Source organism: Convolutriloba macropyga, chromosome 1 (assembly GCF_964194025.1).
Source record: "Convolutriloba macropyga chromosome 1, txConMacr16.3, whole genome shotgun sequence".
Lineage (NCBI taxonomy): Eukaryota > Metazoa > Xenacoelomorpha > Acoela > Convolutidae > Convolutriloba > Convolutriloba macropyga.
In genome coordinates, this window is record NC_134468.1 from 28,574,606 (window position 1) to 28,646,694 (window position 72,089).

The 72,089-nt window shown below is 36.4% G+C and overlaps 2 protein-coding genes across 4 annotated transcripts in view; both read left to right on the forward strand.

The window, feature by feature from the left end:
• LOC142347994 (zinc metalloproteinase-disintegrin-like) overlaps positions 1-22,105 on the forward strand; it is a 33,825-nt gene extending 11,720 nt beyond the window's left edge. Inside the window, exons 4-7 of one of the 3 annotated variants that reach the window (XM_075399161.1) lie at positions 2,831-3,056; positions 6,349-6,576; positions 8,046-8,201; positions 21,632-22,105. In XM_075399161.1, coding sequence (XP_075255276.1) covers positions 2,831-3,056; positions 6,349-6,576; positions 8,046-8,201; positions 21,632-21,887 — 866 coding nt within the window. In that variant the 3' untranslated portion in view covers positions 21,888-22,105. The remainder of the gene's footprint in view (positions 1-2,830; positions 3,057-6,348; positions 6,577-8,045; positions 8,202-21,631) is intronic. The other 2 variants (XM_075399168.1, XM_075399176.1) reach the window with 2 other exon arrangements.
• A 17,087-nt stretch (positions 22,106-39,192) lies between these two features.
• LOC142337043 (uncharacterized) lies at positions 39,193-59,779 on the forward strand. The gene is made up of 2 exons (XM_075386135.1): positions 39,193-39,290; positions 58,929-59,779. Exon 2 carries the CDS (start codon positions 59,096-59,098, stop codon positions 59,777-59,779), a length of 684 nt encoding a protein of 227 aa, XP_075242250.1. The 5' UTR covers positions 39,193-39,290; positions 58,929-59,095.
• Positions 59,780-72,089: the final 12,310 nt, after the last annotated feature.

Genomic DNA, 72,089 nt, shown 5'->3' on the forward strand with positions numbered 1-72,089 from the left:
TTTTAGGCACATACTTTTTTATGGTGCTGTTTTCAAATGCAGAAAAACTGTTGTAAATTTGATTTTCAAACGTAGCAAATCGTTGGTTTTCCAGGTCTAAAACGGTGGAAATCGTCGTTACGTTTGGTTCGAACCGTACGAAATCCTTTTGGCATGTTGTTGTTTTAAACGCAGGAAACCGTCTGTATGTTCTAATTAAAACCAGAATAATTTGTATTAAAACAATCTTATGCACACTCTTTCCTATAATACTATCTTCAAACGTAGAAAAATTCTTGTTATGTTTGGTTTGCAAACGCAGAAAAATGCTGATAGGCACTGTTCGCCAAATTTGAATGTCGTTATTTTGTTTGGTTATCAAATGTAGGTAATCAAAAACTTTTGATTCAAGCGTTTAAAACTTGTGGCATGTTCAGTTTCAAACAAAGGAATGCGTCGTTGAGTTTGGTTTCAAACTGAAAAATACATGAAAGCAACTTTATGTACTTGTTATCGTATGATATATCAAAACACCGAGACTGTGAACTAATCAATTAAATTTCACAGCAATTTTTAATCTGATTTCTACAATTTTAGTTCTGATACTATTATGGAGAATTTATATTTGTTCAATTAGTTTTGTCAACAAGCTAAAGAAGAAAATCAAATCAATTTGCTCAGTTTTTGTGAAATGATCATCGAAAAGTTTGCTTGAAATTCCTGTGAAAAGAAGGATACGATAACCAAAAGCCTAAAAGAATTGGATTAAAAAGTGACATTTTTTTACGTTTAAAAAGGAAGTTGTTTATATGTTGCAAACCAAACATGAACAATTTCTTACATTAAACGTTAAGGCTACAAAATACCAAACCAATGAAATAATCAAGCGAACTTTTTCGTTAAAAAACGACCATTCATAACATCTGACATAATTTTGTTGCTCGCTTTTCTGGACCGATGTCTTACCACTTATAGTTTTTCTTTATAATTTTATTGGCTCAATTTTTTATATTAGAGCAAAAGTAGGCCAAAATTTCTTATTGAGAGGATTTATTTCGATATAATCATCAAACCGTTGATTCATTTTACTTATAAAATGTATCGTATAGATATCGAAAAAGACATGCTTGGCCAAAAAGAAGTTAGACATTTTTTATTTTCGACGCAACTGAACAAATTTAATTTAGTCATCACGACACTTCCTGTTTAATGGGGTAACGGAGGTGTAAATATCAATTAGATTCATACAGTGAGTTAATATGTTCATGTACATTAATTGTAGAAACTGATGTACAATAGGAGTATTAAGAGTATTTTTTGACTGTGGTAGTCTTGATTCAATGTTGCTTACCGCTGTTCCGCAGCTGTTTCAGTTGCTTTGTGGAGAAGAAAGAAAGCAAAGTATATAAAATTTGCTTGAAGTAAGAACCAGTTTTATGTTTACTAAAACTGTCTATAAAAAGAAATTTGCTTGATCCATATTAAGATATTTGCTCAACTTTAACTCGGGAATTGCTTGATTTATGTCATTATTTTACTCAATGTCGTTTTTTTTTCAAAAACCGAGAAATAAACCTGAATTGGTATATTTGTGGCCCTAATCAACAACTATGTTATTTATTTATCATTTAGTTGCTTGTTTTCTATTTTCAATGTTTGCAACTCTCTTCGAATTGAAAAAAACAAACGAGGTTGAAGCGCATCCAAATACAATTTATATAGCCTAGACTTCGACTTACGAAATGACGTTAAAACTCTTGTTGATGCGTGAGCGCAAAAATGACCATAGATACACGATCCAGAAAAACAGTTGAAATCGAGACAAAGTATTTTATGCATCTATCATGATCCTTTCATACCACCCCAGGCTGAGGTCCCAGACGGAAGCAAGTATGTCCAGACCGAAGATGAACGCACGAAGGGGGCGTCGTGCGTTCAAAATTACATTGTCTGGAAACATCAAAAAACGCACGAAAGTCTGAACATGGACGCACGAAAGTCTGTCGAACGCACGAAAGTCTGGACATGAACGCACGAAAGTCTGAACATGAACGCACGAAAGACTTCGAAGGCTCAGAAATATGGACGTGAGCGCACTAAAACCTGGTGAAAGCAAATAAACCTGGTGGTCGCACGAAAGTCTGGACATGAACGCACGAAAAATGTCCGAAAGCACGAAAGTTGGGTGAACGCAGGAAAGTCTGGACATGAACGCAGGAAAGTCTGGTGAACGCTTGAAATTCTGGACATGAACGCACGAAAGTCTGGTGAACGCACGAAAGTCTGGACATGAAAGCACGAAAGTCTGGCGAACGCACGAAAGTCTGGACATAGGAAACTTCCGTCTGGGACGGTCTGGACATACTTGCTTCCGTCTGGGACTTCAGCCTGGGACTTTATTGACGACCATGGTCCCTTCGTAAGTTGAGGTATTGATTTTTTGAGAGGAGTTCCAAATATTTTTGCTGGCATCCACGACTAACATCAAAATTGCATTGCGACAGACAGTTGAACTAATCAAATCCTTAAAATAAATTAATAGTCGCAAGTAGGCTATATTACAAGTTCTACTGAACGAACCGAGGTAATATGGATCAAATTAGAGTTAGTTTGTCAGCAATGAGTTTAATGTGTTATTTGGAATTCTTATTATCCACAATAGAAAAGTTCACTTTATAATTTAAATTCCCAGAACATTGAAAATTCTGAAGTGAACCCGTTGACTAAGTTTTATGCAATAGCCGATTCTCAAAGTGCAGGCAAATGTTTTGCACAACCTAAAGTTTTAGCGAAATTTTATTGTACCGTTTTTAGGGGAGCTTGGACTTTAAAATACTGATTAAAATTTCAGCTAAATATGATTGCCTTAAGACGAAGCCAGACGTGCCTCTGTATGAACCTTACTGTGGAGACGGAGTAATCAATCAAGACTGGGAAGAATGTGACTGCCATGGCAACTGCGATAACAAATGTTGCACTGATGAATGTAATTTGAGACTAGATGGTGATGTGTGCTTCAAGAATGGAACCCATCAAAGTACTTGTACTGAGAATAAATGCTTGGCCAACTGCAATATGTGAGTAAATTATCGAAAAATGCATAATACATCAAGCTTGAATTGAACAATGCAAAAATTTCAAGGGTTATCAATGCACACAGTAAATGCGTTATTTACACAAAATATCTTGCATGTAATGCGACAAAAGTTGTTCTTTTTTCAGACAATAAAGGAAAATCTCTTATAAAGGATTCAGAGCAATTTGCGAGAAATTTCAAGATTTGGTACTGATACAGAGGGATTTCAGAACAAACTGTGAAGTCACTTCTGAATGTAGAACGTAGTAAATTGTCATGAGTAGATACTGCGAGTAAGTTAGATAATTTAGGTCAACTTAGACAAATTAAAAAGGTGTTTGAAGTAATCGTTCTTTCTAAAAGGGTTATTGTTTGAAAGGCGCCAGAGAGGGAGTTGAGCGATATATCTTAAACAAACAAATTGATGAACAAAAGCATATCGAGCTGTCGATATGTTTCGATTACTTAGCAAAGTAGTATTTGTGCATCAGGCCAAAGACGAAATGAGTGATTTAAGTTTAGAAGTAAACTAGAGAGCGAACATATCAAATGAACTAAATACTTTGAACAGAATTGAAATTTCAATTTGAAGTAACTAAAAAAACTAAAAGTTAGATTTCGAATTTACAAAATAATGGGCATCCCCAAACCTGTTACCCCTCAACTCTTTAAGTTATTTTCATCATTGGAACCTGAAAATTTGTTGAAATTTTTCCCTAATGATTGTCCACGTATAATAGGTATGTACAGGCGGCTACACAATTTCGATTTGAGTTATTAGCACCGGAAATGGTTTTAGTAGAAGGTTTTTATGATATCTTTAAGTAAAATTTTGATTGTTTAAGATTGAAATAACGGTATAAACCAATCGTACCAGCATGTACTTGTGCAGTAATGTTTTGGGTGATCATGGGAATGGTTTAGAAAGTTGTGGAAGAAATTGATTGAATTTTTAAATAAGAATAGGCAATTTATCAGTTTTTCGAAAAACCCTGGGTACATAATTTGTCCGAACCCCCCGGGATGAGAAGGAGTTATTGGTTGATAACCAGTCCATGATGGGAGAAACCCCTTATGGTCTTCTATTGCGAGTATAATTATCAGGCCAAACAGACCACTCACCTTCCAGTTATTAACACCGGAAGTAGTGTGACTTGAAGGTTTTTAGGTATGTTACAATAAAATATGAGTGTTTGAAATAGAAAAAATGGGATTAATCAGTCGTAATGTCATGCACGCATGAATTAAGGTTTTGCATGATCTTGGTAAGGGTTTAGAATGTAAAATGGAGATTCTTGAGAATATTGGTAATTGTCACAGGAAGGTAGTTAGCATCTATATTGAAATAGTATTTTTTCGGAAATTTGAAGTCGGATTGACCTGAAATTTGGGGGATAGACAATTTTAATGTCAGGTTTGACTCCACACCGACTTGCACGGAACTAGCGCACGCCAGTGCTGCGGAACGTAAGATTTGAATTCCTTCTGGTTGTAGCCCTACGATTTTTGGAGTGTTAGTGTAAATTTTCAAGGGCTTTCGATTGGTGATATTTTAAACCCCAGATTCCGACCGGAGGCTAACACTTCAGGATAACCCGAATGCTGAAAACCGGAAATTGAACTTTTTGAGCAGCCGAATGACTTTGAAATGGTAAAAATATGATAACATGAGACAGTTAGTGACAAAAAATACCCAACCCGGTCAATTTTGACGAACTCGGATTTTTTGTGTTTCAGCACCCACGACTCGTTAAAAAATTGTAAACTGCAAACGACTCGCAACGGCTCATCCGTTGGTCAAGAAACTTGGCAGGCATATTGGTGGCACCCTATAGTTACTAGAAAAATTTAACCGAAGACGTTTTGACCACTACTTAGCGAGTTATTAAGTATAGAATTTTGGGGCCATCCGGGAGGTTGATAAAAATTGTGCGCGGTCATTACTTGTGTTCTAGAGGGAGTTAGGCTATTAAATTTTGTCGGTAGGTTCAACTGTGAAGGTAATTTCCACGACAATAATTAGTTTTTATCAACTTGTGCACAAAACTTGGATGATTGACCCCTGATTGACCCCTAGAGGTCAAATTATGGGCTCTTAGGAATATCAGATTTTTTGGCAGTTTTTAACTGGGGATTTGCATGAAATGTTGAGAAAGCTCAGAATGGTGATTGCTCTTAGTTTTAGGGTTGAGATTAGTTACTTATTCATCAAATGACTTTTGACAGGTTTTGACAGGGATTGATTGCAGCTAGTTAATTTGATAGCGGAAATGGAGGAGTATGAACTTTTCGGAGCCACGTTCAATGTTTACTAAGCAAACACTGATTGACATGTCGAATGTATATTTCAGATAAATCGGAGTGGATTTGTCTACATAAGAGTCCAAAGGTCGTTTACTTAAGATTAGGAGAAAGTTGAACAATGGTTGGTAGCAGTTGAATGGCAGAGCATAATTTGATATTGGTTTGTTTGCATAGCAAACAAAGCCCTCCTACAGAATGTAACAGATTTAAATTGTAAGTCGCAATGTTTAATAAAGAGGTTAAGGTTTGTTTGCTTAGGATAAGAGCGTATTGGTTACACAGGAGTGATTTTTGCACAAGCGAGAGAAAGTGGTTGGTTTATTGGGACTAAACTTTAAAAGATCTTTGAAAGCAATGAAGACTTTAAGATTGTGGACTAAAATTTGGAAGTTTGTAATCGCATTACCAGTTGGGATACTGTAGCGTTTTTGATTTAGTTCATTTGGGAAGTGAACCACGGATATTGGTATTATTATTGTAATTACTATTATAAATTGTCTTGAATTTGTCTTTTCCATTGAACTGCAAGTAATTCTCTTACCTTTGTTATCCTTATAACTAAAATTGATATTACGAGCCCCATTGTGAATTAACTTATTTCAAGGCAATCTAATTTGCAACAGCATACAAGAGTGGAAGAGGGGAAATAGCAGAGTAACAAATTAACACTTGCTTTACCAATTCAAAACCTTTGGTTATTTTATTGGATCGATCTTCTGGGCGACAGAGTCCCCTCACTGTTCAGCCTAGCAGAAATTCAGAAGACGACACTGAATTTCTCTGAATCAGAGAAAATTCAGAGAAAATGTTCTGTGTTCTTCTGAATCAGAAGGTATTTCAGAATCAATCACTGAAGTAGTTCTGAATCAGAGAAATTCAGTGAAAAAGGTGACCTGAAATAGGCTCTGACTCAGTACTGAGTTCGACTTAGAGTTAGGTACGGGAATAAAATGTTGAAAGTGCTTTTTGGATCAACGATGTATTTGCAGAGATGAAGTTTGCTGCGATAGCTCAACTAGGTTTGCCAAGCCAGAGGGAGCTCCTTGTGATCATCTGGGAACTTTTGAAGACTCATGCGGAAGCGGCAAGTGCGATGGTGTGACTACAGGCCGATGTCCAAATTTGGAGAAAAAGAACGGAGATAACTGCTTACTTCATGGCTTCAATGGACAGTGCTACGAAGGAAACTGTTTATCATTCGAAATTCAATGTGCTAGGTACAATCAGTTTTATGTGCATGATACAATATTTACATAGCAGAAGTTAGAAACAAACAAAAGCAGCGTGGTTATTTTACCTCCGATACCAGATTTGGCATTACGGCAATATGTGGCCATCAAATAAAATTTTTAAGCTCATTTTTTGTAATATCTAATACAGGTGATTTGAAATATATAAGCCGCGTGGTGTTATAGTTACGTCATATAGAGAACAAAGGCTCATTTTTTAATGTAGAGAACTTCTAAAACAACCTGTTTTCTTTAAGAAAAACGTTGATTTAAAAACAGGCTAACCCATTGAAACCAAAAATTGATAGCCTTAATAAAGAATAACACACGGTTAATCTTCCTGAAATGGTGGCAGGCTAGATGGCAGGATGAACTAACAATATGTACAGACTTACAAAATCATTTCATCATGGGTATCAAAAAGAGTTTGGCAAGATGATAAAGAAAGATTAACCATGATATGGCAAGACATACCAGGTGTTGCAATTAAGCACCTTTAAACAGGTTTAGCACGAATTCATTCGATTAAAGTTTAATCATTTTTGATTTTTTCGCGGTATGAGCATTTACGTCGAAAGAAATACGGTATGTTTCTCATAACTCGTCAAGGACTCTGACTACTAATGTTGCTTTGGCGGTGGCCGCCGTATTGGCCGACAGGGCGTTTAGCCGACAACCAAAAAATGAGAAATTTAGCCGACAATTTAAGTAAAATGAGCAAGTAATTTTATTCTAAAGCTGTGATTGGCCAATTTAAAACACTATTTCGTAAGCGGACAAATATACCGCAGTTTTTTCATCAACTAGTGTAACGAAGGTCTATCCGTGGTCGGACCGTATTTTACCGGATCTGGCCATGCCTCGCGGGCCATGGCCATGCCTCAGCGGCCCGTGGGACTTGATATGAATCTATCACAACCGAACTACTGATTTATGGACCAATTATGTACTTTTATTACCAATTATGATAAAATTGTCGGCTAAATTTCTCATTTTTTCCTTGTCGGCTAAACGCCCTGTCGGCCAATTTTCCTAGCACCTGCTTTGGCGCTGGGTTTTGTCGGGTACTTTGGAATAACCAGGCAGATAGGTTTCAGATTTTGCGATAGTTTCAGATCACACAATATTGTGATGCAAATGGTAACAAAAGTGCTGCCCCGAATAATTAATAGAAAAGCCATAGTAATTCGTAAGTCCGGATAATGATGACATAAAAATACAAACAACGTTCGAATTCAAAGTCTGGAAAGGGTGGTACATTTTCCTGTATCATTCAATCAGAATCTAAGATTTTAGGGCAGAATTTTCATCTCAAAAAAACTTTGAGCAGATTGGTATATAGTCGTCAGACAGTTCATTAATTGATGAGCGCAACTTGGACAACTTCATCAGAATTTTGTCAAATCATGACAGATTCATACCATTTTCCCTTTTTTTCCAAGTTGAGCCAATTTTAGCATCTTTGGAGCGTCCGTTGTGAGAAGAGACATGCCGGATGAGTGTTTGAAGAAGAATACGGAAGGAACTGAATATGGGAATTGTGGTTATAAAGAGTCTTCGGAAGGAAATGAGCTCACTTTCACTGCCTGCTCTTCTTCTTACAGAAAGTATAGGTATAGGGATTTGTCCTTTGTATTTCAGTGAAAATGTAAAATGAAAAGATTAATAAAACTATGATGATTAACTGAGCAAATAATAGATGTTGAGCAGAAAATTTGGGCTGTTTCAAATTTCATACTGACTCCAAAGAATGTCAATCATGGTCAGGTACTCATTTCTCAAAATCTTTTAACTTTTTTAAGAATTTTTCCATTTATTGTAGGCTCATTCGTATTAGGCGTGATAAATTCTTGAAAATTTTAAGATAGTGTGAACCAGTAACGGCCCTAAAAGCGGCTATTAGATTTTATTCCAATACTTGCGTCGACCGGTACGAAAGCAAAAACTAGTTGCAAAGAATGTGCTCGCACTTTCCACTGTCTCTTGACGCCCGATCCGATGTGGAAAGCGCTTAAATTACGTGTAAGTGGTTCCCACACGGCAATTAAATAGCCTAAAATGGAAAATTCTTCCAAAGAAATGTGATCATAGTTACGTTCGACGTTAAGGTTCACAAAAATATTAATCCTTTGACGGTTCAATATTTTAAGATTACTAAAATGAGAGATGACTGCAACTAATCTGCCGCAAAACTTTTTGTGGTATCTGATTCCGCAAAAAAGTTTTTTGCGGCGGAATGTAGTTTCCACTTTTCAACTTCGAGTTTTAAAGTGAGAAACAAACACTGAAATTTTCATTTACGGCATCGCCCTTGAATGTACGCTTCACGATCTTTGTCATTACGACGCAGACGTTTACCCATATGGTCACGGGCAGATATGCCGGATGCGTGTATCTCGTGTTCGTTTTTACTATGTTAATACAATGAAAATGGAACGGCAAAATGGAGGGGAAATCAGCAACCCGTGTTCGCAAAGTGTCCTAATCCTAGCCGCGAAATACAAGTACAAATTTTATAACCTACTTCTCACACGGCTTGTATCACGCATCTGCTCCATTTATGTATCGATTTTTAGCACACAATGTAGCTCGATTTCGCATATAACCCTCAATTAAGCCTAACTTAACCTACTTATTTAATTAAGCCTAACTTATTACTATAGTAGTACTTTATTGCGATTTTATTACTACTTATAGTACTTTATTACTAATTATTGCTACTTGTTAGTACTAATAATTACTGCTTATTAAAATCGGCCAGTCCCACCTTGATATACAAAACTTTTGATGTGCAAGTGATTTTTCGGAAAAAAACAGTTTTAGTGGTTGCATGTATTTAAAGCACTTTAAAGCTTTGAAAGCTTCAGTTGAATCTTTATTAGAGTGCTTATTGCATGCTCCAAATGTGCGCAAACAATAGATACCTAAATTGAGCGGAAACGTGCTACAAGACTTGTAACCTACTTTTTGGTGCGAATGTTCTTTTAATTCGCAAAATTGGCGGAACCCATTTAGCGAAAAGTGAGATACAAAGGATGTCTCTTAATTTCGTTCATTGTATGTATCTATTTTTCGAGCCATATTTACTACGACGGAAATTTTGGGGTATACCTCTGCGTCGTACTGGTAGGTACGTTTCACACTTACAATGTGTTAAGATAGAAAACTGGATTACGGTTACAAAAGTGACTAAATATAAGTACCACTTTTCGTACCCGTTGATGCTATTAATGGCGACCCGGACCTTGGTCGCAGTGAGTTTCATTGCTGTACCATTGACTTTCAATTTTAAACAGTACTGAACCAGACAAATAGAAGTATAAAACTTTTTGTCAGTCTGAGAACATCCCCCTACTACATTAAGAAGACATCCCCCTCTGTCTCTACTACATTAAGAGACTACATTAAGAAACATCCCCCTCTGTCCCTCTTCTTCGCAGCCTGATTTACATTCTTGGTGAATATTGCACAGATTGTTTCATATTTATCTCATCGTCAGACTTTGCATACAAAGAACGGACAGACTGAACATAGCAAAATGTGAAAATTTCAATTAACTGATCTCATAAATAGCATTTTTAAAATGGCGATACCCTCAAAGGCTATTCTAGCTCGTAACTAAACCATATATTGGTGCATTCACATCTCTTAGTGTATTCACCGCTAAACCATATGTTGGTGCATCGGTGGAGGTAGGCGGAGGTCGGTAGCGGAGGTCGGTAGCGGAGGTCGGTGGAGATCGGTAGCGGAGGTCGGTAGCGGAGGTCGGTAGAAGAAGTCGGAGGTGGAGGTCGGTAGCGGAAGTTGGTAGCGGAGGTCGGTAGAAGAAGTCGGAGGCGGAGGTCGGTAGCGGAGGTCGGTAGCGGAGGTTGGTAGCGGAGTTCGGTAGCGGAGGTCAGTAGCGGAGGTCGGTAGCGGAGGTCGGTAGCGGAGGTCGGTGGAGATCGGTAGCGGAGGTCGGTAGCGGAGGTCGGTAGAAGAAGTCGGAGGTGGAGGTCGGTAGCGGAAGTTGGTAGCGGAGGTCGGAGGTGGAGGTCGGGGGCGGAGGTCGGAGGCGGAGGTCGATGTGCGAGTCAGAATTAGTTGTGGTGTAGTAGTTGAAGTAGTAGTGCATGCATCGGGCTTCGCCCTTGGGGTGTCAATCCCAGTGGTTATCATTGTGTTTCCGTTGATCTTTTCCAGTCTCTGAATAGTAGACTCAATGGTCTTCATATGTTGCGCATTTCAGATTTGATTGTTGGTTTGTTTTATTTCACTTGTTTTTGTTCATTTGTTTACCTTGAATTGACAGAGGCCGCTGACATATCATTTGAGTTTTGTTTCCACGGGACAATCATAACCTGTGAAGTCACTTTATTGCTGAGCACCATTGATCACAAAACGAAGACGTGTCATGGAACTGTGGTTATTAAAACGATTATGCCATTGAAAAACAAGGTGAACAGGAAAAGAAGGGTGGCTAGTACTAGAAGTTCGGCTTTCAAGAAGATGGTATTCTTGTGCAGTCACTATGATTATGATTATAACTCCAAATATATGACTAACCGCCATTTGGCGAAGATTCATGATAAGAGCGTGGTTCGACTAAAAGTGCAAGTTTTGTAATTTTACTGCCATTCACTCCTTTGGTATTAAACATGAGGAGAGCACACAAAAACAGTGTAATTGAAAAGCCAATGTCAGACTCATCCAGTTGCCACATGGCGAGATCTACTAAGAATAGAATAATTGAAATGCCAATGTCGGATTCGTGCACTTGCCACACGCCGAGATCTCGCAAGAAGAGAGTACTTGAAATACCAATTGAAATGCCAAGGTCGGATGTGTCCAATTTCTGGGCGTTGTAATTTGTTATAGTTTGTCTGATACCTTGTTTTAGTTTTTATTGTTACTTCCTACTTTATGTTACTTGTCCGTGTTACTCGTCTGTGTTACTCGTCTGTGTTACTCAGATACTTCGTCAGTGTTACTTTGAACCCCAAACTATTAAACTATTGGAAATACCTAACTAGTTTTATCCTTCTTACTTCTTACTTTGTTACTCGTCTGTCAATGTTCGCAGCTTTTGGAAATGTCCAACTTAGTTTTATCCTCATAAATGTGTTTTGTTATCAAGCGAGCTTTTTTCCAAACGTTTCCTTCCACTTGTAATTTTATCTTTCTTACTTCTTACTTTGTTACTCGTATGTCAGTGTTCGAAACTATTCAAAGAGCCCAAATATGTTTTATCATCATAAATGTGTTAATAGTTTGAAAGCAGGAGAACTGAAGGGTTCAAAAATCTTGGTTGGGGGTCGATTTTTTGCTGCGTCAGATAAAAAAAATTCAATTGAAAATGAAGGAGTAGGATTTTTGCTTTTCTTTCTCAAAACTTTCCAGTTTCTCTTTCACCCGACCAATTTACATCGAAAAATCGCTCATATAATTTGAAAACCGGTGAGTTTGAGAGTTCGAAAACCCAGGTTGGGGGGGGGGGTCGATTTTTCGCTGCGTCAGATAGTAAAATTCAAAGGAAAATGAAAAAGTTTCTTGTACCCAACCAATTTCCATTCAAAAATTGCTTAGTTTGAAAGCAGGTGAACGGAAGAGTTCGAAAACCTAGAATGGGGGTCGATTTTTTGCTGCGTCACATAGAAAAATTCGATCAAATTGAAAAAAAAGATTTTGCATTTTTCCCCCTCTTTTCAACACTTTCCAGTCTCTTTTGCACCCAACCTTTTTTTGAAAAACCCCTAAACCTGATTTGAAAGCGATTGTTCAAAACCCTAGACTGCGTTTCAATTTTTTTTGCTCGATCAGATAGAATATTTGAATTGAAAAAGAAAAAAAATCTAGATTTTTTTTTTCATTTTCTGCACTTTCTCCTTGCAACTCTTTCAGTTTCTCTCCAACCGTTTTTTTTCAAAAACGTGCAAGTATAAATTAAAAGCCGGTGAAAGCAAGAATACCGTGCTATATAACATTTCATTCTTTGCAACATGGAAATAAAAGAAACTTGGGGGGGATGGGGGGGTAAAATGACAGAATAAACCCCTTTTTTTGCATAATTTGCAATCACCACAAAAACATGTGACATGTTAATTGATTGAGTCCTCATAAAATCTTCCATAAAATTTGCGTTTGTTTGATGTTATTTTTGCTACATTTGATTTTATAAATGCTACATTTGATATTATAAATGCTATAAATTGATGTTATAAATTAATCATTTTGCGTCTCTTTTATTTTTTAATTTGCGTTATTTTCAACCCCAAATGCATGTGCCATTGATTGATCGGAAGTGGAAATATAATATAATCTGTTTATTCTTTACCATGTGTTTTGCATTTGTAATATAATGTTATAGTATAAGTATTATAAGCAGACTTGTCTTTGTTTTGAAGTACTTGAGGAAATAATTCTCGCCTTTAATTTTAACCACTGTATTCATCCTACGCTTACAACCTCTTTTTCATGCGAGCCTGCGTGTGTGATTCATTTTTCGCATGCAAACCAGCGTGTATAACTCATCCTTCGCATACAAACCTGCGTGGATAACTCATCCTTCGCATTCAAACCTCCGTTTATAACTGATCCTTCGCATGCAAACCTTCGTTTACAACTGGTCCTGCGCATACTAACCTGCGTGTATAATTCATCCTGCGCATTCAAACCTCAGTTTATAACTCATCCTGCGCAGACTAACCTACGGTTATAACTCATCCTGCGAAAGCTAACTCCACTTGATTATCCATCCTAGGCATAAAATTGGCAGATAAAAGCTACTTTAGAGATAAAAGAGTTTTCTTTGATATGTGTAAAAAATGTCATGATCAGAACTCTTGTAAGACAAAAGCATATGATGAAAAGATGCTTATTCATTGCTGAATGAACTGCAAGAAAACTCCGGGTAAGAACTCTTTTCTCAAGTTTCTTTGCCTGAGTTTTCAAGCATCTGTTGAATCATGGCTAGATAAATTACCTTGTAGATCAAACTATCTTCATAATATGAAAGCTGAAAGCAAAGTATGTAATATGGAACAATGAGCGTCCTAAGAAATTATCAAAACCTTGATTAAATTCATAAAATTGTCAACGTAAATTTGTAAATTTTGATGGTATCGTTAATTCCTAGTGTAATTACGTTAAATTAACAAAACCGTGATTAAATTCATAAAATTGTCAGCGTAAATTTGTAAATTTTAATCGAATCGTAAATTCTTGGTGTAAATACTAGCAACGTAGTTTACAATAACGAAATTGGAGCCAACAAAAAATGGCATATTGATTAGCACCAATTTGCAGGAGGCTTGCGATGAATGCATCAACAAAATCAATGCAAAAAAGTTTGTTAAGAAACTAAGAACAAACAAAATTGTCCAAACGGACAGCTCTTTTGTCAGCAACCATTACCGAATACAAAATAAGGTAGTTTCCAAACAACCAGTCAAACTCCTGTTTCTTACAATATTTAAAAAAAAATAACCGAATGAAGCCTTGATGTGCACACAGCACAGTTGCGTTTTGAATTTTTCTTGGTTGTATTTTCAACATCCTTGACATGTAAAATTGATGAACGGCTTTGCTCTCAAAACAGAGTTAAATTTTTTTGATTGATAGCTTAATAACAATTGCTTATTATTGATACCGTAAACATTGATACCGTAATATTAATTGTTTCACGGAATAACGACATTTCAGTCTCTCGAGAAGCACTTTCAAAATTTGTTCACACAGTCCAGATATTGCAAATCTTTGAAAACTTTATCGAGCTTCCTTTTGTCGTTTAGAAACAACTCTTTTGGAAATCAAAAAAGTGAGTCAATTTTTTTGGTAGCTGGTATTGTCATCACTTTTTTAACATTATGGGTGCTTCATTTGTCACAGAGAATAGCAGTGATTGGCTCAACTTGCTAAAAAACTGTTCTGTGAGATGAAACTTAATTTTTTTTTGCATATTGTTGGAATTTCAGACAAATTGCGTGTATAATTCATCCTTCGCATACTAACCTGCGTGTATGATTCATCCTGCGCATTCAAACCTCAGTTTACAACTCATCCTGCGAAGACTAACCAACGGTTATAACTCATCCTGCGAATGCTCACTCCAGTTGATTATCCATGCTAGGCATAGAATTGGCAGATCAAAGCTGTGAATTATCTGTCATATGTGTAAAATATGCCGTGATCAACCTCTTGTAGGACAAAAACACATGATGAAAAGATGCTTATTCATTGCTGAATGAACTGCAAGGAAACTCCGGGTAAGAACTCTATTCTCAAATTTCTTTGCCTGAGTTTTCAAGCATCTGTTGAATCATGGCTAGATAAATTACCTTGTAGATCAAACTGTCATAATAAGAAAGCTGAAAGCAAAGTATGTAATATGAAACAATGAGCGTCCAATGAAATCATTAAAATCTTGACCAAATTCATAAAATTGTCAACGTAAATTTGTAAATTTTAATCGTATCGTATTTCCTGGTGTAATTACGTTAAATTAACAAAACCTTGATTAAATTTATTTAATTGTCAACGTAAATTTGCAAACTTGGTGTAAATACTAGCAATGTAGTTTATAATAACAAACATACGAACTTGGAGCCAACAAAAAATGTCATATTGATTAGCACCAATTTGCAGGAGGCTTGCGATGAATGCATCAACAAAATCAATGCAAAAAAGTTGGTTAAGAAACGAAGAACAAATAAAATCGTCTAAAAGGACAGCTCTGTTGTCAGCAACCATTACGGAATACAAAATAAGGTCGTTTCCAAACCAGCAGTCAAACTCCTGTTTCATACAATATTTAAAAAAAAAGAAATAACCGAATGAAGCCTTGATGTGCACACAGCAGAGTTGCGTTTTGAATTTTTCTTGGTTGTATTCTCAACATCCTTGACATGTAAAACTACTGCACGGCTTTGCTCTCATAAAAGAGTTAATTTTTTTTTGAGTTGCACTAAGACATTGATACCGTAATATTAATTGCTTCACGGAATAACGACATTTCAGTCTCTCGAGAAGCACTTTCAAAATTTGTTCACACTGTCCAGATATTGCAAATCTTTGAAAGTTTATCGAGCTTCCTTTTGTCATTTAGAAAAAACTTTTTTTGGAAATCAAAAAAGTGAGTCAATTTTTTTGGTAGCTTGTATTGTCATCACTTTTTTAACATTATGGGTGCTCCATTGGTCACAGCGAATAGCAGTGATTGGGCTCAACTTGCTAAAAAACTGTTCTGTGAGTTGAAACTTAATTTTTTCTGCATATTGTTGGAATTTCAGACAAATTGCGTGTATAATTCATCCTTCGCATACAAACCTGCGTGTATAACTTATCCTTCGCATGCAAACCTCCGTTTATAACTCATTCTTCGCATGCGAACCTCCGTTTACAACTCGTCCTGCGCAGACTAACCTACGGATATAACTCATCCTGCGAATGCTCACTCCAGTTGATTATCCATCCTAGGCATAGAATTGGCAGATAGAAGCTATGAATTATCTGTGATATTTGTAAAATATGTCATGATCAAAACTCTTGTAAGACTAAAACACATGATGAAAAGATGCTTATTCATTGCTGAAATTAACTGCAAGAAAACTCCGGGTAAGAACTCTATTCTCAAATTTCTTTGCCTGAGTTTTCAAGCATCTGTTGAATCATGGCTAGACAAATTACCTTGTAGATCAAACTGTCATAATAAGAAAGCTGAAAGCAAAGTATGTAATATGAAACAATGAGCGTTCAAAGAAATCATTAAAATCTTGACTAAATTCATAAAACTGTCAACGTTAATTTGTAAATTTTAATCGTATTGTTAATTCCTGGTGTAATTACGTTAAATTAACAAAACCTTGATTAAATTCATAAAATTGTCAATGTAAATTTGTAAATTTTGATCGTATCGTTAATTCCTAGAGTAATTACGTTAAATTAACAAAACCGTGATTAAATTCATAAAATTGTCAGCGTAAATTTGTAAATTTTAATCGAATCGTAAATTCTTGGTGTAAATACTAGCAATGTAGTTTACAATAACGAACATGCAAAATTGGAGCCAACAAAAAATGTCATATTGATTAGCACCAATTTGCAGGAGGCTTGCGATGAATGCATCAACAAAATCAATGCAAAAAAGTTGGTTAAGAAACGAAGAACAAATAAAATCGTCTAAAAGGACAGCTCTGTTGTCAGCAACCATTACGGAATACAAAATAAGGTCGTTTCCAAACCAGCAGTCAAACTCCTGTTTCATACAATATTTAAAAAAAAAGAAATAACCGAATGAAGCCTTGATGTGCACACAGCAGAGTTGCGTTTTGAATTTTTCTTGGTTGTATTCTCAACATCCTTGACATGTAAAACTACTGCACGGCTTTGCTCTCATAAAAGAGTTAATTTTTTTTTGAGTTGCACTAAGACATTGATACCGTAATATTAATTGCTTCACGGAATAACGACATTTCAGTCTCTCGAGAAGCACTTTCAAAATTTGTTCACACTGTCCAGATATTGCAAATCTTTGAAAGTTTATCGAGCTTCCTTTTGTCATTTAGAAAAAACTTTTTTTGGAAATCAAAAAAGTGAGTCAATTTTTTTGGTAGCTTGTATTGTCATCACTTTTTTAACATTATGGGTGCTCCATTGGTCACAGCGAATAGCAGTGATTGGGCTCAACTTGCTAAAAAACTGTTCTGTGAGTTGAAACTTAATTTTTTCTGCATATTGTTGGAATTTCAGACAAATTGCGTGTATAATTCATCCTTCGCATACAAACCTGCGTGTATAACTTATCCTTCGCATGCAAACCTCCGTTTATAACTCATTCTTCGCATGCGAACCTCCGTTTACAACTCGTCCTGCGCAGACTAACCTACGGATATAACTCATCCTGCGAATGCTCACTCCAGTTGATTATCCATCCTAGGCATAGAATTGGCAGATAGAAGCTATGAATTATCTGTGATATTTGTAAAATATGTCATGATCAAAACTCTTGTAAGACTAAAACACATGATGAAAAGATGCTTATTCATTGCTGAAATTAACTGCAAGAAAACTCCGGGTAAGAACTCTATTCTCAAATTTCTTTGCCTGAGTTTTCAAGCATCTGTTGAATCATGGCTAGACAAATTACCTTGTAGATCAAACTGTCATAATAAGAAAGCTGAAAGCAAAGTATGTAATATGAAACAATGAGCGTTCAAAGAAATCATTAAAATCTTGACTAAATTCATAAAACTGTCAACGTTAATTTGTAAATTTTAATCGTATTGTTAATTCCTGGTGTAATTACGTTAAATTAACAAAACCTTGATTAAATTCATAAAATTGTCAATGTAAATTTGTAAATTTTGATCGTATCGTTAATTCCTAGAGTAATTACGTTAAATTAACAAAACCGTGATTAAATTCATAAAATTGTCAGCGTAAATTTGTAAATTTTAATCGAATCGTAAATTCTTGGTGTAAATACTAGCAATGTAGTTTACAATAACGAACATGCAAAATTGGAGCCAACAAAAAATGTCATATTGATTAGCACCAATTTGCAGGAGGCTTGCGATGAATGCATCAACAAAATCAATGCAAAAAAGTTGGTTAAGAAACGAAAAACAAATAAAATCGTCTAAAAGGACAGCTCTGTTGTCAGCAACCATTACCGAATACAAAATAAGGTCGTTTCCAAACCAGCAGTCAAACTCCTGTTTCATACAATATTTAAAAAAAAAGAAATAACCGAATGAAGCCTTGATGTGCACACAGCAGAGTTGTGTTTTGAATTTTTCTTGGTTGTATTTTCAACATCCTTGACATGTAAAATTGATGAACGGCTTTGCTCTCAAAACAGAGTTAAAATTTTTTTTTGAGTTGCACTAAGACATTGATACCGTAATATCAATTGCTTCATGGTGTAACGACGTTTCAGACTCTCGAGAAGCTCCTTCAAAATTTGTTTACACTGTCCAGATATTGCAAATCTTTGAAAACTTTATCGAGCTTCCTTTTTGTCATTTAGAAACAACTTTTTTTGGAAATCAAAAAAGTGAGTCAATTTTTTTGGTAACTGGTATTGTCATCACTTTTTTAACCTTATGGGTGCTCCATTGGTCACAGAGAATAGCAATGATTGGGCTCAACTTGCTAAAAAACTGTTTTGTGAGTTGAAACTTAATTTTTTTTTCATATAGTTGGAATTTCTAACAATAAAAATAGAGACAGTCATTTTTTTGGTAGTTGGTATTGTCATCACTTTTTTTAACAATAAGGGTGCTCCATCTGTCACCGAGAATAGCAGTCAGCGGGCTCAAGGCGCTAGAAAACTCTTCTGAAGTAGCTTTGAGTTGAAACTTAAATTTTTTTCATATTGTTGGAATTTTAGACAAATTTTTGTTCATTTGCAAAGACACGCAAAAAATGAACCAACGTTTTCGGAAAAAGATTTTATTGTATTCACATGACCACAAATCTCCAGTTTTTTAGGTGCTCCTCCATATCCACAAATTTCAAAACAATAATTTGTTAGACATATATCGTTGATTTGGGATTTTATACACCCATGTCTGAAGGTCTTTGGTTTTTTTGCACGACTCAAGAAATGTATCCATTTACCTTGCAATAGTCATCTTTATGCAAAATTTTCCAAGATAATCATCGGGTTTTGACTGGGGAAGTCTATTTTGCACGATCATGATAACCTCCTGCATCATAAGGTCCTTTTAGAAAAACTTGCACTATCGTACAATATAAAAATGGAAGATCAACCAGTGCAGTATTAAACTTTTACAGTTTTGTGAATGAATTAACAACAATTATTCAACATCAATTCTGCGCATCTGTTTTTATTATTTGAAAACTTCTTTAATGCAAATAGTCCAGATGTAAATCAAAACTTAGCTAAATAGGTTCCAAGCTGGTTATACTACAATATGAGTGTCGTTTTCCCAGCGAACCGCCTGATTTTTGTATTTTGGTCAACCGTAAAAACAAATATTTTCGCTTAACTTACCCATTATTTCAGTATAAGAGTTCTCAACAGTTGTTCATTTTTTTGATATTTTGCATATGCGATTTTCAAAAACAAATTTATGCTTCTCTTTTCATTATTAGAAAGGTTGCTACACAAGATCGCGTATTTATTTTCCTGATGACTGCCATTTGTCAGTTAAAAACATTTTGTTTAGGTAGCAATCTTTTTCTATTTAAGTGTATCATTAGCGACAATCGTGTAAAAAATACACCCTGATTACCCTCCAAACTGATGAAAGAGCTGGGTTAACTGTTTATTGGAGGTTGCTTGATGTATAAGATTAGGGGGGTTCTTGGGTTAGTGGGGGGATTTTCAGACTTCATCCCCTCAAAATTAACCCCCGTCCCCCCAAAGATGTAAGTTTCGCGGATAATTTCAGGGGTTGGTAAGGGGGGTAAGGGGGTTAATGCGGGGAATTTTTATCTTTTACCCACCAAAAATTACCGCCAAAAGGATGTAATATTCGTAGTTAATTTTAGAGGGGTCAAACGATGTAGGATTAGTGGGATAATGGGAAGTAAGGGTGTGATTTTTAGATTTTACCCCAAATACTAAACTTCAAAAAGATGTAAGATTTGGTGATATTTTTATGGGGGTAAAACGATGTTAGATAAAGGAGGTAGTGGGGAGTAAGGTGGAATTTTTAGACATTAACCCCCAAAGTTAACTCCCAAAAAGATGTACAATTAAGGAGTAATTTTAGGGCGGTTAAACGTTGTAAGATTAGAGTGGTAGTGTGGGGTAATGGGGGAATTTAGTTAACAACCCCTATAAATACCCCCAAAATGATGTAGATATAGGGTGTCATTTAAGCATCGTAAATTGATGTAAGGTTAGGGGGTAATGGGAGTAATGGGGCGTAATTGTGGGTTATTGGGAAAGCTTTTATATTTTACCCCCCCAACAATTACCAAAACCACCAAAAAATTTAAGAATAGGGGGTAATTTCAGGATCGAGAGGTAAAACTATGTAAAATTAGGGTTTAATGGGAGTAAGAGGAATTCGTTATTTTAATCTCCCAAAACTAACTCTTAGAAAATATATGATAGGATATAACTTTAAGGGGGTAAAATGATATAATATAACGAGAGTAATGGTGAGTAGGGGAGAGTTGTTTGATTTTACCACCCAAAAATTTACCATCAAAAAAGATGTAAGACTATGGGGGTAACTTTAGGGAGGTGAAACAATGGGGGGAGAAGGGTTTAATGGGGAGTAAGGAGGAATCTTTAGATATAGAGTAAGGGTTAAGGATGATGTAAGATAAGTTGGTAATGGGGGGTGTTTAGACTTTACCTGCAAGACTACCCCCAAAACGATCTAAGAATAGGGGTTAGTTTTAGGGGTAAATTGGTGTAAGAGTGGGGGGATAAAGTGTTTTTTCATTTACATTGTATGGTTAGTATTGGGTAAGCTTCGGGGGTCTGAAAGCTAAAGCGGTCTGGCTCAAGGGACAGAGGTTGTGATTTCAGGCTGTCAGTCTGTCACTATTGAGTTATAACGATTTAATAGTGGAGCTACCAAGGGTGGGTAGAAAGATGTAAAAGTGAAGAGGTATTGGTCCCCCGTACCCCTACTCTTGCAGCGTTTTACCCCCTATTACTCCACACTATTGCCTAATTTTGAGTAAGTGTTTGGATAAGTATTTTGAAAAACTTTTCTATTAAGCTCTTGAAAAAATAAAAAAGTCCCAATTTTCAGAGTCATCGGTGTTTTTCAAAGCTATTGCATTACCAGCTAGAGCAGACTCCCTACTATGTTTATTTAGAACACATTTACCCAACATTTGCCAAATACTTTTCTATCCAGCGTCGATTTTTGGGGTGAATTTTGGTAAGAAATTTTCACCACATTTCTTACGAAAATTCACCGCCAAACCTCGACCCGGGATATATTAATACTTGAGTTTTCAACTACCTCTAATCCTCACTTAATTACCTCACAAATTTTTTTAATAGATTCCAGCAGTTCAATTTACGAAACCTATGTGAGCTGGCAAGATTTTTTTATATTTTTTAATATTTCAGATGCGGTAAACTGTTCTGCTCTCTGAACAGCACTGATCCGGAGCCATTAATTCAAATACGAACAGCAGAAGAAATCACCTTGTACCCTTTTGACATTGAACACCACAAGTGCTACTCTGTGTCCTCTATCATGACAAGTGAAGGCGTCGATTTATCCTATACTAAGAACGGTACCCCCTGCAACCCTGAAGGATCGGACAAATTTTGTATGAATGGGAAATGCAAGCCGAAGAAGAACATTAAACACTTCAATTAGAGTTATCATTATACCCAGTTTTAGTTGTGCGACCCAAGACCGCTCTTATCAGACCATTCGGGTGGGACCCGAATCAGATGGCGTGGAAAAGACTATAGGATTATGCATGGATTTTTAAATTTGCATGTACCGTACGTTGTATATAATGAACTTCATCCCTATATAAATTTAGTCATATCTTTCCCGGGTCGAGGTTTGGTGGTGAATTTTTGTAAGAAATGCGGTGAAATGCGGTGAAAAAAATAATTTTCACCGCGTATTTCTTACATCTTTTTGCGGTGAATGCGGTGAATCGCGGTGAATTATTTTTTTTCACCGCGTTCTCAGTATTCTTACAAAAAAGAATCGTCCCTACACGGGTTCGAACCTCTGACCTCCTGCATGCCTTCCAATGCTTATTCCACTGCGCCAACTGTCACTTACTTGTTTGTTAATTCTTGTGAATTTAAATCAGATTGAGTAAACTTTGGAAACCATATGCGGTGAATTTTTGTAAGAAATGCGGTGAAATGTGGTGAATTATTTTTTTTCACCGCATCTAGCGGTGAGAAAAAATAATTCACCGCTTGAGAGAAAGCGGTGAATTATTTTTTTTCACCGCATTCACCGCATTCACCGCATTTCTTACATTATTTTGCCATAATAGTCTATGCGGTGAATTTTTGTAAGAAATGCGGTGAATTTGGTGGTGAATTTTTGTAAGAAATGCGGTGAAAAGCGGTGAATTATTTTTTTTCACCGCATTCACCGCAATCACCGCATTTCTTACGAAAATTCACCGCATTCACCGCATTTCTTACGAAAATTTACCCAAAAACCTCGACCCGGGTTGTTCATTTTTTACTCGTTGGAATGTCCTTACGGTGTCGAGCATAATTGTTTTTTTAGCCGACATGGTCATCATCGACATCTGGTCGTTTTCCATCGAAAAGAAGGCCACTCTCTTTAAAATATGTAAATTCTCATTATCGTCGATCGCTTTTAAGAAAATGGCCGATGTCAACGTTTTCATGGAGCCATTAAAAGACAATAAATTATGAACTTTATATGGCCTCTGGGAATTCAAACAAACCCTCGTACCTAACCAACAGAATAGATCAGAGCTGTAGTGGAGTAACTCCAGAGAATTTCTCAGAGCTGGACCAGGGTCTGAGAAGGTCACTTTTCTGCTGGATAAATTAGCTCCAAAGTAAATCGATATAGAGCTATATCCTCTAGAGAGGATCTAGAGGATGTAGAGGATATATCTCTATCAATTTGCTCTGGAGCCTTTTTGTGAAGCAGAAAAGTGACCTTCTCAGACCCCAGTCAGACTTCCAAAACAGCCCTATACTCTCTGGCTAGTCTTGACAGAGTGCGGCTCTAGAACATCAGGCTTATTCTGAAACTACAATCGACAGAGCGACCCTTAAGTACACTCAATTTTAAATGCGAAAAGTGAACGAAGAGAAATGAAACATTTGGTGGTGAAAATAAGTTTTCCTCTTTGCCAAAACAAGACAAATAAAGTAATTTTTTGCTAAAAATGAATCGACGCATCCAACAGCATTTCTTGTCAATTTTTGCAACTGGGAGTCAACCAAGCAACACTTGTTTAACTTACTTTATATGTTTTTTGAAATATCTTTCAAAGACTCTTTAAAAACTCTGCATAATTATATTTAGATTGCTGAAAATTATTCAAACGAATTTTCATTTTTTTTCCTCTTTTTGAAAACTTACGCTGATTTTTTATTAAAGAAAAATATTATCTAGTAGTTGTTCTTTGTGTTTTGACCTGCCCAAAGTTGAATACAATTTAAAAACTGTCGTACTAGTGATGTACACAAAAACAGTAGGGAACAGTTTTTCTAGAGAACGAGAAGAAAGCACGAAAGTAAAATAATTCCTTTATCTTTTTGATGCTCTTTCGGTCGTATTCATTAAAATTTTTTGTGTGCCAGAAAAAACTTTTTGTGGACTGTTTGGTTCAATAGAGGCATTTTTTGTCGTTTTAAATATTGTAAATTAACAAAGATCAAACAAAATTTTAAAAAAGCATAAAAATTTTGTCAATTTCCGAGGAGACTTGTGCAAAACCAAATTTGACAGTTTTTTGCTAGCGATTTTATTTGAAAACTTACAGAATTTACCAACTCTTGGTTATTAAGATCAGGACGACGAACAACCTAGCTTTAAAAAACGGTGAAATCTTTCCTTGTTGATTATTTCTTATGTCTCAACTGAATTTCTAATTTAAGCTTTCAACTGGTTGGCACAAAAATGAAATAACTCAAATCAGAATATTTCTTCGAACAATAGAAATTCATAATTTTTTGTAAACATCAGGGCAATTTCAAGCAATACTTTGTCACCCCACGGCCTTTTTTGGAACCGTTAGTTTTGACAATAAAATTTTCGAAATGGTGTGAAAGGGTTCTAAGGGGGCCATTCAAAATTAGAAAGTAAAAAACCATTCAGTGAACGAAAATTACATTTTTACGTTTTTTCTTTCAATGATGTATAGAACTGAAATTCAATTTGGTCCTCTTGCTCTTGAGTGGGCTTCAAACCGATAATCATTCTATTTGGCCTCATATCTGATTCAAAGAAATCCTTAGGAGTCTTCCTATGGTATCAAGGCAGATAACATAAAAAAAATTCTCAATGAAGTAGAAGTTTTAAAATCTGTTTATGGGTTCAAACTGTCACCAAGTTGAATTGATCACTTTTGGAGACATTGCGACACATAAAAAAATTGAGAAACAAATCTAAAATATGTCGGTTTTTGTCGTATACTATATTTTCGAAGAATCTTTCAGGAGTTGTCTCGGTGTTTGTCTAGAGTATTTGATTCTGGTGACGCGACTTCTCCCTAGCTGAGAAGACCGATCAAAACAAACAAAAATGGCAACAAATTTTTGGTATGTTTGGTTTGAAACGCATGAAAGGTCAGTACAATTCGTTTGTTTGGTATTTTTATTCCAAACGTGAGAAAGAAAACTTATAGTCGTTTTTAGAAGTAAAAGAGATTCGCTAAGTCCAATTTCAGACGATTCGGTATGTTTGGTATTTGAGCGTATCAGATCTTCGGTATGTTTGATTTTAGACGCAAGAAATTGTCGGTTTTATCCATGGGAATTTTTGATTTTTCTGTTTATAGTGTAGTCAAACACTATTATAGCGTTCATTTTGCAGGAAATTTAAACCAATACCTTGTAGAAAAATTCTGATAGAAAGTGCAAATATATTGAAAATCTTTTCTTTAGCTCTTTCACAAAACCAATTGAAACAATTTCCTTGAAATCTATTTTTGAAATAAAAAAATGTAACATATTTGTTGAACATCAGTGAGAATTCTGTTGGTTTTTCCCCTTCACTGATTTTTGACATAATTTTTCCTAATTTGCACGCAAAGTTTTTGGTGGTTGGTTACGTTTAAAACCAAACATGCCGAAATTTTTTGTTCGGTCTGCTGAACTTATTCTTCTTTCAAAACCCAGAAGATAAAATTTCATTCCATTATTCTCAATGATATCGAGTTTCGCTTACGCTTAAATAACGCCTATACCTCCTCTCTCTCTTTTACGTTTAAGAAACTACGATACCGATTTCATCTTATGGTAAAAACCAATCAAAAAAGATGATGCCGACTAAAAATTTTTTGGGAATTTTAGTCGTTTTTTAGCTAGAAAAAGCGACGGTACCGACGATTTCTTTTCATAATAAACCAATTATTTCTCAACTAGGGCCCTGATGACTTCTAGCACTAATCGTGAACCGTGTAGATGTTAATTTTATAGCAAGAATTACACAAAATTGGGCAGAAAAATGTCAAAGCCGCTGAAGTTGCGTCAAAAAGTTCACACTAGAGCGCACTCCCTCCCTAAATAATTTCAACGCATTTCAGTGCTTCTTTCGCTATTTTTTACAATCTATTGATAATAAATAATTAATGAAAATTGGGGTTAAGATTCTCAGTCATGAGATTGATAAAACATTGAAAAGCGTGGTTCAAAATGGCAAAAATCAGCTGAATGCACAGAAAGAAGCAAACATTTTTGAAACTTCAGTACCCTCCAGCACAATTACTTTTTTGGGCAGTTTCTGATAATTTTTTTGGTATATTATTTTTTGGTGCGGCCTTCGAGATGATTTTTAAAAAAATAATCAACCGCTTTTCAGCGCCTTACTGACAACTTTCCACAAATTCGTCGAGTTTACCTCCCAGACATCCAGTTTACCTGTATCATAATTTTATTTTTTGTATTTTGTTGCTAAATGAACAATGGTTGTACCTTTCATTGTCTTTGTAAATTTTTGCGTCTTTGTAATTACATGTTTTTTTGGATAAATTTGTGTGAGTTCAGATATTTGAGCAAACTATTTTTTATACAATAAGTGTAATTGTTTTTCCCTACTGATTCTAGGGGATGTGGCAAACCAGGATGTGGCAAACCAGGATGTGGCAAACTTCCAAAGAAACTGTCTCATCAGCACTCACCAGATAATATGATTTTGTACAACACCTCACCAGATTGGACAAAATGAAATTTTGTACTCAGGTCTTTGTGAAAAATTATTATATCTCACTCACTAAAAATTCTAGCTAACTCATTTTTCTTATATTTTGTAAGATATGCTCTGACAGAAAGGTATATGATATGACATCTAGAAGCGTACCTAGCAAATTATAAATATCGTATCTTAAACGATCGGACAAAAACTTAAGCATTTTACCATCTGCAGCGACTAGCACTGCCTCACAGAGCGATAAATTAACATAGAAGAGTACAGGTTACTTTAAGAGTCGTCGCACAAAATTTAATTTTCCGATATAGTGTTTTTTACTGAAAAAAGGTTTGATTTAAAAAATATATTTGAAAGGAGATTTGCAGCATGTGCGGCAAAACGCAGCTAAACAAAAAGAGCAAAAACAAGCACTCAGAGCTAAACAAAAAGAGCAAAAAACAAGCACTCGCTACACAACAACAAGGGAGTGTAACCTAATCCGAATACGCAACTGGTTTATAAAGGAGAGCAAAATTTTACTCAGATAATGCACATGAAACAATTTTGCGAGTACTGAAGATTTTCAATAATCACATCATTTGAAAAAAAAACATTTATCTTGTAAAATTTAAATGGTTTTTCCAGCTGGATACTGAGATCAGACTATACTACTCTATGAACTCTCTCAGTGCTTGTTGTTTGCGGTGCTTCCTGTAAAGGAACAATACAACACGTTAACTGCAACATCTTCTTTACCATTATATAGTTCCATTGTCTGCAAACTTTGGTGGAAACAACAAAAAATATAAATCAACGCAGTGGTTTCATGTATTTCAACTTAATATATAAACATAGTTACCCGTTGTAGATGCAGAAAGTTTCCATTGAATCTGCTTTTTCTTAAGCAAATGCGCTAGTGAAAACATTATTCGAACTTGAAAAAGAAACATTTGCCACAGAACTAGAATTAATGTCTTTGTGAATTCCAAAATTATTAGCAACCGAGATCTTGAAAATAAATCTTAAAATCAAGACTATAGATTTCAGATTCATGCTAAGTCAAATTGTAATTCTTTGAAGTATTGAACTGTTTTAGAACAAAACACAGACACGGAGTATCACTGAAAGGACTGCGGTTCCTTTAAAATAGCTTACATGAAAAACTCAATCTCTTTTGAGATGCCACTGCAGGTTTTCAAATTCTTTCTTGGGACAAAATCTTTTTCAAGCGACAAATTGAACTTGAGAACTTTTAACAGCAAAAATTTTTGACGAACTTGAAAATGAGCGTATTTGAAAAATGAAGAGAACAGAGAACTTCATTTTCTCGAATTTTCTAAATTATGTCTATTATGTTTGAGCTTCTCAAAATTTACAAAGATACAAAGATGCGTTAATTGAAACCCTGCTTAGGAACTCAACACAGAAATAGGACCTCACTATCAGTAATGAGGTGATAAAAATAAAAATGGTTTTCCAAAATGTCAACGCATGAGCAAGTTGGTCACATTCCATTGACAAGATGTGTTTTACTTCTAGTGATAAATGCTCTCTTTGTCAATTCGGTATAAGTAAAAAATTATAATGCTCAGCTCCTTTATTTAGCTTCAATTGAGTGTCTGATTTTGTAGTGGATGTTTTGATTTGAAAACTTGAACTGTTTTGAAATTTAACTGGTCCTATTTTTGTTTATCTGGTGAACTGGAATACCTGCAAATACTGTAGTCACTCTTGATTGTAATGTATTGACATTTTATTATTGCTGATAGATTGCAGATCTATTATATAGCTTCCGACTTACTTATACTTCAGCTTACTTTTTTTGTACAATCCTGCCATGAAAGCAAAATCACACATGATCCCTGTATAAATTGCAAGTTCCAAACATAAATCATATATGACCCATCATGATAACTAAGAATCAAATGTGTCCGGGAGATCGGATATTTATCTTTTATGAAATTGCAAGTTTCTCGCAAAAGGTGGTTAGGTTAACTTGTAAAAAGTTGAATGCTTTACTTGTACAAACTTGTAAGTTGATTCGCTATATCGTAGGTTTTAGTCAAAAGTTTTGGTCTGAAGAAATCATTAAAAATGATATATAGGTTGATTTGATATTTAAAATTGACCGGCTATATTTTAGTGACACGACATGGAAGCACCAAACGAGAACTATCATTTTTTTGGTGGTCTGAATCAGAAAAAATTAAGATCATTTAAGAGACAAAACTGATTTACTGTTCGCGGGCTTAAGCTTTGACTTGCTTTAGCCTGGAAAATACCATGCCTGACCCAAGATATGTATAAAAAGACCCTGCTCAAACTAAATTGTTTATGAAAAGACTTGAGCTCGACTCTATTGTTTTTTTTTCCGTCAAAACATGTTCAAAGTTTTTGTGATTTTCGTTTGTCTTTTCTGCTGTTTTTTTTTTGCTTTTTGGACACAATTTTTTTGTCTGTGGTTCAGTTTTTCTTTATTATAGAAAGTTTGAATGGGTCATGGAACCTCCTTCAAACCAACTTCAAACCAACTTCACCAATCTTTAACCCAAGAAAACCGACAAAAAACAAGAAAAATGAAAATGTTGTGATAAAATAAGAGAAATGAATGTAGGTCAGTTTTTGATCCAAATGGTTATATTGCATTAACCTTAAAAGCAAATTTTTAAGAAACTTATGAGCCGAATAGTTACCTTGTAAGAGCCTTGTAAGTTGATTGCTCATCTGGCAAGAGTCTTGTAGGCTGTCTTGTTAGTTTCTCGTATGTAGAATGATGAGCCTGTAAGAACTTGACAGTTGGATACTTAACTACTCTAGTTCAAACTAAATGTCAAATTTTCAAATGATCAAAAATAAATTTTGAAATTTTGTAATAATGCATTATTTTTACAAATAACTGCAAACAGGTCTGAATTTTTTTGTCCCTTATCGTTAGAAGTTGGCCTTTTGGGGTGATTTTACCACACATATGGTTTACAAGGTGTACTTTACACATTTTTCAATTGAATTGAGCTATATCCGAGAAACGGTTAGGAAATTAAACCACATTGCTAAATTAAGCAGAGCTCGACAGGAACGAACAATTCCAATCGTTTGCAAATTTTTGCAAATTTTACATTAGTTTGCAAAATTTTGACCATGTGAAGAGATAATTTACAAATATTTACAAATTTGTCATTTTCAGGCAAAAATTTGCAAATGTTTGCAAATTTGACGTTAGTTTTGAACAAGGGTAACTTGTAAGAAATTGTAAGTTCTAAGTTAAATCTATAGAAACTTGTAAGTTTCTGGTAGAAAAAGTTGTAAGGCGATGCATGAACTCATAAGAGCTTGTAAGAAGCTTGCAAGTTCTCATAAGTTAACCATTCGAATCCGATCCGGGTGAACTATTGCAAAACCATAGAGAGTTGTATGATCGGTGACCAGGGGGAAGAAGCAGTTTAATTTCTACGAGGAAAATAGTTGAAATACAACCAGCAACTGCACACAACAATGACTGCACAACACAACTATTATAAAACCCTAATTTTTGTCGGAAAATCCCGCCAGTGATAACTTCTCCAATGATTACTCCCAGGCCGTAGCATAAACAATACAATGCCGACATGTAAGAGGTAAACTTTTCCCCAAATTCATTTCCCCTTCTTTCGTAATCTTTTTGTAATAGAGCAATAAAGGGGACCAACGCGCCAGCCGAACCAATTCCAGTTAATGCGATCACAATTTCCAGATAAACTAAACTTCTAAGAAGAGTGAAATATCCAGGAAGTGCTAACAAAACCAGGGACATGGAACTCAGAAAACACCCAAATAGGGTGAAAATTAACCCAGCGAAACCTCTATCGGTAAAATGCCCAAAAACTGGCGCACTTACAGCTCTACTTACAGTGAAAGGTAAAAAATATAGCCCTTGATGTTCTTGTGTTATTCCGAACTGGGCTAATAACAGAGGTCCAAAACTTACAAAAACAAACCCGACCGAAGTTATTGTAGCAATAACTGCAGCTGATAAAACAATAACGCCTCTGTTAGTGAGAAGTTCAAGCACTGATAATTCGTTTTTAACCCTTTTCTTGTTCAGCAGTTGAGAACTGCTCGTCGTCTCACTATTATCCCCATCCAACCTTTGCTTTGGATAAATTAGGGCTGAGTCTACTGATCCGGTTGAACTCGGGGGTAAAACATAATAAGTTGCAGCTGATAGAAAAAGTTGTAAACTTCCAGAAGCGATAAAAGGCAGATCGTAGCCGCCTAAACCAAAGAAGAAACTTCCAAATGGAGTCCCGGAGATAAAACCAAGACTGACTGAAACCGACACATAACTGAAGAATTTTCCAGCGTCGTCGGGAAACATGGAAAACAGAAGTGAGGTTCCAGAACAAAAATAAATTCCAACTGCGAAGCCGATTACACCCCGAACAGCGATACTCAACGCTATGAAAACTGTAATCAAATTTATCTTTATCAACTGACCGAAGAAGGCTATAAAGATCCCGGCTAGAGCCGAATTTGCGCAGAATTTGAATCGCTGATTGTTAACGTTGTTAACTGTCAGAAAGAAAACAGAAGCAGTTAGATAAGCAACTTCATAAGTAGCAACTACAATTCCAGTTGTTAACTCAGATATTCCATATTGATCGAAAATCGTAGGAAGAAATGGGCTCCATACTGTCTCATTTAGTCCCATTACGAAGAAGATGGCCAGACCAAAAACCAGGGAAACCACTGGACTGTTTTGATGTGAAATCCTACAACTTGTGTTGCAATCAAACATTTTTAGTGTTTTTTTCATATAACTTTAATTGTACCCGATACCAATTTAGCTTTGATAACGTTGCAATTATATAATATTAATAGACATAACGTCAGCTGATTGGATCTCTAGATGTCGAGATTAGTTATAACTTTAGTAGATAACCTCAGCTAAAGTTTGGCTCAGTTGAATCTATTTGGACCCTTCTAGAGAGCCGGAAATTGGAGAATAAGCAAATGACACCCAGTTTTAATAATGGTCAGTTTTATTTGCATTCGAATTTGTTCTCTCAAATTAGTCGCATGCTTGTGATCGTTGGATAGATTGATCATTAGGGATCAAATAAACTTCAACGATCATTTTAGGGTGGCACAATTGGGCAGATTCTTTCTTATGTTGATTCTTTCTATTGAACACTCTCTTTGAAAATTTTGCGCCCCCTTTCGAGATGAGATGATGAATTGTAAGTGGGCGGGACTTTAGGTAGGTAAGTTATCAATATTAAGACAATGAGGATCAATATGATCAACTTCTGACCAGAATCAAAGAAATCAGGTTAAATATTGACAAACAGGCTATGCCCAGACAAACATTTTATTGCCTTCCGGGTTTAGTTCATCAACTTTGGTGAGAGTTGCATCGAAGCCTGGAGAAACAACCCAGTGTTTTTCCTTCGGATAACCAGGTGTGTCTCATAAGAACAGCAAATAAGTATTATACTATTTAGAAAAAACTTCGAAAACAATTATTTTTGTATTTGTGTTGAACAAAATTGGGCTAAAAACGTATATCAAGGACTTTTTTATGGACAAAATATTTAATGTAAAGATCAGCTTGGCTATCAGATTTTGGTCACACAGAACAACAGTGTTGAAAGTATAATGTTAATTGTTTAAATTATGGAAAGATATACGTACCTCATCCACGTGCTGATTTACATCTTGGTTATTTATGAAATGAGTGAATGCAACAAGGAGCTAACACGTGCTATTTATACTAGATTTGTCCCCAACTTTTCATATTATTATGTGTGATATGATGACCCTTGATCTTTTAGAGAAGTAAATTATCAGAGTAAATAGCTAGTTAAGATCGGATGTCATAAGAAGTCAAGGAAGTTATAAATTAAAGGTGATCACCATGAATGTAAAAGTGCGGTAATTTGGGGTAATAAATATGGACTGAATTTCGTGTTAATCGCCACAGTTGTCAACCATTATTTCTAATTTAACTTTTCGATTACAAGATTTGTCTCTGCGTTCCCATTAACCGACAGGTTATGGGCCCAGAGCTTTTCAAAGTTAAGTAATCAACCCCCATCGTAAATAGAAAAGCGTTGTTGCTGCGCCTCTTTGCTACATAAGAGGATCGCTGAAATCACTGGGGGAGGAAGACAGAGAAGACAAGGAGAGACAAGCCTTGTAGTCAAGAAGTGGCCAAGTGAGACCAGAGGAAGGAAGAGTAAGAAGCTTGTGTAACTGGTTGAGGGACTTCAGTTGTGGAGTTGAAAGCTTGTGTGACTGGTTGGGGGACTTCAATTGTGGAGTTGGAAGCTTTTGTAAGTGGTTGGGGGACTTCACTTGTGAAGTGAGCAGTTTGTGAAGCTGGTTGGGGGACTTCATCTGTTGAGTCGAGAGCTTGTGTACCTGGTCGGGGGACTTCATCGTGGAGTGCTAAGTGTGTGTAGCCAATCAGTGGATTCTGCTTGTGAAGTCAAGAGTGAGTGGAGCTGTTGTGGGGGATCAAAAAGGAGCGCGGAGGTTCAATTGTATAACAGCTGTCGGGGAACCAGGATTGCTTAGTATAGCTGAGAACAGCTCAGCTTAAACAACTGTTTCATTTTCAATTGTGTGTGCTGTGCTTCTGTAAGATACAAGTTTGGTCGAAAGACACAAAAGTTGGTGGTAAAACAATTCTTAATTAGGACTAGGATTAGGGTTCGAGTACATTATCCTCGGAGGGTGTTGGTATCCTCATCGTGCTTAATCGCGGCAAAAAAACCCTGGCTCAATGTCCATGTCCTGCTTTCGATTTTGTCAAGGATACTACAGAACTCGAACAGAACACCAACTTTTAGATTAATTTAGTCGACCAAACTCTTTTTGCTTAGTGTTTTTTTTTCTAACAAGTGCTACCATATTACAAAAAGTGCTAACCTGGTGCTAAAAAGCATTTTTTGGATACACAAACATAACGACTCACCGCTTCGTCGCCCTATAACACAGCCACCAACAGGCAACAGATTCAAACACGCGGAGAAAGGAAAGCAGTTTTGATCTAAGTCCGAACAAGATTTTTTTTTTCACAGCCCGACCCTTTTTACAAAAGAATATTTACCTAGAGCAGTAATAGCTTAGAAAAACAAAGGACATAGTTGGGGCATCATAAGTCTTTGGTTCAGTAGGGAACAATTAAAGCTAAAGAGTTAATTTGAGGCGAACGGAAATTGAACGAAAGTAAGACAGGCCTAACAATGAGCTCAAAATTAGAAAGATTGCTATTCAGCGGGCGTGAGGATGATTTCTTGTATTTTGCTGAACAGTTTGAGGCTCGTATGCACTCTTTAAAACTTGGTAAAGTTCTTAGTGGAGAAGCCACCTATCTAGATTATGTGCCAGCTGTTAGAAATAATTCTTCGGGGGAGCAACGTAGGCAAGCTATAGAAAAAGGGAGGGAAGAACTAGAAGAGAAAAAGAAGACATTGTGGTACGAGTTAGTTCAGGCTTTAGACAAAACATCAGTTCTTTTTCTTAGACCACATAAGGGTGATGGCACTAGAGCTTGGGATGTACTGTGTAAACGCTTCAAAAGTTTTGAGAGACCCCAGCTACACAAATTGATAGCGCAATTAACTAGCCTTAGGAAGACTTCAAGTGAGAGTATAGTAGATTATCTCACCAGAGCAGATGATATGCAATACAACTTAACACTAGTGAATGAAGGAATTAGTGAAAAAATGTTTGTCTCAATAATTCTAAAAGGGCTTTCGAAGGAGTATGAAAATTTCGCAACACTCGTGAAATACAGCAAAGACGAGAAAACTCTAGAGGAAATAAAACGAGACCTGATAAACTTCGATAATGAAAAGGTAAAAACAAAAACAGAGAGCGTATTCTTTAATAAGGAACGGAAATGTTTCAACTGCCAGAAAATGGGACATATCGCAAAAGAATGTAGGTTTAAGAAAACGATTCCTGAACAAACCAAAGCTTCTCAAATGAAATGTTTTAAGTGTGGTGAGCACGGACATATAGCTAAATTTTCTAGAAATCAACAGAAATATGAGAAAAAGTTTGTAAGTCAAAGCAGGAGAACCAACCAGAGGGGCACGCAAAATTTAGTTGAGGAGCAGAATTTAGAAGAAGAAGAAGAAGAAGAGATCTTTTCCTTCTTTCAAACGTCGGAAAACAACCTTGCAAATGAGCTAGTTTTAGACTCAGGTGCTACCAGTCATATGATTAGAGATAAAAGTTTATTCATAGATATAGACAAGGAGTATTCTGGTACCATCAGTAATGCAAACAGCAGTAAAAGTTCAATTAGTGGGAAATGAACAGTTGAAATTAGGGTTTTGGATTCCAATGGTTTAGCGCGAAAAATAAGATTAAATGATGCGTTGCTTGTTCCCAACAACACAAGGAATCTGGTATCAGTGTCAAAACTTAGAGCAACAGGCAATGAGGTCGTCTTTGGTGTGACTTTAGAAATAAGAACTAAGAACGGAACAGTTTTCCCTATCGAGGAAAGAGATAGTTTATTTATCTGGCACAACATTGATTACGGCGAGCAGTGCAACTTAGCAAAAGGAGATCCCCTCAGTTTGTGGCATAAGCGTTTGGGTCATAACAATGTTGAGGACATATACAAATTAAAAGATCACGCAGTGCGGCTAAAAGTAAACAAGCATGATTTAGCAAACTGTGAAATATGTCAGCTAAATAAATCAAAGAAACTTCCAGTACCAAGAGACTCAGGAACAAGAGCAAGTGAAGTCTTAGAAATTGTTCATTCCGACATATTAGGGCCCATCCAACCGGAAGCGGTTGATGGTCATAGGTATGCAATAGGGTTCGTGGATAGTTTTAGCAGATATCAGAAACTATCATTTTTTGAGGACAAGGGACGAGGCCTTCGAAAAATTTGAACAGTTCTTTGCAGACATAGGACAACCAGGAACCTTAGTTTGTGACGGTGCAGGGGAATATGTGTCAAATGACATAAAACAATTATGTAGACGAACAGGCGTTAGGCTTGAGTTCTCGGCACCGTATACACCACAAGAAAACGGAAAGGTTGAGAGGAATTGGGGGACAATCACCACAATGGCTAGATGTCTTTTAGAGCAGCCAGGTTTAGAAAAAGAGTATTGGCCATATGCACTTAACATGGCAAGTGAGATTAAAAATTTTTGTTTCCATTCAGGTACTCAGAAGACACCTATTGAGGCAATGTACAAGAAGAAACCTAACTTAGAATCTATCAAAGTGTTTGGTTGTTCAGCTTTTGTTCATGTTGAAAAAACTTTTCGTGGTAAGATTGATAGAACTTCTCAAAAAGGAATATTCTTAGGGTCTTCAGAGAAAAGCAAAACTTATCTGGTAGGTATTCCAAATGACAAAGGGGTCTTTAAGGTTAGAAAATCTCGCAATGTAACTTTCAACGAAAACGAAATGTTTATTGAAGTCAAAGAAAAGAAGGAGGAGATAGTCAACAAGCATCATTCAGATGGTGATAGAGACTTAAACCCGGTAGCTTTCCTTGGTGAAATTGTTAACAACGAATTGCTACCTAAGTCTATTGATGAAGCAATTAGGGATAAAAACTGGTACGAGGCAATGAAGTTAGAATACAACTCATTAGTGGAAAATAAAGTTTGGGAACTGGTAGAGAACAAAGGAAATAAACCCATTGGTAGCCGCTGCCACTTTGCTCTTAAGTTTGGCCCTAGTGGTGAGATAACAAGGTATAAGGCAAGATTCGTAGCAAAAGGATTTAGCCAAGGTCCAGGTCGGGATTACAACGAAACCTACTCACCAACAACACGCCTCTCAACAATTCGAGTACTGATAAGCTACGCAGTATATAAAAACACTGAGTTAAAACAAATGGATATCAAAACAGCATACTTAAACGCTGACATCGAAGAAGAAATCTTTATGCAACAGCCCGAAGGGTTTGAAAAGTTTGACAAGCAAGGAAATCCATTAATTTGTAAGCTGAGGAAAAGTTTATATGGATTGAAACAGTCCGGTAGAAATTGGTACCTAACAATCAAAACTTTTCTCAACCAATTAGGTTTCACGCCGGCTATTCAAGCTGAGTGTCTTTTCATAAAGAAAGGAGAAAATGGTATAGAAGGATTAGTGTGTCTTTGGGTAGATGATATGGTGATATTAGGATTGCAGGAAGACTTTTGTGAAAACTTAAAAAATAAAGTTACTGAGCAATTTCAAATTAGCAGTTATGGAGATCTTAGCTGGTTCTTAAATATAAAAATTGAGCGAACACAAAACGAAATTATGCTGAGCCAAGAAGCATATGTAGAAAAATTACTAGAGAAGTTTAACATGAGCGAATCAAAGACACTGGAAACACCTTTAGAGGTTAGCCTGAAACTATCAAAATTAGATTCACCAGAAATAGGCTGCAATGAGCATAGAGAAATGCAATCATGTGATTATAGGGGTATAGTGGGATGTTTGAACTATTTGGCATTAACAAGTAGACCAGATATTGCGCACGCAGCCAATTTATTGAGTTCGTTTGTTGAAAATCCTGGAAGGCGACATTGGAATGCGGCAAAAGGGTGTTTACGTTACCTAAAAGGTACAAAATCCGAGAAGATGATTTTTAGAAAAAGTGAGAAACTGGAGTTAACAGGATTTTCAGACTCAGATTGGGCAGGCAACATAGACAATAGAAAAAGTACAAGTGGTTTTTGTTTTAAACTTAATAATAGTTCAGGTGCAATGAGTTGGGCTAGCAAGTTACAAAAGTGTGTATCTACTTCAACAGCTGAGACTGAGCTTAACGCCGTAGTAGAGGCCAGTAAAGAAGCAGTACATTTAGTTAACCTATTACGAGAATTAGATTTAGAAATCCAGCAGCCAGTAAACGTCTTTGTAGACAACCAAACTTGTATTGCTCTGAGTAAAAATTCGATGAATCACGGAAAGACAAAGCACTTTTCATTAAAAGTGCACTTCGTTCGGAATTTAGTCCAAAGTCGACTATTACAGCTAAACTACTTACCTACCGATCGCATGCCGGCAGACACACTTACAAAAGCATTGGGGAGGACCAAAGTATCACTTTTTCGTGATGTCCTTCTCGGAACAAACACTTAACATGATAGGAGGAGTGTTGAAAGTATAATGTTAATTGTTTAAATTATGGAAAGATATACGTACCTCATCCACGTGCTGATTTACATCTTGGTTATTTATGAAATGAGTGAATGCAACAAGGAGCTAACACGTGCTATTTATACTAGATTTGTCCCCAACTTTTCATATTATTATGTGTGATATGATGACCCTTGATCTTTTAGAGAGGTAAATTATCAGAGTAAATAGCTAGTTAAGATGGGATGTCATAAGAAGTCAAGGAAGTTATAAATTAAAGGTGATCACCATGAATGTAAAAGTGCGGTAATTTGGGGTAATAAATATGGACTGAATTTCGTGTTAATCGCCACAGTTGTCAACCATTATTTCTAATTTAACTATTCGATTACAAGATTTGTCTCTGCGTTCCCATTAACCGACAAACAGAAACAACAAACAATTCGGCATCAAAAGCAGCAGAATTCCCCACTTTCCAAGCCAGGAAAAAGATGTCTCCGTGGGGTGATTGGCTTTCTGGAATGAGGCTCTTTTTTCACTACTGGTGAGATGTTCGCACAAGAGCAAGCAGACAATCTTTTATCTTGAATCTGGCCATGTCTATACGATTCAAATCTTACAATTCAAACCTACCTAGTTTTTTTTGGGTCTATTACATTTTAAGCGTGATAAAGATAACTGCCTCAGTTTAGTGTCACATAAAAATCTACTGGATTGTAACAAGCTGCAATGGGACAAACAGTTGCCACGTTTTCAATTCTTAGCTATTTTGAAAGTGAAATTTTCCAAAATTTAGCAGAATTGTGCGAAAGTATCTTAGTTTAATTTAGAAAAATGGCAAATATTTTTGCGGATTAGCTGAGGCCGCACTAGATTTCGCAGTACTTTATGAAAATTTTGTGATTTAATTTTAGGGTAGCTTTTTCGGAAAGTAACACCAGTTAAGTAAAATAAAAAAATTGATTGAAATTTCAACAGCCTCCAAAACTTTTGCAAAAGCAGTGCAATCAAAATTGTCAGCATGCCGTTGTTAAATTAAAGTCACAAATGAAATTACAAATTTGAGCACAATTTAAGTTTTTTTAATATAAAACACAATTTGAATAAAAAGTTCCCAGTTGTGAATAAGTGAACAAAATGGTGAAAATCATTCTACATTTACAAAATTTTAATACTCTATAACTCCTCGAAAAAAAAAATGGAGTTCAGAAAAACCATCATCTAAAATAGTCTATGCTCGACAGGCTTTCTAACTATGCCAAAATAATTATGTGCAATAACATATAGATAGGCAAAATTGACTGAACAAAAATAGCCGGTTGTGCATATAGCCCCCATCCCAACTAAGTGGTGTTGGAACGAATAGGTGCTTCCTGTAATTGTTTTACAAGCGCAAATTTCAGAAAAGTTTATCTAGATATAATTTGGTTGCAGATTGGGACAGGTTCAGTTTGTTATACTGCACTTTGTTGACTCAAAGGACATATTGTCTTGAATTGAGACCCGTACGACCTCACTGATTTACCGTTTTTGCTCGATTCTCTCTCATGTTCATTTGCTGTGTTTTCTTTTTAAATTCTGTTCAGCCAGTAAGAAAAACTGCGTCTAACAGTTAGAGAGCATATGTAAAACAGAGAACATTTAAATGTTGAATGCACGTTGTATTTAAATGAGTATTAGAGAGCAAAGTTGGCGTTAGATCAACCAAGTACTTCGCCGATAAGTCGTCTGCCTTCAGTTACTTGATCATAAGTTGCTGAAACGCCCTTCGAACATTTTTTATTAGAAGATATTTTCACAAGCAGCAACCTTCGTGTCTCAAAGTTTATTAAAAACAGATCAGCTTAAATTCTAGCGTCCTTGCGGATCAGGGCACTCGCTTATTTTTGTCTTTACCTTTTTGCCGAACTTATCACAACAAATGGCATCATGATTGAATTTTTTTGTTTATGATACGGTTGTGTAGAAATTGGTGTTTAACAGAAACTCGGGTTGCATTGGGTTTTTCTAGTTGCAGTTTGCTTTCATTACAATCAACTCCGGGTCGAGGTGTTGTCATTAAGATATTGTAAGTATCGGAATTTAACAGTTGTGGTACAAGAGTACACTTTTGATCAAATTTCTGTTAATTGCTGAAGCTCATTTACCATAATTTCTTAATTGTTCCGACCCCACTTATGGGGGGGGAACTATATACTCAAATGGGTTTTTTTTGTTCAGACAATTTTGGACGATCGATATACTCATCGCAGAGAAATATGAGTGGTATCATTAAAAAGCTCGTCCAGCGTAGAGTTCGGAATTAATTATATTTTTTTTGAATTTCGTGTTTTTCGAGGAGTTATCGAGGTTTAAAGTTTTGTGTGAACACGTGATGTTTGGCATAATTTTGTTCACTTTTTTGTTCAAATTAAGTCTTTTTTCTATAAAAATATCAATTAAAAATTACATTATATACAAATGGAACAATCTTATGTTTCTAACAAGGCTATAGAAAGGGTAGTTTTTGTCTCATAGGGAAGTTTACTACAAAAAATTGATTTCTAAATGAGAACTGATATTTTAAAGACCACTTAAAATTTTTTTGATTTTTTCCAAGTCACTTAGAGACTAGTCAATTTTCGAATCCAAGTTTTGTTCATGTCAAACTGAATTTACAGTCAAATGATGCCAATTGAACAAATATTTTGGTTTTGGGGAATCGCTCTTTTTCATATCTCTCTGAGTTTTCGTTATTTTTTTGAAACTTTGATTTCCTTTTAGAGATTGTATTAAAGTTTTGTAGTCCTATGACACAAACTCGTTAACTTAAAGTGAAATAGGCTTCATAAAGAACAGTAAGTGAACCTCTATAGTGTTTTGAGTGGTACAGCTAATATCTGTTAACACTTTAAAAATCATCTTTCGAGAAAATGTTTTTTGTTTATTACCCGATTTTAAAATTGGTTCTGTGAACTGTAAGTCAGTCTCACTGTTAACAGCAACCGCTGACATTCCACTGTAATCATAATTATCGCGTTAGCGGTTTTATCTTATAACTATTGTTTTTGTGACTTGGATGCCACAATTTTTCATAATTTTTTCAAACAAATTTTGCTGATTTTTTTTTGAAATTTTGGTTACGTTTGTAATCTTATCACACTATCGTATAATTGCCAGTTACCATTGGCGCAGAAAAGACTTTCAATTGATCATAGATAAAGTTCGCAGAGAAAAACGCATGGTTTTAATGGCTCCGACAATGTATTCTTGCTTTTTTCTACGGGTTTTTTGGTTTTTGCCGGTATTTGTTGTCGTTTTCAAAGTCATACGACTTATTTTGATGAGTTATTGAAGATTTAGGACCGACAAAAACTATTGACTTTCCATCGAGGCCTAACTTTTTGAAATTTTTTATTTATTGGTTTCAGTTTTAAGCTATTGAAATTAATGGCTTTGATTTTACGGATTTTCTCAAAAATTTCGTGATTTCATTACAATTGATCATATTTTTTTGAAGAGATATTGTTACAAAAAATTCCATTGTTGTAAAAAAAATAGAAAATGAAAAAGTTTTAAACGGAAAGTTCATATTTTAATGGCATCGACAATTTTTTCTCTCTTTTTTTTTTCAATTTGCTGTTTTTTCCTGTTTTTTTTTTACTTTATGTTGTCGTATGAAGCAGAGAGGTCTTATAAGCTTATAACTGAGTGTTGAACAAAAGAGGTCAGTCAATGCAGCAAGTTTATAGCAAGTATCTTTATGTTCATGATTTTATTTGTTTTATAACATTTTTTAAATAAGTTTTAGTTTTTGTTGTTATATTTGTAAACTTGTATCTAATGCGCATTATCGAGAGGCCAGCTCCTCTTCCCTCTACTTCAAATATTAAAGTGGCTATTGATTGTTTGTCATAAGTGATGTTTTGTTAGTTGAAATTTCTGCGATTTCATAAAAATTTAATTAGTTGTCAATATTTGTGTTCCTTTTTCTCTTCTTAAAGCACATTCGCGAAACAACTGATCCCAATTGTTATTTTTATTATTGAATTAGGTACCAAGTAAAATCTCCAGAGAACAAAAAATTAAAAGAGATGAGTTCTCAGTTTTTGCCTGAATGAATTTTCTGATGGTATAAGTTTCAACTCAAAAGAGAGCTTATTCCACTCAACGGCGACGGCATGTCGCTGTTGAGTGGGTCACTCAACAACGAACTTCTTCCAAATTTAGAGCGAAATTTGAAAACAAGTAAAATTTAGACATATTAAGACCTAACCATCGGGTTTCGTTTCATTTGTTCCGATAAATATAGTGGGAAATTGCCAGGCTGATGTACAAAGCAATGCGCATATTCAGATACGACGAGGTTGGTGTTGAAGGTGAAAATTGAAAAATCAAACACGCGCCAGAGTTTATTTTTCGAAGAAGTTTTGCTATCAAAAGGTTTGGCAGACCGTATTTAGGCGAATTACAATAGTCGACACCTGATAACACTTAAACTGTAATTAAATCAACTAGGACCGATGTTTGTATTGATCTCTTATTGACAACATTTACGGAGCCAATGAAATGATTTTGAACAAAAAAGTTGATCGTTCGTTGCAGAGTAACAAGAAAAAAGTAAGGGACCAAGGACCGACCCTTGTGGCACACCCCTCTTAACTTTAACGTCACCATTAAGACATCCATTTTCGACAACAAATCAGGATCAAGCTTGAATTTCTTTATGAACTGCTTCACGACGTCTTGTTTGAATTGATTTGGAAAATATCCTGTCCGGAGAGTTAAATAATTAACGCAATCAAGTAGCCCTGAGACTCTGTTGAAACAGCTTTACATATCCTTATTGGTATTACATCACTTGGTGCCGTAATATCGCTCAGTTTAAAAAACTGAAAAGTTTCCAGGGTAGTTATTTGTCATTCATTCGTTTTGAGACCCTTCGTTAGAGGTGTTGAAACTAATACGGTTTCTATTTTTTAAACGAGAAAAGCATTTACGTCCTTTGGTAAACATTCAGGCTCTCCTAGTGACTGCGCAGTGCAACAATATTTTTTCCCAAGAGTTGCTGCACCATAGAATACCTAACAAGGTTGTTTTTAGTAGCGACACATTTTTGAGGTATTCTTTTTTTGAGGTATTTCCTTATTTTTTGAAATACTCCAATACTCAAATATGAAACCCGTTATGGCTTGGGAAATTCCATTCTTCTGGATCGTTTTATCATTCTTATCTCATCGTCAAAGAAAGGGCTTGCTTGATCTCAAACCAAAATTAGTTTTCAGAAAATGGACTTATTACCTCACTTCATTCATGAAAAAACTATTCTAAGCTTTTTTCAGATTATCTTTGTCAATTGAAGCAACAATAATTTCTGCAAATCAAAATTTTCTCATGTCAAAATTTCGTCATTTTCTGCATGAGGCCACCTTTATAGCTAACGTCTTGTGCTTTGGCAAAAAGTCAAAGGGCACTACTCCGTTATCAGAGCTTGTGATGAAATTCGAAAGAGGTTCTAATACTTCAACCTCCTCCGATGTTATAACTTGGTCTAAAACCCCATCACTTCTGTCAGTAGGCACAGTAACTTGCTGTTTCAAACCAAATTCATCCCAAAACATAAATCCAATTTCTTGACGCATCATTTGTTAGCAGCATAGAAACATTGACATCACTTACAAAAACAACAGCGCTTTCTCATCAAAAAATGATGTTAGTTACTTCTGAAGACAGGAACATTGGTATTTGGTCGTCGTTATTTACAAACTAAAACATACACCGACTTGCCAAACGTAAATTCAAGAAAAAACAGCTCAGCGTTTGTGAAACAATCGTTTGAAAAACTATTGACACGTAATTTTCCATCATATGAATAGTTTAATTAACATTTGAAACAAAAAACATAAAAACCAGATAACACCAAAAGATTTTAATGGCTTCACTAATTTGCGTTCTTGGCAGCATCTAATGGTTTTGTAATGACATTTTAGTAAATTCATTAACAATTGATTCCTTAAAATAACAATTTTTAAGACGTATGGAAATAATTGGTTCAACAAATATTAGTTGATTTTTTGAATTTCGCATCATTATTGTTACTTATTGTCAATTTATTACCTAGTCTATTTAATTTAAGTTCCCATCTGCTTTGTAGTATCGAAAAGGTAAATCTTTGTATTTAAGGCTTCTTCTGATTGTATTTTGACGTTGTAACGGGGTGCATTTTAGTTTGTTCTTGAATTTATGCCGCATTTTTTTTGCTTATTTTCTGGTTTATTTTTCCTCGTGAGCGTATTATTGGTGTGAGATCTCGTGAGCATTGCTTTGAGGCATATTATTATATAGTTCAATTAGTAGTTTGTGTAGCTTTTTTTAGTCTCAAACATCTATTTTTGATTATTTTTTCATTTGATTGACAATTACTATGGAAAATGTAGATGAGCGCGTGTGGGAAAATCAAGTGCGACCACACTTTATCGAGCCTCATTGATTTATTTTAGTTTTTTGATGCTTTCTGAAGAACCTGATTATTTTAGTTTTCAAACTTGCACTTCCTCCCATCTTCAAATTGTTCAAATTTTTAGTCAGAATGTTCCATTTGTTTGTATGAGTCATTGTCTGTTCATTTGATGTTTTATTTCAATCTTTTCAAATTACTCGGTTTAACCATAATTGTTGCTTAATTGCTTGAATTGTTTTAATGATCTGCGTTCTGATCATACATCGCTATTCTTGTAAATATAATCTTTTGTTCTGAAAGAAACTATTCAACTAACTCTCGTCAAACCTGCATTTTGATAGGCAAATTGAAGCTATCTCAGATTAAACAATAAAAGTGTAAATCTCAATGCGGATAAAAATTAAAACTGTCGGTCGTCATTCGCGGTGCACAAAAGAAGAAAGGTATCAAACATGATTAATTTTTAACGACAAACTAGATTTTTGCCAAACACAACAATCCTGATATTTGCCCCGCAAATAGGCAAAACTACAAACTGACGGACACTACACACGAAAGGGGGCAGCCCGCATGCCGTGAATCCACAAACGCACCACATTAAAAAATTTTAAGAATGATCAACTGCTGAGCCACCTATCAGATGGGAGATTCTGCGCTTTCAACTAAAATTGGCCCCATTGGCCTGTGAAAACATCACTTTACTTTGGACACATTTCTAGAAAATAAATTCTTCATATTGAAAATTCCTCAAGAATTTAAATATGGTGAACCAATTTAAGCTCTAATAGAAAACACCGGAAGAGAACGAATAATTCGTGATAGTCAATTGAAGCTCCAATAGGATTTCAATTGCGAGAAAACAACTGAAGTTGAAGTGGGGATCCTTTGTTGAGAACAATTGTGGACAATGTGTAACTAGAAAAGTGTTTAAGTACTATAATTCGAAATAGGAACAGAAGGAAGACGCATTCTTGGGCAAAAACGTCCCCATTATGATATCTACAAATTGACGACACAAAAATTGTGAGGTGTATTTGACTTTGCGTTCTTTCGTCCGCGAAAAATGATTTTTGATTGCTTCATCTTCGCAAAAACAAAAAGCGGAACTATGGATTAGTTCTACAATATCCTTAACGAATTCGCTGAAAATTCTAGTTTTGACAACGGTAAAAAACCTTTCGAGCAATCTTCATTATGAACTTGCTTGACGATGACATCCAAAGAGAGTTGCTATGTTACAGGGTCGCACCTGAGAACCCACTGAGAAATGCAGTGATATTTTCCTAGCAAACCAAATAATACAAAGGCAGTACAATCCTACCACAGATTTTGCATTGCAAGACCGCAAGAAACACAACAACTCTCGAAATGACTTCAATCGAGAAACGAGTGGCACTTGCATTAAATAAGGAACTAGTTCGAAAACCACAAACAACTAAGCATCATTATTGTTAAGAAAGGTATCATTTTGGTTTCAAAGAGTTAACAAACCCGTAAGCACGGAAATTTTCGATTTTTTTTGAACTCTATTTGCTTAAAAGTTTACAATGGACAATACGATTCTCATTGCAATTCTTGCAACAAATAGTGCTCCGAATAAAATTGCACCAGAAAACATGCAAGTAATCATAGGAATTAGCAACTGCACTTTGCTACTTGACTCTGGGACCAATTTCACTTGCAAATTACGGGAAGTAAAACTGCGAAGAAGCAAAACGGTCCAAAACTTCTTCCAGAGCTGAAATCATTTCCAAATGACACAGTCGATACTTTAGGTACGTTACAACCAACGATTAGGAACAAAAAATGGCAAATACAGCGTGCAGAACTGCTTGTTTTCGCAAAAACATTTAAATCTGTAATTGATTGTAATCTCAATGGTTAATTGAGAATGAATTGTAAAAAAAACAACTATCATCTTCGAAAGAATTTAATGCTATCAACTATCAATTCACAAAAAGAGGAAATTTCCAAATTTAATTCGTGGAATTGGTTTATCGAGAAATCAAAGAGTGAGATTTTCACAAAAATCACAAAGTCCCCCATCAAAAACCTAGAAAATGTGGGAACATTCAGAATGCTAGAAAATAATTTAGGATAAATATACCAAACTGGTCACAACTCTATTATATTCTGAAACAATTGATAAAGGAAAACTCAATATTCAGTGAAAACGATGAGCATGAAAAACATTTCTCGACAAAAAAGCGAAAACGTTTAAAAAACATTTAGCTCCTAAGTCAAAAACTCGTCCAAAAGACGACGCCTCGAGAAAAGGCTTTGGAGCAGCACTTGATAAGCGTAATGCTGACGGCTGGCAAAGCGTCGAATTCGCGCCGCTTTTCCTGAATTCATAAGAAGTACTTTATTCTTCCTAATGAATTAGATATTAAGTGGGTGATTTGGTCATATGAAAACTTTAATTTTTGTCTTTATGGCACAGCCTTTCAGGTCATAACTGATCACAGAGCTTTATTAAATCTCATTTGTAAAAACAGAACAGATAGATCATATAACAGTTGCCTTACAAGATGGGTGTATAGATTTTTACTATTTGGTTTTGCTATTGATCATTTAACGATTCGCAAAATGGTTTTATTGGATTATATTTTGCGTGATCTGCAACAAGATGTAGCATATAAAACTACGTAAGCAATTTTTTGGTTTAAAGATAGACTTAATCAAGTGATTTGCGGAAATAGTATTATCAGATACACAAAACTACTTCATCTTCGCAGTGCAAATTGATGCCGATTAAGCTGTTAAACAAACAAGAGAAAACAGCACAGAAAACCAAGAAAATTCAAGGCGCGAGATTCAGATAATCCAAGTAATCCTAAAAGCGAAAAAATTAAGTCCAAAAAAACCACTAAATGAATTTATAGTTTTATTGTACCAAATACAAGACTTCTGTTAGGCCTTCTGTTTCATTCAATTCTACTAACCAGTCTGTCCGAATTCCAATTAAAACAGCAATGCCCAGCGTTTTGAAAACTTCTTTACTTTTTCTAACTCCAAAAGAGAAATTCCCTTGCACATTGGAGAAAATAACCCACTTGAAAGTTAGATTCTCAGATGAAGACTGACCATGAACAGCAGACAAAAGCCACACCATCCAAATCCGGAACAGACGCCACCTTAGCAAAAAACAAATCATTGACGAGTGACAATGTATACAATGATGCATATATCTTCACCCTCTCAAAAATTCTTTTCCCGCTCACTATTGGCTAGCCTTCCGGACAAAATATGCAATTCTTCAGGAAGTTCGTGACAACATCCTCACAGACAATGGTGACAGATGACGTCAAATTTCCCAGTACGCAAATAGCTAGTGAAAGGACGTGCATGTGACGAATGGGTGCATCTGTGTTGACAAAAGAATTGCCCTACCAAATCTATACAACGAGAAAGCCTTAATAAGTGTCTTTTTGGCAAGTATTGGTCGATTCTCAAGATTTCAAAAAGACGAATTTTTTGATAGAGCAAATGAGAATAATTTTCAAAATATACTTCAGATCTAATTTTTGTTGCACCGCATACCGCTCAAAATTAGACCCGATCAAGCTAAAATCCAAACTGGCCAGCAATATAAATTTCCTTTAATCAGAACAGCATTAATTGAATTGAAGCCCCAATTTACGGCAACAGAACGATTGGTTATTCGGTAGAGAAAGGACTGTTACAACCAAGTTAAAAACAGTTTAACATGCATTAAAACTGCTACACAACAGCACTTCAATTTAAAAGCATCTCTAAATTCGATAAGTTATCGACTGCAAACTTATATTCAAAAGAAATACTTGGACCACATTTTGGACGGAAGGCAAATATTCCCTTAGTAATATAAGTACGGAACCTGTCCAAAAACTTTAAAAAAAAACCAAGTTTTAAAGAAAAAATAAATTTTGAAACAGTCAGATGGGATGAGCGTGTACCAGAAGAACAGTGGGTTGAGAGCACACGAAGAGATTGAGGAGGGAAAGTGGCCCCAAAAAACTTACACAGGTTGCCGTAAAAAAAGGAAACAACTAAAACCGCAACTAAAACGTGAATGATTTCACAACAAGAAAATGGAATGCCCTTTCTGCGTACTGAGTCGTTCCTGGCTCTCATAATTGTGAAGAACCAACCACGCATCAACTGATCGAACAGTAATTTAGACGGTTGGTGCCAGAATCATCTGTCATAAAAAGAACTTAGAACGACTGATGAATACGCTTCCATTATTTAGAAAAAGGAAAAAATTGAAAGCCACGAAGAAAGGAAAAAGCCACGAAGAAAGAAAGGAAAGCCACGCATTGTCTTTTCATTTGGCAACCAACCTTATTCTTTTGAAAAATTAACCAATTTGTGTTCATTTATTGAGTGATTTGTTTTCGTGATCAAATTGCTGATTATGCTTTGTTAATATTGTTAGTTCTTGTAAACCATTTTTCGGCAATCTAGTATTCAGTCGATTCTCTTCAAAACTCCACTTTGATAGGCAAAATGACGCTAACTCAGATTAATTAAAAAAAGCGTAATTCTCTAAGCGAGCAACCTTTTAAAATTGAGAGTCATCATTCGCGGTGTGAATGCAACAGAAAAAGAGTATCAAACACAATTAAAGTTCATCGACAGAATATTGAGGGATTTTGCGGATCGAAATCGGCCAAATTATATTATTTTAGCCTAGCAAAACAGAAAATCTACCAACCGACTTCTAAAATCTACACGACAGCTGTCGTAGAGAAATCGTATTCTGTTTTAGCTAGTTGATATGCTAGGCGAATTGCCAAAACTGTTCTTTTTGATTTTCCAGTGTATGCGCGATGCGAATTCACACTTATCTTTGTTAGATGAATTAAATCTACTCGCGGAAAAGTTTTGGATGGTATTCGCTCTGCGAATACAGGTTTCACTTATCAATTTAATGTAGCTCTTTTAGTCTGAGCGTTTTGCGGAAAAAAATTCGGATAAAAGAGATTCAACTGAAAATTGTATTAGATTCAGCAGAAAAAGTTCGGTGTTTAACAAAGAGTTTGATCACCAATTTGATCATGCAACAATTACAACTAAAAACGAAATTGGCGGCAAAACAGTAAAATAGACATCGTGATCAGACCATGTATCTTTAAGTAAACAAATTGAAAAAGGCATGAACGACAAGATTTAATCTTCACATTGGAAGTGAACAACTTTAACTACGAAATTAAACTAGAAAAAGAACTAAATTAGAACTAAAAAAGATTAATGAATTTAGCGCCGCAAAATAATACAATGAAATATCCATCTATACCACATTTCCTCCTCAGCGAAACAAACAAGACGAAGTTGGGTACGGCTGATCAGGTGAACACGGTCCCACTTGTAAATTTGATGGTTCACTATTTTGATTACGGGCAGCGGTGTTCTTAATTGTAGAAATTATAAATTGGTTCTTTTTTTGCTGTTCTTTTAGCATTTGGAGTCTTTTCTGTTTTGATGGTGCGCTGCTTCCCAACAGATTTGGGGGGCAAGTTTGAGCGAAGACCATAGACTCATCTGATTCAGTGATCGATGGTGATGATCTTTCTCGTTTTCGTGATGGTTGAGTGGTTGTTGTAGCTCTCATAACTGCCTTGCGTTTAGGCCGACTTAGGGGTTTCGCAATTACACTTGAAATTTTTGGAAGCTTCATTGGCAGCGCGAAATCAGTTGCTATTTCGGATGGTGGTTTTGGCGGCGCGGTTACAACTAATTTTTTCGGTTCTGGTAGGCTTTCTAACTCGTAGTGCTCGAGACACGTTAGAATGAATAGACGAAACACAATTGGTATGGTCGTTGATGCGTCTGTGCTTGATTTTTTTTGTCGCCCTCAATTTTCCGTTTGGCGTCTTTCGCATGTCGGTTGATTAATTCCTCCGTGGCCTTCCCCGGTTGAGATTTTTTTGGTCTGCGCCCCGCGTAAAATTTTAGGTCTATTTGTCGTTAGACTTAAGGGCCGAACTTAGCAAGGTCCGAATTCCTAATTGCCATCCCGTTTTTGCCGGTCTGTTTGATTATGGGAGTATAATTAAGAGTTTTGATGACTGATGAACCTGGGGCCAGTACTTCGTACAGTCCGTCTAAATTTTTTTTGGATCTTTTCGATTTGGGCTTCTTTTTGGCTGGATACTTGGATGGAGCATAATGCGGGGTTTCTTACCTGGATCTTCGTTGCAGAGCTTTCTATCAACTTTACTAATTGTGTCCCGCTGTTTCTCAAACTCAACATCACTTCTGGTCTCGCCAACCCACTGCTCGTCCGATATCAGTTCGTCCCAGCGTGCTGTCTGCAGGTGAAAATATTTACTTTAAATTGGTTTATATGTTAAAGTATTAGGATTAGGTTCAGTTGAAATATTGCTTAAATGTTTATTGGCCTTTCGTCCAAAATGCGCTTCAAATGGCGAAAGGTTGATTGTCTTTTGACGGCTTATACGAAATTGATAAAAAATTATTTATTGACGCTTTCAAATTAAACTTGTTTTGCGCCGCGGTCTTAATACAAGCGAATGGACTTTTGATTGTTTGTATTAGCCTCTCAATTAAACTAATCGCTCTTTGATCGTGCATTGGAGCCTCAATTAACTGTATATTATTTTGATTACAAAATCAAAAAGCTTTAATTTGCTGACCGATTTGACACTGTGCTTGATCTAATCTTATCATCCGAGGAATGCATGCAGCAAAACCTAGATTTGAAGAAATTTCAAAATATTTTGTGCATTTGCTCTGTCAAATACTTCTGCTGTTGGAAATTTACAGAAATGGTCTATACATGGAAGGAAACAAACCTCTTCATGTTTTTTGTTATAGATTGGTCCGCCAAAATCTATTTCAACTTCTTCATTGGGCACTTTACATAATTTTAGTGGTGCCCATTTACTTGAGGGTTTGATAGAGTTTGAAGTTTCACCAGTCTTGACGCAGGGATTACACTTGGCCGTCTTAGAGAGAAGATCCCGATGCATGAACGGCCACGTTGCTTGCACCGCCATATCTGTCACCCCCAAATTCCCGGGGTGTGTGGCGTGGTTGGCTTCGACATACGCATCCTTGATGGAGTTGGGAAAGGCGATTCGATCGTCCACACAAAAACAGCCATTCTTCACATGTAGGTCTTTCCAGAAGCTTTGGATATAATGACTTATTTGGCGGCAGCGGTACTCGTTCCATGTATTGACACAACACCTCACCTCCTTAAGTATGGCATCTTTCAAAATCAGGCTGGCCATGAGAGTACTCGAAAGGATTTTCGAAAGTGCAAAGTTGAATGCATCCGTCTACAGGTCGCCACTGGATGGCGTGTTGGTGGCATTTGTGGTGTCGGTCCCCGATGTTGAGGGCGCGGGTGGTGCTGTTGATGGGCCGGCTTCAACTGCAAAGCGAACTTTCAACGGTGTTGTTTGCTTGATTTGGGATAGCGTTTCTTCATCTCACTGTGATATCATGAGTACTGTTCGGAAATATTTAGCAATTGGCCTAAGATTTGAGAAATGTTGATTCAACTGATCCGGAGAGCGATTAAAGGCAAAAAGCGAGTTTGGAATGTGGTTGTCTCGTTTATGGTAGAAGAATTACACTAAAATGGTGTTAATTCGCTAATAGTGTTGTCATTAATCGTATTTTCCGGATATTCACGATTTCGCGTTGAAAATTCACTGCCTAAATTAAATTAACTGCTGGAATTTGAAATATTTGCTTCAAATTTTATGAGCGTATTTCGCTCAGCAAAATCCATAATTTTTTTTGTGTTTAGCAAAAAGCGTTTCGCGCTCCGTTTAGTTGTGTCTAATTTAGCAACTATAAAATGCTCGTCGTAAGTCTAGATATTTACAGCTTTTTGCTGTGGTTCACGTGAAAAGTAGTCAACTAATCCCATTTTCGAACCAGGAAGATTTTCGATCGAAAAGTCAAAAAGTAAAAGACGATCAACTCATTGTGTAAGGCGACTATTATAAAAATTGTTGGCACTATTTCCTCTGATTATGGACAAAAATGCTCTATGATCCTTTATGACCGTAAAGGTTTAACGTAAAGATAATATTTAAAATGTTCAATAGACCAGACTACTCTCAATAGCTCGAGTTCATTGATACTGTAACGGTCTTCAACGGAATTCAAAAAACGCGAGGCGAATGCTACTGTATGCCAGCCATCTGAAGTTTGCTGCTCGAGTGCGCAGCCCAAACTCTTTCTAGATGGGTCACATTTAATTCGCATTTCAAGTTCTGGATTAGAATGTTTATTTTCTGCTGATTCTGCAATTTTTTTAATTACGTTAAATTTTTGTTCATGCTCATCGATAGAGACAAATTAAGAATTTTTTCAATAACGTTCGAAGGGAGTGCCAAAATTGAGACAAATTAGGTATAAATTTACCTAAGTGATGAACAGATCCCATAAAAGACCGCAACTTTTTTAAGTTCGTTGGTGACGTGATTTGCTAAATTGCATCAATTTGACAATGGGATTATTCCTGATTGCGTAATGCGATGACCGAGCCATTCAAATTGATCTTTTGCGAAATGACATTTAGACAAATTGATGCGAAGACTTTCTTGATCGAGTTTAATTATTCATTTTCTCACAAGATCTAAATGATCGTCAATTCGACCAATACTCACTGTTGATATATAGTCCAGAAAACAAAATGTAATTTTGCGACCAGCGAGTGTACAATCTACAGCTTTTTAAAATTCGGCCGGCATATCAGTCAACCCATAAAGGCCGGTTTTGAATCGATAAGTGCCTATTATATCACCGCTGAAAATATTGAATTGGCAATGCCGAGCCGTATCAGCGTGAAGATTAAGTTGTCTGTATGAGTATTGCAAATCTAATGTTGTAAAAAAGCTGTTTCTTGCGGCGTGTTCGAAAGTGTCTGAGAAAGTGCTTGAATTAGTTAGTCAATGTTGGGCATTTGATATTTGTTCTTGCGAATTACTTTATTTAGAAATTTTGAATTCAAAGCTATTTTGACTGAATGGTTTTCATTGACTGTAATGACAATGTGGTAGGTGAAGAAATGGTCAGAACAGTTGAATAATTTTTCAATATGTCTTTTATTTATCAATTTTTCAAGCTCAATTTTTACTTTCGGTTGATGATCAATGGGCACTTTTCTTCACTTTTGATGAATTGCAAGATAGTTTTGGTGAAATTTTGAGTTCACCGTGTGTTGTTTAGACTTTGCAATTCGTGAAATTAGTTCTGGAATTTTTTTCACTAGTGGTTGTTTTAACACACGAGGTGTTTCAATTGCATTTTCTTCAATTTTTGGACAAGGTTTTTGTGAAAACGTTATTCCAAGTTGATCAACTTCTTCATTGGGCACTTTACATAATTTTAGTGGTGCCCATTTACTTGAGGGTTTGATAGAATTTTGAGGGTTTGAAGTTTCACCAGTCTTGACGCAGGGATTACACTTGGCCGTCTTAGAGAGAAGATCCCGATGCATGAACGGCCACGTTGCTTGCACCGCCATATCTGTCACCCCCAAACTCCCGGGGTGTGTGGCGTGGATGGCTTCGAAACACGCATCCTTGATGGTGTTGGGAATGGCGATTCGATCGTCCACACAAAAACAGCCATTCTTCACATGTAGGTCTTTCCAGAAGCTTTGGATGTAATGACTTATTTGGCGGCAGCGGTACTCGTTCCATGTATTGACACAACCCCTCACCTCCTTAAGTATGGCATCTTTCAATATCAGGCTGGCCGTGAGAGTACTCGAAAGGATTTTCGAAAGTGCAAAGTTGGATGCATCCGTCTACAGGTCGCCACTGGATGGCGTGTTGGTGGCATTTGTGGTGTCGGTCCCCGATGTTGAGGGCGCGGGTGGTGCTGTTGATGTGCCGGCTTCAACTGCAAAGCGAACTTTCAACGGTGTTGTTTGCTTGATTTGGGATAGCGTTTCTTCATCTCACTGTGATATCATGAGTACTGTTCGGAAATATTTAGCAATTGGCCTAAGATTTGAGAAATGTTGATTCAACTGATCCGGAGAGCGATTAAAGGCAAAAAGCGAGTTTGGAATGTGGTTGTCTCGTTTATGGTAGAAGAATTACACTAAAATGGTGTTAATTCGCTAATAGTGTTGTCATTAATCGTATTTTTCGGATATTCACGATTTCGCGTTGAAAATTCACTGCCTAAATTAAATTAACTGCTGGAATTTAAAATATTTGCTTCAAATTTTATGAGCGTATTTCGCTCAGCAAAATCCATAACTTTTTTGTGTTTAACAAAAAGCGTTTCGCGCTCCGTTTAGTAGTGTCTAATTTAGCAACTATAAAATGCTCGTCGTAAGTCTAGATATTTACAGCTTTTTGCTGTGGTTCACGTGAAAAGTAATCAACTAATCCCATTTTCGAACCAGGAAGATTTTCGATCGAAAAGTCAAAAAGTAAAAGACGATCAACTCATTGTGTAAGGCGACTATTATAAAAATTGTTGGCACTATTTCCTCTGATTATGGACAAAAATGCTCTATGATCCTTTATGACCGTAAAGGTTTAACGTAAAGATAATATTTAAAATGTTCAATAGACCAGACTACTCTCAATAGCTCGAGTTCATTGATACTGTAACGGTCTTCAACGGAATTCAAAAAACGCGAGGCGAATGCTACTGTATGCCAGCCATCTGAAGTTTGCTGCTCGAGTGCGCAGCCCAAACTCTTTCTAGATGCGTCACATTTAATTCGCATTTCAAGTTCTGGATTAAAATGTTTATTTTCTGCTGATTCTGCAATTTTTTTAATTACGTTAAATTTTTGTTCATGCTCATCGATAGAGACAAATTAAGAATTTTTTCAAAAACGTTCGAAGGGAGTGCCAAAATTGAGACAAATTAGGTTTAAATTTACCTAAGTGATGAACAGATCCCATAAAAGACCGCAACTTTTTTTAAGTTCGTTGGTGACGTGATTTGCTAAATTGCATTAAATTTATTTGACAATGGGATTATTCCTGATTGCGTAATGCGATGACCGAGCCATTCAAATTGATCTTTTGCGAAATGACATTTAGACAAATTGATGCGAAGACTTTCTTGATCGAGTTTAATTATTCATTTTCTCACAAGATCTAAATGATCGTCAATTCGACCAATACTCACCGTTGATATATAGTCCAGAAAACAAAATGTAATTTTGCGACCAGCGAGTGTACAATCTACAGCTTTTTGAAATTCGGCCGGCATATCAGTCAACCCATAAAGGCCGGTTTTGAATCGATAAGCGCCTATTATATCACCGCTGAAAATATTGAATTGGCAATGCCGAGCCGTATCAGCGTGAAGATTAAGTTGTCTGTATGAGTATTGCAAATCTAATGTTGTAAAAAAGCTGTTTCTCGCGGCGTGTTCGAAAGTGTCTGAGAAAGTGCTTGAATTAGTTAGTCAATGTTGGGCATTTGATATTTGTTCTTGCGAATTACTTTATTTAGAAATTTTGAATTCAAAGCTATTTTGACTGAATGGTTTTCATTGACTGTAATGACAATGTGGTAGATGAAGAAATGGTCAGAACAGTTGAATAATTTTTCAATATGTCTTTTATTTATCAATTTTTCAAGTTCAATTTTTACTTTCGGTTGATGATCAATGGGCACTTTTCTTCACTTTTGATGAATTGCAAGATAGTTTTGGTGAAATTTTGAGTTCACCGTGTGTTGTTTAGACTTTGCAATTCGTGAAATTAGTTCTGGAATTTTTTTCACTAGTGGTTGTTTTAACACACGAGGTGTTTCAATTGCATTTTCTTCAGTTTTTGGACAAGGTTTTTGTGAAAACATTATTCCAAGTTGATCAAACAAATCTCGTCCTGAGATGGGTCAAAAACTGTCAGCAGGTACTGTTTATTTTGCTTTTGGGATTCTCCAATCATAGCAACTTACTGGGGTTGACAGAGTTCCTAACGTTTCCACAATATCATTTGAGAAAGACTTAAGTTCAAGTGATCTTTTCTCTGACCATTGTGCTTTAATGCAGTTGATCATTATTTGCTTAGCAAATGACATATTTATTATGTTACATCCACTGCCAGAATTGAGGAGCAAATGACAACCTAATTTTCCCTTAGTTATTGTCATGTTTTGCAGAGCGATTGGGGTGGGAGTATTATGTTCTATCATTGCAATATATTTGTCGTCTGACGAATCGTATTCAGAATTATATTGTTCATAATAATTTATGAAATTCACATTTTGATTTTCTGACTGTTCTGTGTTCTCTGAAATGTTGAAATTATTGATGCATTTTTTTGGTGAGGAATTTTAGAAATATTCTGTTTTTTCCCATATACCTTTGCAAAATGATTGAGCAGGCCACAATGATTACATTTCTTACACAATGCAGGGCAAACCTTACCATGCGCTGTTTTTCAATTTTGTCCACAACCTCTACATAGACCAGTTATTTTGCAATTGATTGTAGCTCTATTTGTCTGGTTCAATCGAGCATTCGCGCCGCAAAATCGATTGAATTGTTGTTTTGCACTGACTCCGTTGCTTTTGTTGGATGAAAATCGTTGCTAATTTTGATGGCCAATCTCCATGTTGACAGCAACGCTATGAGCTCAATCTGGTTCCACTGTATCTCTTATTAGTTCCTGTTGTATATCATCATCAAGCATGATAGTGTTAAAAATATCCCGAATGATTGACTGCGCAAGATTTTCAAAATCACAATTCTCTGCCAGTTCCTTGAGATCACTATAGAATTGCTCCACCGTTTCGCCCTTTTTTTCTGGAGAAAAAGACCTAGCGATCAAAAGTGATATTTCTCAGCCGAATGAACGCTATTTCCAGCATTTCCCAGTGTTTCAGAGTTGACAGATCGTAAATATTGTCGTGTAGAAATTTCTGCGTCAAGAGACGACGTCCTCCAGTTTCAATGCTAAGATAGAGAAGGGAGACACATTTCTGGTTGCATAGTGTCCACGGTTTTTCTCCACACAGAATGCATGCTTCAGTTGTTTTTTGATATTTTAGTTCCCATTGAAGTTTCAGCTGATTATTACGAATTTGACGATCTAGTTCTATATGCATCCTCCAGAGCAATTGCATATTTTGGTTCGGGTGGCAGACTTCAATGAGTCGGTTTTAGTTAAAGCAGAGTGTCTAACGTTATGTTTTCTCTTGCGAGAACGGCTTATCTCATTTTAATTCGCACAGTTTTCTATTGGTATCTGTGGGTCAGATGTAGCTCTTTCCCAAAACGGTTCGATTGAGAGTGGAGTCTTGCGAGATTCGCAGGCTCACTGCGCCATGTCGTACAGAAATCGAATTCTGATTTAGCTAGTTGATTTCCTAAGCAATATGCCAAAATTGTTTATTCCGATTTTCTAGTGTATGCGCGATGCGAATTCACTTTTATCTTTGTTAGATGAATTAAATCTATTCGCTGAAAAGTTTTAGATTTTTTTCACTCTGTGAATACAGGCTTCACTTTAGTCGATTGATTTGTTCATAGAATATCAATTTAATGTAGCTCTTTTAGTCTGAGCGTTTTATGGAACGAAATTCGGATAAAAGAGATTCAACTGAAAATTGTATTAGATTCAGCAAGAACAAAATTCAGACTTTAACAAAGAGTTTGATCACCAATTTGCTCATGCAACAATTACAACTAAAAAAGATTGTCGGAAAAACAGTAAAATAGACAACGTGAACAGACCATATATCTTTAAGCAAACAAATTGAAAAAGGCATGAACGACAAGATTTGATCTTCAAATTGGAAGTGAACAAAATCAACTGCGAAATTGAACTAGAAAAAAAACTAAATTAGAGATAAATAAGATTAATGAATTTAGCGCCAGAAAATGATACAACGAAATATCCATCTATTCCACATTTCCTCCTCAGCAAAATAAACAAGACGAAGTATTGCTTATAATAAAAGATTAATAGTTTATGCACTGGTCAATATAATTTTACAATAGTGTTTTTGGAGAGTTTATTAGTCAGTCCGTATTGGAATCTGAAGCGCATTCCGCCTCGCGAATCGTCATACTGGTTTTTGGACCTTCATAGTTAGGGGACACGTAATAATGCTTCGGGTACGGCTGATCACGTGAACACGGTCCCACTTGTAAATTTGATGGTTCTGTATTCAGTTCTGACTTATAAATTTGATCATGCAATATTTACAACTAAAGAGAAAATTGGCGGCAAAACAGTAAGGTAGACAACGTGGACAGACCATGTATCATATATTTAAGTAAACAAATTGAAAAAGGCGTGAACGACAAGATTTGATCTTCAAATTGGAAGAGAAAAAAATGAATAAAATTAACTATGAAATTGAACTAGAAAAAGAATTAAATTAGAGTTAAAAAAGATTAATGAATTTAACGCCACAAAATGATGCCATGAAATGTCCATTTCTACCACTAAAACGCACGACAGCAGCGAAGAAAAGAATTTTCACTGCAAAGTGCCCACATTTTTAGCGGTGAAAGCGGTGAGATTTTGTGACATTTGCGTTGAACTCAGAGCTGACATTTTGTCAGACTTGCTGAAAGCATCCGTTATTGCACGGTTTTGCCGCATTCATTGTAATTGTGACAGCTTTGAGCGATTTAAAGTTTTGACACTTCGACCCGGGAAGTCTATAAGTAACCATTTGTCATATATAATTACATTTTTTCCGTCGTTGCAACATCCCGGTTGACTTAATCAAATATCATATCAAAGATCATTCATGGTTCAATCCAGGTTGAAGCAAAAGTTCTTGCATGATCCTGCGATGGCATCTAAGAAGCTCATTTAAGATGTGCTGTACGATTTTCTACTATTTTATATCAAAAATAGTTTAATTAGTTCGACGTGTGTTTTTTATCATTTTGCACTGATGGTGTGCGATGCATGATGTTCATGACACCATGAATGATCCTGGATATTGTTTCTACGCTAAATATAAATCTAGATAGCTTGAAAACTATCAAGTCAGTTCTTCTTAATTTTGAGACATGATGGCGGAGACCTTATTTAACTTCTTTAGTTTGTTATACTGACACTGCAACTATCTCACTTGGATCTGGTTATCTCAGGACCGTTTTTTGAGGTCATTGAGTCAACAGACTCGTGTCATAATTTGATGAAGAAAGCGTTGAGTCATTCAGCAGCTCATTATAAACGCAGTTTTCCCTTCTCTGAATTATAACCAAAATGCTTGCACTTTTAACCGCTGTTACTTTTCTAACGTCCTATTCTTGTGGGAATATTGTTGTTAACCAACACCCGATTTCTTTCTCCAATGTCGTATCATTTCAATTGATTCACAAAGTTGACAGTGAGCCATACATGGGGGTTCTGACTCTAGATAATGATTACGTTGGAACTATTCGACTGAGTCTGGCACCACTTCAAACCTACACGTACAATGCCGGTCATGTGACACTTTCACCCAGTCAGTGTCTCTACGAAGGCCACGTGGTACATACCGTAAATGGAAATGACGAAATTGACATGGACAGTCCAGCTAGGCTGAGGTACTGCCACAATGAGTTACAGGGGTTCCTGGTTCTCAATGGCAAAACGTACGACATCGACTATGATCAGGACCAAAGGGTATCATATCTGTACGCAAAGGAAAGCTTGCTACATGATCAAAATGGAGAGCATGGTAAGTGTGGCGTTGAAGAGGAATCTGCAAAGAGATCTGACTGGACGCTGCCTAGAGAGTCAGACGAGAAACGAGGGTTAAAAAGGCAGTCAGACGAAAAACCTGAGCTGTATTTTAAGATGCAAGTCACGGTTAACCACGAGTTCGGACACTATAAAGGAATTGACAGAAATCGAAGCAATAGTGAGGTACTTCAACATAACTCATTTATTCATATCGTTACCTAACCAGGGTCGAATTGACACATTTAAGATATGGGTAAATTTACTCAAATTATTAAGTGTATGTTATCACAAGATTTTTCTGCGAATAAGTGACACGAGAAAGGACCGGATTAGACAAAAACTGGTTGAAATTACACACAGTTTTCTGGACTTAATCATCTTTGGTGTAATTTGCTCAAAAATTAATGGAAAATTAACTACTTTTTGGGTGAAAACACATGGATTTATATATAAAAAAATTTCAAAAAGCATTTAGAAAAAGTTTGGTCTAACATTTTAAAGATATTTTTTCTTTAAATCGTAATTCCTATTTGAACAGAAGCAGAAGTTCTGCTGTTTTTTCTTCTTCTTCTGGTGCTCTTCGCTCGCCATTTTTATCCAATTGCTTTTCTGCTTTTGCCTACTTCAACCCAATTTTATTTAATTGGGAAAGCTGCAACATCTGTAACACTATTGACTGAGGTCAGAATATCAGTTAAACCTAATCTCGTGGGACGCAGCGTGGATTTCCACACCCGGATCGGTGTGTCAGCATAATTCAGCACTGAATCATTAAATTTCAATTCTTGAATTTATTATTGGCAGAACTCTGATCATGTCAAATTTTACACTGATCATTATGGGATTTTAGCCCCTAGACCTGGTCTTTGCCTGAATAGTATGACTTATATACTTCTGTTACTCTGAATAGTATGACTTATAGACTTCTGTTACTCTGAATAGTATGACTTATAGACTTCTGTTACTCTGAATAGTATGACTTATAGACTTCTGTTACTCTGAATAGGATGAATCATATCCTTCTGTTACTCTGAATAGGATGAATTATATCATCCTGTTACTCTGAATAGGATGAATTATATCATCCTGTTACTCTGAATAGGATGAATTTTATCCTTCTGTTACTCTGAATAAGATGAATCATATCCTTCTGTTACTCTGAATAGGATGAATATTTATCTGCTATTCTGGTATGAAAACTGGTTTGAATTAAATGATACATTGAATTAAATAAATCAAATTATAATTATAAATAATTTTAATTAAATCATAATTAAATAATTCAGTTTGTTTGAAACATTGACGAGTTCTCATAGGAAACATTACAAGCACTGCAAATTGAACTGTTGCTCTCTCGATTTTTACTCGATTCCCCAATGTCGGCAGGATTGTTCTCAGGAATCGACGCACATTTTGTATCTTGCTCGCCGACGCTGGGAGTGGGTACACCATTGTACTGCTGTGGCTGCGTTTGCTGTTGTTGAGTGGGAGGCGATGACATTTTGCGCTTCATAGATCCAGCTTCCGAACCTGAAAACACCATTGAAATGATGTCGGGGTCTAAGCAGGGGTAACAACTCAACTGTGATATCAGCTAACTACATAAACTGTTAAAGACTTGGAGCTTCGAGGACTGCCTTTTCTTCAATGACTATTTTCGAACGTGAAAAATTACCATAACAATAGTTCAATTTCAGCTACAAAAAATTGAGGTTCTCTGATTTTACAATGATCATAATATAATTCACACAAGTGTTCAGCATAATCTCGATGAAAACCAAGCTGCCCTTATTCTGCCCTAGACTGAAAATGGCGATTCCATTCTGCCTTAAATCTGAAAGTTCGTAGCGACGACAGAAAAGCAAAAAAACTCTGACTTACTCGAAAGAGTGTTCGATTCACTGTGAATCCAATTAAATTCCGATTAACTGTGAATCCAATTAAATTCAAGTAAGCATGATTCATCGACGCACATTTTGTATCTTGCTCGCCGACGCTGTTAGATCTCCGGGTTCCCGCGACATTCAGGGGTCTTGAAATGACAAAAACTCCTTCCTGATCGGACTCTGCAGGCGTCGAGCACTTTGGCGACAGTCGATTCAACTTGGACATTTTGAAAGAGGGGCTCCGAACTGAAACTTCAGAATCGCTTTGAGTTCGACTATTTCCTCCTCCACTTTTAGAAGATGAGTCATTTTCTTCCGATGATTCTTTGATGGGTTTGAACATGTTCGGGAGCATCTCAGCTGGACAACAGACCCATCAAATAATGTTCCCAAAGATGTCACAGTGGCTCCATCAGCACGCCATTTTTCGCCAACATCGCCAGAGGATTTGACGGATGTTCAGATCTTGACTTGAACTCTGGATACATACCTCTGAAATAAATATAAAGACCACGCAGCAAAAAGAAAGGCGGAATGTTTTAATCTGGCTATAAAAAACATCAAAATGAAAATTAATACTGATATCGCAGAAACTTGAATTCTTTATACAATTGCGGCCACACACGATCAGCAAGGTATAAAAACTAACAAATCTACTGTTTCTACCATGTTTTGAGGAACTCCTCTAAGACACTCAAAATCATCGCAGCTAAATGGCGATATCCTTCGCCCCATCGATTGAAATGAAAAGTTTGACGATCATCAAAATCTTCCCGTTTTATAAGTTTTGTACTTTTGTAGTGCACACCAAAACGATTACTTAAAAAAATGTTATTGTTTGAGACCAATGTCGCGTCTAGATCTTTTCGCCGCATATTCCCGGCAAATTTAACCTTGGTTGGATAAACTGCATCTTTGAAACGCTGAAATTTTGTAGAAATGTAATTAATGCTTCGATTCTGAACGTCATTGTCCCCAAGAATAACAAAGACATGGGAAAAATTTGATGCATAATCGACCATGTTTTCAAGGTCATCGCATCCGCGACCACCTACTCCGTTATACTCAGCGCTAAAAAAAATACAGTTCTTCTTTTGAATCGGTCCAAAAAAACGAAAAAAGCTAAATAAGTAACCCGAATTCTCGCAACCACTGATCTTGTTCTAGGTAGTTCGTGGCGTCTCTGAGGTTTGAGTCTCCAATTACCAGAAACGACATCTAAATGTAAACATCATAAAATATAAATTTCTTTTGATCTATCGAGCAACTTTTCTATCGATCTATCTAGCGACCTAACTATCCACCTATCTAGGGATGTATCTAGCGACCTATCTGGCGACCTATCTGGCGACCTATCTATCGACCTATCTAGCGACCTATCTAGGGATGTATCTAGCGATCTATCTAGCGACCTAACTATCGACCTATCTAGCGACCTATCTAGAGATGTATCTAGCGACCTATCTAGCGACCTATCTAGGGATGTATCTAGCGACCTATCTAGGGATGTATCTAGCGATCTATCTAGCGACATAACTATCGACCTATCTAGCGACCTATCTAGGGATGTATCTAGCGACCTATCTAGGGACGTATCTAGCGACCTATCTAGCGACCTGTCTAGGGATGTATCTAGCGACCTATCTGGCGACCTATCTATCGACCTATCTAGGGATGTATCTAGCGACCTAACTATCGACCTATCTAGCGACCTATCTAGGGATGTATCTAGCGACCTATCTAGCGACCTATCTAGGGATGTATCTAGCGACCTATCTGGCGACCTATCTAGCGACCTATCTAAGGATGTATCTAGCGACCTATCTGGCGACCTATCTAGGGATGTATCTAGCGATCTATCTAGCGACCTATCTAGCGATATATATAGGGATGTATCTAGCGATCTATCTGGCGACCTATCTATCGATCTATCTAGCAATCTATCTAGGGATGTATCTAGCGATCTATATAGCGACCTATCTAGCGATCTATATAGGGATGTATCTAGGGACCTATCTAGGGATGTATCTAGTGATCTATCTAGCGACCTATCTAGCGATCTATATAGCGATGTATCTAGCGATCTACCTTTCGATCTATCTAGCGACCTATCTAGCGATCTTTATAGGGATGTATCTAGCGATCTATCTGTCGATCTATCTAGTGACCTATCTATCGATCTATCTAGGGACCTATCTAGGGATGTATCTAGAGACCTATCTAGGGATGTATCTAGCGGTCTATCTAGTGATCTATATAGGGATGTATCTAGCGATCTATCTGGCGATCTATCTAGCGACCTATCTAGCGATCTTTATAGGGATGTATCTAACGATCTATCTGTCGATCTATCTAGCGAACTATCTATCGATCTATCTAGCAATCTATATAGGGATGTATCTAGCGATCTATATGGCGACCTATCTATCGATCTATCTAGCGACCTATCTAGGGGTATATCTAGGGACCTATCTAGGGATGTATCTAGCGACCTATCTAGCGACCTATCTAGGGATGTATCTAGCGACCTATCTGGCGACCTATCTAGCGACCTATCTAAGGATGTATCTAGCGACCTATCTGGCGACCTATCTAGGGATGTATCTAGCGATCTATCTAGCGACCTATCTAGCGATATATATAGGGATGTATCTAGCGATCTATCTGGCGACCTATCTATCGATCTATCTAGCAATCTATCTAGGGATGTATCTAGCGATCTATATAGCGACCTATCTAGCGATCTATATAGGGATGTATCTAGGGACCTATCTAGGGATGTATCTAGTGATCTATCTAGCGACCTATCTAGCGATCTATATAGCGATGTATCTAGCGATCTACCTTTCGATCTATCTAGCGACCTATCTAGCGATCTTTATAGGGATGTATCTAGCGATCTATCTGTCGATCTATCTAGTGACCTATCTATCGATCTATCTAGGGACCTATCTAGGGATGTATCTAGAGACCTATCTAGGGATGTATCTAGCGGTCTATCTAGTGATCTATATAGGGATGTATCTAGCGATCTATCTGGCGATCTATCTAGCGACCTATCTAGCGATCTTTATAGGGATGTATCTAACGATCTATCTGTCGATCTATCTAGCGAACTATCTATCGATCTATCTAGCAATCTATATAGGGATGTATCTAGCGATCTATATGGCGACCTATCTATCGATCTATCTAGCGACCTATCTAGGGGTATATCTAGGGACCTATCTAGGGATGTATTTAGCGATCTATCTAGCAACCTATCTAGCGATCTATATAGGGATGTATCTAGCGATCTATCTGGCGATCTATCTAGCGACCTATCTAGCGATCTTTATAGGGATGTATATGGCGATCTATCTGTCGATCTATCTAGCGACCTATCTATCGATCTATCTAGGGACCTATCTAGGGATGTATCTAGCTATCTATCTGGCGACCTATCTAGCGATCTATATATGGATGTATCTAGCGATCTATCTGGCGACCCATCTATTGATCTATCTAGCGACCTATCTAGGGATGTATCTAGCGATCTATCTAGTGACCTATCTAGCGATCTATATAGGGATGTATCTAGCGATCTATCTGGCGACCTATCTATCGATCCATCTAGCGACCTATCTAGGGATGTATCTAGGGACCTATCTAGGAATGTATCTAGCGATCTTTTTAGGGATGTATCTAGCGATCTATCTGGCGACCTATCTATCGATCTATCTAGCGAACTATCTAGGGATGTATCTAGCGATCTATATAGCGACCTATCTAGCGATCTATATAGGGATGTATCTAGCGATCTATCTATCGATTTATCTTGCAACCTATCTAGGGATGTATCTAGCGATCTATCTAGCGACCTATCTAGCGATCTATATAGGGATGTATCTAGCGATCTATATGTCGATCTATCTAGCGACCTATCTATCGATCTATTTAGGGACCTATCTAGGGATGTATCTAGCGATCTATCTAGCGACCTATCTAGCAATCTATATAGGGATGTATCTAGCGATCTATCTGGCGACCCATCTATTGATCTATCTAGCGACCTATCTAGGGATGTATCTAGCGATCTATCTAGTGACCTATCTAGCGATCTATATAGGGATGTATCTAGCGATCTATCTGGCGACCTATCTATCGATCTATCTAGCGAAACATCTAGGGATGTATCTAGCGATCTATATAGCGACCTATCTAGCGATCTACATAGGGATGTATCTAGCGATCTATCTGTCGATCTATCTATCGACCTATCTATCGATCTATCCAGGGACCTATCTAGGGATGTATCTAGCGATCTATCTAGCGACTTATCTGGCAATCTATATAGGGATGTATCTAGCGATCTATCTGGCGACCCATCTATTGATCTATCTAGCGACCTATCTAGGGATGTATCTAGCGATCTATCTAGTGACCTATCTAGCGATCTATATAGGGATGTATCTATCGATCTATCTAGCGACCTATCTAGGGATGTATCTAGGGACCTATCTAGGGATGTATCTAGCGATCTATATAGGGATGTATCTAGCGATCTATCTGGCGACCTATCTATCGATCTATCTAGCGAAACATCTAGGGATGTATCTAGCGATCTTTATAGCGACCTATCTAGCGATCTACATAGGGATGTATCTAGCGATCTATCTGTCGATCTATCTATCGACCTATCTATCGATCTATCTAGGGACCTATCTAGGGATGTATCTAGCGATCTATCTAGCGACTTATCTGGCAATCTATATAGGGATGTATCTAGCGATCTATCTGGCGACCCATCTATTGATCTATCTAGCGACCTATCTAGGGATGTATCTAGCGATCTATCTAGTGAAAAAGTGTGAAAAAAAGTTCGACGAAGTAAAAAAAATAGGAGCGCTATAATAGCCGGCTGAGAAGATGATGGCGGCTATTGATAATAACAATAATAATGATATTAATAATAATATAAATAATAATAATAATAATAAAAATAATAATAGTAATAGTAATAATAATTAAAATAATAATAATAATAATAGTGATAATAATAATAATAATAATCAAAAATAATAACAATAAAAATAAAAATAATAATAATAATATTAATACTAAAAATAATAATAATATTATAATAATAGTAATAAAAATAATAAAAAAAATAATTATAATAATATTCATAATAATAATAATAATAATAATAATAATAATAATAAAAATAATAATAATAATAATAATAATAATAATAATAATAATAATATATAATATTAATGATAATAATAATAAAAATAAAAACAATAATAAAATTAATAAAGATAATAATAATAATATTAAATATAATAATTATAAAAATAATAATAATAATAATAATAATAATAATAATAATAATAATAATATTAATAATAATACTGATAATAACAAAAATAATAATAAGAATAATAATAATAATAATAATAATAATAATAATAATAATAATAATAATAATAATAAACATAGCCGGCAGATTGCCGGAAAATAGCCGCGATAGACGCTCTTGTCCTTCAATGAATTGAAACACCTAAAGAAATAAGATAGACAGATCGACCAACAGTCCTTTAATAGACCACTAGACTTCTTGGGTTAGCTTCGGACTGTCAATTTTCAGGTTAGATTCAGACTGTCAGTTTTATGACACATACAGTCTATAATAAGAGCTTTCTCAAAATTGATATTCCAAATCAAAAACTCAAGACTAATAATCACGAATTAGGACATATAAGATTGGCACTACTTAGATGCACACTATTAACTAGTAAATGTTCATAAAGTTAAAGTTCAATAACTGACTTCAGAAGCCATTTTTTTGAATGAGATAAGTCACGCAATTGACCTAAAAGCAGAAACAAGTCACGTACATAAATTTTAACTGCAAAGCAATAGTAGTCACTGAAGTCACTTCCAAGAAATCAGTTCGTAAGAATCATCGATGGAGACGACGAATTAAAAAACATAGCCGGTAGAATACCAGAAACGACTCGAATCATCGTGCAAAATAATCTCTACCATAACTTGGACAAAATCAGAATATCGAAAAAAAATAGAAATAACAAAAATAGCAGACCAATATAACATAAAAAGCGTTGAAATTTTTTCAGTTCAGTGGTGTGTGGGTAGGTGCTGGTGGTGGTGGGGGGGGGGTTGGTAGGTGGGGGCAGGTAGGTGGTGGTGAGGGGTGGAGGTAGGTGGGATAGGAGGTAGGTACGTTGCGGGGGGGGGGGGTAGGTAGGTACGTGTGGGTGGGGGGGGGGTAGGTAGGCACGAGGGGGAGGGTTTAGGTACGTTGGGGTTGGGGGTAGGTAGGTTGGGGGGATGATACGTTGGGGGGGGGGGGCGGGGTAGGTACGTGGAGAGGTAGTTTCTTTTGGGGTTAGTTAGTTAATTGGGAACTTTCTCAAATTGACCTCTTCATCTTGAATTACAGACTGTTACCAACTGCTATACTTTACAAACTAAGCTATTGTTAAAGTCCAATGTTCGAAAACAGAAGTCAACAATCAAAAACGGAGGTGAAAGCTCGAATAGAAAGAAGTCAAAATTCAAGTCATGAACAAACTTGCTTTCTGCTAAAAAAAAACCTGTAGAATCTCATTACTCCTCTTCTAGTAAAAAACCACGATGTCCCCATTAATAGGAAGTCATGTTTGAGAGTGAGATAAGTCAAGTGTGACCAAAAAGTTAATCACGCGAATGAACAAAAAACTCGCTCCGTAAAGAGAGAAAAATGACTTTACGCACGCATTTCAGTTGAAATTGCATGAACGCATGAACAAAAAGTGGCTATGACGTCATTGAAAATTAAAATTAGGTGAAACATTATCATTCAAAGAAATAGTTCTATCAAAAAAGTTCCATCGATAAATAAAAGAACGAGAAAATCACCGGATACAATCTTTACGAATGCTCAAAACTTGTAAGTTTAACTACGAAACAGTCTTCTGCTGATGTTTGGTTACAGTTTGAAGCAATCTTCATGAAAAAAATTTTCGGAAGGTTTTTGACAGGAACAATGTTTTCTTCAGATGAAGAGACCACGCGGAAGATAAATCCTTTCGCGACACCAATGTCTTCAACGCAACGAAAATGACGAATTACAGCAAGAGTCTCACTGAAGAAAGGTGAACCAGGAATTTGCAAAAAGTACTGAATTTCTCCCATCTTTTCATCTTGAGCATCGATGTATCTGACAAAACAGTTTCCTTGTTTTGACCGCTTATATGCAGCCGAGTCGAAGTAGCGATTTCTAACAATTACTCGATTGAAAAAAGAAGCTCCTTTATACTGACTCCGACCGTCTTTAACAGCATTGGTTTCAACAAACTCATTCGAGAAATTTTTTTCATCAGAATACAAAACGTTTTCAGAAAATTTGCCGAACAAAGATTTTAGTTTTTCGCTTTTAATGTTCTTTCCACGCAATTCATGTCGTTGGAGTACTCGTCGGCATATTATTTCACACTCGGAAGTAGATCCGCTGAAAACTTCTCCTAGTGTTCTATTAGCGGCCTCAAAACACATGGCAGATTGACAGAAAAGTGGTCCGAACCTTTTAACTTGGTTTGCTAAGTGCCTAATACAGTGCACATTAATTGTCTCTATTCGAGGGTTGCCGGCGTGGACAATTACAATTTCCTTGCAAAATTCATCAAGAAGTTTTTCTGCCTGAGAGCAATTTTCATCTGAACTTGATTCCAACAACAAGCGTACACCGAAGACAAGGTTGCTCAAATGCTGGTAGAGAAATTCTGGAATGCGCTTGTAGAAAACAATCGGACTGATGTAGAATAGCCAGTTGAAGTGTTCATTGGCCTTGAACTGGGATATCTCTTCGAGGGATCTTATTTTTCGTGAGAAACACACCATTTCCCGGGGACAGGATGAATTAGCGGTAATGGTACAGATTTCGGATCTCAACTGAGGGCTTAGCGTCTTGTAACACAATTTGAGCAGCTCAGAAAAAACTCCCAGCAGAACACAATGCATATAGTCAATGGGTGCAGTTAGGGGTAACCCATTGATAATACTACTGAATGCACTTTTCCCTTTTACGCCAACAACATTTGGCATGTCTTTCTATGTAATTCAGCAATGTCAACATAAAGGTCATTGAGGGAAGTTTCGCGTAGTTCACCTTGTTCAATATATGGGTAATAAGCATGTGTCCTTCCTATTGTTTTACCTGGAACGTTACAGAAGTGGCAGCCGTAAAAGCCGTTAAATTTAAACATGTTGAGCATATGCGATTTTGCTCCCAAATCCGAGATAAGCAGCCTGACTTTAAACTCCACTATGTACATTACTTGCTCGGCAAACTCAATCTCAATTCCCATGAGGATCTCATTTTTAAGTTCAGGAACTATTTCTTTCCAGTCTGGATGGCGGTTTCCAAAATACAAGGCGGCCAAAACAATAATTTTTCTGGCCATACGGATCCTAGGTGGCAGATCAGCTATTTGTATCCATATTGGCCAAACCTCTTTCTTTAGCGTTGACTTTTTGATATTCACGCCGTCAGAAAACAGAACCAAGTTTATAACTAGATGGTTATTGTAATTCACGTTGACTGGTGGACAAAAACTATGATTGAAGTCTTTCTCAGGATTATTTTTTCGAATGGCTGAATAATGATTAATTTCATTAAAGTAACACTTGACAATGTCCCGAAGCTGGATTCGAAACGTAGTACACAACCTGAAAACTCGGATGACTTCTTTATGTTCCTAACCATTATGTTGAAGTTGTTCTTGACTCCACTTATGTGCGAATAACCGGAAGGGAAATTGTTGACACTAGGAAGCAGTGCATCTATGAGTGCATGTAAAGAATGAGAACACTCATCGGATAGTCTGAATCTTGAGCAAAACAATTAGTTAAAATGGTTGCGTTATAATGGTTGAGTTAAAAAGGTTGCATCCTCTACACTGACTTTACTTCCATCGAAAAGTTTTTTGTCGTGACTCTCGGAAGGGGAGGAAAAATCATTTTGAGGAAGGGACTCATTTTGCCCTATTTCTGATAAGGAGAAACATAGAGTTGCTGTCTCAGCAATTGGAGATGAGGCACGCCCAACGTTATCTGCAGGTTGACTTTCATTGAATTTTTCAGATTTGGTGTCCGTGATGTCGGATAACAACAGAAATGAACTTTCTCGCATTGTGTCACAGGAAAGTGTCGTACAAGATGAATATTCGTATTCTTCGCTCTGTTCATGTGTTGAGTTTTCAGACGAAAGACAAGGTGTTGAGCTGGGAGAATTTGCGTTAATTGAACTTCTTTCATTTCTTTCAGGTGAATCACATTTGCTCAGAGGACTTCTGGTGAGATTGTTATAAAATTCAACAAGTTCCTTACCTCTGATTCTCCTTTCTTTTGGTCGACAAGATTTTTCTTGACTCTCAGTCTGTTGATTTAACCTAATTTCTTCAATAACTTCTGAAGTTAGATCGACAATAATGTCGCTCAAAAGCAAGTCGAAAACAACGTTTTGATTTACTTCTCTAGTGTTGAGCTCACAAGTTCTACACAAACATGAATTGAACTCGAAAAAATCAGGGCCATATTTGACTAAGATCTCATCGCCCGTGTTGATTCGTTTCTTGGCTCTCAATTGGATGATGCCAGCGGCGCTTGTGAAATCATATTCACAATTGGGCTCACAATCCGAGTTAACGAATCGCATTGGCCCTAGCAGCAGCAACTGTTTTCCTGTTCGTTCGGACGACATAATACTTAGATCTGTCACCACTCCTTCAGGTACTTCCTTAATGAATCCGATGGGGTTGCCTTTGAACAATGTTGATGATCTCACAACAGACTTTCCCGTATATACGAGCCTATAACCACCGAACTTGTCATGCTCAATAGAAAAATTTGGTTCCAGTTTTCTGTAAGCGGCACACATTGTTTCGAATGTGTCTTTCCACTTGTTGTCTTTTGACAGCTTTCTCTCAAATTTTGTTCTTCTCATGGGCTCAACTGTACGCATAGCTATTCTGTCATCTGTTTGTACCAACTGTTCGACTGCGAAGAAATCGCATTGAGCGAGAACAGACCAGTCTACCTCATTGGGCAACATGAAACCTGAAGAAAACCGCAATGTTTGAACGAAAAGAAAAACGAAAAGAAAAAGAAAAACCAGATAGAAAATTGGAAATTGTAAGCTAAGAGCCAAGTCTAGCAACTTGACTCCACAAAAAGATATTTTCTGTATTTAAAATATTCAAACATTGGAGAGCAACTTGAACATTGTCGTAAATGGTTTACCATTCTGCCACAATTTATTCAAAATTTATACGCATTAGAGGCGCATAAAAACTTCTCAAGATATTCATTTGAAACCAAGTCCAGCAACTTGATTTCATTAAATTGACTTTGGATGGAATTTGAGTTTAGAACCAAGTCCAGCAACTTGATTTCAATGAATTAAACTAATTTTGGATGAAAAACGAATTCGGAACCAAGTCCAGCAATTTGATCCCGTCTTATGAAAACCAGTTAGAAAATTGGAATTTGTAAGCTAAGAGCCAAGTCCAGCAACTTGACTCCACAAAAAGATATTTTCTGTATTTAAAATATTCAAACATTGGAGAGCAACTTGAACATTGTCGTAAATGGTTTACCAT

Bases quoted from the DNA above. Each gene is read 5' to 3' on its own strand.
- LOC142337043 (XM_075386135.1), top strand. From the start codon at position 59,096: ATGCTTGCACTTTTAACCGCTGTTACTTTTCTAACGTCCTATTCTTGT.